Source organism: Oryctolagus cuniculus, chromosome 1, assembly GCF_964237555.1.
Source record: "Oryctolagus cuniculus chromosome 1, mOryCun1.1, whole genome shotgun sequence".
Lineage (NCBI taxonomy): Eukaryota > Metazoa > Chordata > Mammalia > Lagomorpha > Leporidae > Oryctolagus > Oryctolagus cuniculus.
Window position 1 is genome coordinate 85,012,639 of NC_091432.1, and position 72,089 is coordinate 85,084,727.

The following is a 72,089-nucleotide window of genomic DNA, read 5'->3' on the forward strand; positions in this document are numbered from 1 at the left end:
TTTATTTGGGGGTGTGTGTGTGTGTGTGTGTGAGAGAGAGAGAGAGAGCGCGGTCCCATCCTCTGGTTCCCTCCCCAAATGCTTGTGATGGTTGAAGATGGGAACCGGAGACTCAATCCAAATCTCCTAACTAGATTGTAGGAACCCAATTACTTAACTTATCACAACTTCTCCCGGGGTCTACATTGGCAGAAAGCTGGCATCAGGAACCTGGGATGGAACTAGTGTCTTTGTTTATTTATTTATTTGAAAGGCAGAGTTACTGTGAGTGAGATCCCAGTGGAAAGAACAGGTCTTCAAAGAAGGGGGTACCTTTCTCTGAAGGGAGGAGAGAACTTCCACTTTGACTATGACCTTGTCTAAATAAGATAAGAGTCTGAGAACTCAAAAGGCTTCCATAGCCTTGGAAACTCATGACTGGAGCATAGGGAGATTACTGATGCCATAAACAGGAGTGTCAATTTGTAAAGTCAACAACAGGAGTCACTGTGCACTTACTCCTCATGTAAGATCTCTGTCCTTAATGTGCTGTACATTGAGATTTAATGCTATAACTAGTACTCAAACAGTATTTTTCACTTTGTGTTTCTATGTGGGTGCAAACTGTTGAAATCTTTACTTAATATATGCTAAACTGATCTTCTGTATATAAAGAGAATTGAAAATGAATCTTGACGTGAATGGAAGGGGAGAAAGAGCGGGAAAGGGGAGGGTTGTGGGTGGGAGGGAAGTCATTGGGGAGGGGGGGAAGCCAATGTAGTCCATAAGCTGTATTTTGGAAATCTATATTCATTAAATAAAAGTTAAAAAAAATGAAAGGCAGAGTTATAGAAGAGGATAGATCGATCGATTGATCTCCTATCTGTTGGTTTACTGTCCAAATGGCCCACAACAGCTGGAGCTGGGCTGCACTGAAACCAGGAGCCAGGAGCTTCATCAGGTTCTTCCATATGGGTGCAGGGGCCCAAGAACTTGGGCCATCCTCTGATGCTTCCCAGGCACATTAGCAGGGGGCTAGATGGGAAGTGGAGCATCTGGGACTTGAACCAGTGCCTCTCTGTTGGCTCAGGTTTTTACCTGCTGTGCCATAGCATCTGCCCCAGGAACCAGCATCTTCACCACCAGGCCAAATGTCCTCCCCCTTGCTCATTTTTTTTTTTTTTAAGATTTTTGTTTATTTATCTGAAAGGCAGAGTTATACAGAAAGAAGGAGAGAGAGTGATAGAGAGAGAAAGATCTTCCATTCCCCAAATGGCTGCAATGGCTGGAGCTGGGCCAGTCCAAGTCCAAGAGCTTCTCCTGGGTCTCCCACATGGGTGCAGGGGAACAAATGCTAGTGCCATCTTCTGCTGCTTTCCCAGGCACATTAGCCGGGAGTGGAATTGGAAGTGGATCAGTTGGGACTTGAACCAGCACCCAAATGAGATGTTGGTGAAGCAGGCAGTGGCTTTACCTGCTATGCCATGGTGCTGCATACCCCACCCACCCCCACTCTTTTTTTTAAAAGATAAATTTATTTATTTATTTATTTGAAAGAGTTACATGGAGAGAGTAGAAGAGGCAGAGAGAGAGAGAGAGGGAGGGAGGGAGGGAGGGAGAGGGGTAGGGGTAGGGGTAGAGAGGTCTTCCATCCTCATGTTCACTCCCCAGTTGGCCACAATGGCTGGAGCTGCACTGATCCAAAGCCAGGAGTTTCTTTCAGGTCTCCCACGTGGGTGCAGGGGCCCAAGGACTTAAGCCATCTTTTTTTTTTGACAGGCAGAGTGGATAGTGAGAGAGAGAGAGAGAGAGACAGAGAGAAAGGTCTTCCTTTTGCCGTTGGTTCACCCTCCAATGGCCGCCGCGGCTGGCGCGCTGCAGCCAGCGCACTGCACTGATCCGAAGGCAGGAGCCAGGTGCTCATCCTGGTCTCCCATGGGGTACAGGGCCCAAGGACTTGGGCCATCCTCCACTGCACTCCGGGGCCACAGCAGAGAGCTGGCCTGGAAGAGGGGCAACCAGGACAGAATCCGGCGCCCCGACTGGGACTAGAACCTGGTGTGCTAGCGCCACAGGCAGAGGATTAGCCTATTGAGCCGCGGTGCCGGCCAGGCCATCTTCTATTGTTTTCCCAGACCATAGCAGAGAGCCGGATTAGAAGTGGAGCAGCAGGGACTCGAACTGGCACCCATATGGGATGCTGGCACTGCAGCCACAGCACAGGCCCCGCCACGTAGTCCCATCTTTTTCAGTACTCAGTGCCTTTTCAGTGTGCTCCAGTGGCAACCTGGGTGTGGCCTTACACAGCACTTGCTCTGTCTTATTCATATTACCTATCCCCCCCCCCCCCCACTAGGAGGTTGGTTCTGGGATGACAAGGGCCATGTCGTGTTCATCTCTGTGTTTCTAAGCCTGGCATGTAGGAGGGAATTGAAGCAGTCTGAACTGGCCTATCATACACTGAGTTTTTGTAACCACCACCCTGAAAGAGGCAGTTCCTCCCAGAGGCCACAGGCCACAGAGCAGACATCCTACAGAAGTACTGTGCAAGCCAGTCACTGACTTCTAGGTCACTCTGCACTGCAGATCCCAGGGCATAATCTGAGAGCAGACACTTCCTGCCATTCAGATTTGAGCCTCCCCTTCATCATCACTGACACCACCCAGCATGCCGCCTGCACCGCCCAACTCAGGGACTCTTCTAGTAAGGTGAGTCATTGCCTTGGTTGCACATGGTTCCTGATATAAAATTGACCCCTGGCCAATTGTTGCTCTAACAAACTCAACTAAATCTGAATCCTCAAGAAGGTGTGGCTTGACTTTTCACAACAAGGGACTCACTTTTCCAAGAAGTTGGTCTGAGCAAGCTGGTTCCCTTGGAAATCCCTGGTTGATGAGTATTGTGCCCCACTGAGTGGTCCAGGGAGGGTCTTAGACCTGATGGGATGTTCTTAGGGCAGACCTGGGCCAGTGGCTTGTGTGAGAAGAGGAGAGAAGGCTTCTCTCTCCCGAGGTGGGGAATGTCTGGCCCACAGGTCATATAAAGCCCACAAAATCAGTCTGACCCTGCCAAGGCAACCGTAGGTGGGACTTGAAATTCAGTACATCTGTAGCAGGCATTTTTAAAAAAGATTTATTTATTTATATGAAAGAGTTACACAGAGAGAGAAAGAGAGGCAGACAGAGAGGTCTTCCATCTACTGGTTCACTCCCCAATTAGCCACATTGTCTGGAGCTGTGCCGATCTGAAGCCAGGAGCGTCTTCTGGGTCTCCCACATGGGTGCAGGGGCCGAAGGACTGGCCATCTTCTAGTGCTTTCCCAGGCCATAGCAGAAAACTGGATTGGAAGTGGAGCAGCCAGGACTTGAACTGGCGTCCATATGGGATTCTGGCAGTGCAGGCGCGGCTTTACCCACTATGCCACAGCGCCAGTCCCAGGCTAACTTTTAAGTGGATAATTTTTATGGTTTGGGGATGATTTTTTTTTAAAAAAAGATTTATTTGATTTATTTGAAAGAGTTATAGAGAGAAGCAGAAACAAAGAGAGAGGTCTTCCATCACTGGCTTACTCCCCAAATGGTCGCAACAGCTGGAGCTGAGCCGATCCAAAGCCAGGAGCCCGGGAGTTTCTTCTGCGTCTCCCACATGGGTACAGGGGACAAGGACTTGGGACATCCTCCACTAATTCCCCAGGAACATTAGTAGGGAGCTGGATCAGAAGTGGAGCAACGGGAACTTGAACTGGTGCCCATATGGGATCCTGGCCCTGCAGGCTGGGGCTTTAACTGTGTCACAGAGCTGGCCCAGGAGTGATGTTATAAATATCCAAATGGCCCTTGGCAGAAAAGAGGTTCTCCACCCTGTGAGCCTAGACCTTTGAGTTGCTGGGTAATGGTGGTTTTTGTGCTTAGAGATAAATGAGGCCATCACATAGAGTTTACATTATTCAGCAACATATATACCTGTTATAACTCTGTTGCAAGTATAACAACAACAACAACAACAAAAGACCTGAATTTCCTAAGCAGTTCTGTGCTGTCCTAGGAGGGTAAAGAAGGGCAGCACTCCAGGGTCCACGTCTAGCAGCTTGAGCCTGTGCCCAGGGCTGCCTGGAAGAGAGAACACAGCCACAAAGAGTGGCAGGGGAAAGACCAGGGCATTCAGTCAGGAGACCCAGGAGCCAGACCCAGCCTTCACTCCAAGTACTGGGGAGGCCCAGCTCAGGGTGTTGAATGTGGCCCTGCCTCAGTTTCCTCATCAGGCCGTGGGAGCACCAATACGTGGCCTGTGCTTCCCACCTGAGCCATTTCCCTAAGCTTACTTCATCACTGCATGTGAGGCCACAGTCGGTCACCACTGGGTGCTCAGGTGCAATCCTGATGGCTCAGATTATGTGTGACCTTGGCTAGGCAATAATGTTTGGTCTGGTGCTGGTTTAGAGGTTGCTGTGAGGTGTTAGTAGGTGTGATTAACATCTATCTAAAGTCATATCCAATTCCTTAAAAATAAATTTCTCTGGCTCTTTCTACACACACACACACGAACACATGGATACATACACGTGTGTAAATATATGCACATTTATATATACTGTTTCTCTTCCTCTGCAGAACTCTAGCACACTGTTCAGCATAGGTCCCACTCCTATCTTCACTGATTACTAATCTGTGAATATGGACATGTCTCTTAACCTCCTTAATTTTCAATTTATTTTCTTTAAAATTTTTATTTATTTGGGAAGTAGAGAGAGAGAGAGAGAGAGATGAACATTTACTAGTTCACTCCCCAGAAGCCCACAACAGCTAGGGCTGGACCAGGCTAAAACTAAGAAATCAATAACTTTTTATTTATTTATTATTTTTTATTTGTTTATATTTTTGACAGAGTTAGAGAGAGAGACAGAGAGAAAGGTCTTCCTTCCGTTGGTTCACCCCCCAAAAGGCTGCTACAGCCGGCGTGCTGCGTTGATCTGAAGCCAGGAGCCAGGTGCTTCCTCCTGGTCTCCCATGAGGGTGCAGGGCCCAAGCACTTGGGCCATCCTCCACTGCACTCCCGGGCCACAGCAGAGAGCTGGACTGGAAGAGGAGCAACCGGGACAGAATCTGGGGTGCCGGCGCCGCAGGTGGAGGATTAGCCTAGTGAGCTGTGGCGCCGGCCTAGTTTTTATTTTTTAAAAAATTTATTTATTTCAGAGGCAATTACACAGAAAGAGGGAGAGACAGAATCAGAGATCTTCCACCTGCTGGTTCTCTCACCAAATGGCTACAACTGCTGGGGTTAGGCCAGACTGAAGCCAGGAGCCTGGAAATCCATCTGGATCTCCCACATAGGTGCAGGGACTTGGGCCATTTTCCACTGCTGGATCAGAAGTAGAGCAGGGGCTGAAACCAGCACGCATATGGGATGCTGATGTCGCCTTCAACCCACTGTGCCACAACGCTGGCCCCCAGCTGGCTATAAAATAAGGAGATTCTCCTGGGTTCTTTGGGTGGGCCTCATGTAATCACCAGGGCTGATGATCAGGGAATATTTAGGTCCTTGCTTGACCTGTGGCCCATTCCTTAGTCCTCCAAGCTAGCAGCGGTGAGTTGAGTCCTCAAGGGCCCCTCTGGCACTTCTAAAGATCCTGCTAATAAAGAGTCTTAGTCCCCACATGAATGAATTTCCTAGCACAGCTATACCCAGATTCATTATCTTAATAGCTCTGGGGCTGGAAATCTGACAGGGGCCTCCCTGGGTCAGACTTGAGGCACTCAGATCCGGGACCTCACTGTCCAGGGGACTGATTCGAGGACAACTGCCTTTCCCCACCTTGGCAGCTGCAACCACAGACCTGCGCTGCTCCTTCTGTTAGCCCCAGCCCCGGGCAAGCACTTCCTAGGGGCCCCGCCACTCTCACAGCCCAGAAACTGAGAACTTAAGTCTCCCATGTGCATGGCAGGGACTCAAGTGCTTAAGCCATCACCTGTACTTCCCAAGGTGTGCATTAGCAGGAAGCTGGAATGATAAGCAGAGCTGGGACTTGAACTCAGGCAGTTGGCCATGGGATGCAGGCATCCCAAGCAGCATCTTAAGCGGTAGGCCAAATACCCACCCCTGAAAAGCCTCTCTGATAAGGCCTTGCATTCTGGTCACCTTTCCCTCATTTTTCTGGGCCAGTGGTGTCTCGCCTGTGAGAGAGGAATGCCCTTTTCCTCTTATGGAGGGCATCTGTCTATGCACTAACAACAGCAATAACAAAAAACCAGGTGAGCTCGTTAAATAAAATGTGCTGGGGCCAGTGCTGTGGCGTAGCATCTAAAGCTACCGCCTGCAGTGCTGGCATCCCATATGGGCACCGGTTCAAGTCCCAGCTGCTCCACTTCTGATCCAGCTCTCTGCTATGGCCTGGGAAAGCAGTAGAAGATGGCCCAAGTCCTTGGACCCCTGCACCTGCTTGGGGGACCTGGAAGAAGCTCCTGGTTCCTGGCTTTGGATCGGCGCAGCTCTGGCTATTGCAGCCATCTGGGGAGTGAACCAGTGGATGGAAGACCTCTCTCTCTCTCTGCCTCTGCCTCGCTGTAATTCTGCCTTTCAAATAAATAAATGAATCTTTAAAAAATGTGTTTTCCACATTATGGATCTTATTTAATCCTTATATCTATCTTGAAAGGTTGGCAATTTTATTTCCATTTTACTAGTGAGGAAACAATCAGAGACATCAAAAGGCTTGCTCATGCTTTCAGCAGATGAATGGATAAAGAGAATGTGGCATGATTTACAGTGGAATACTGCACAACCTTGAAAGGGAAGGAAATGCTATTATTTGCCAAACATGGATGGACCTCTAGGAAAATATGCTAAGTGAGAGGTAAATCAAGCACAGAGACAAATACTACACGATCTCACTTGTATGTGAAATCTAGAAAAACTGAAGTTGTAGAAGCAGAGGGTCGAATGGGAGTGGTTTGGGGAGATGGTCAAGCTGAGGCAGGGAGCCAAGAACTGCATCTGGGTCTCCCACAAGAACCATCACCTGCTGTCTCCCAGGTAAGTTAGTGGGGGATTGGATCAGAAGCATAGCAGAGGCAGTATGCAATCCCAGGCATTCTTATAAGGGCAGTGGAGTTCCCACGTGGCAGCCTAACCCACTGGACCTCAGTACTGCCCTTTATTTTATTTTTATTTATTTGAGAGGCAGGGGGAGGGAAGAAAGGGGAGAGTGAGTGAGAGAGAGAGAGAGATGGATGGGTGGATGTCTTCCATCTGCTGGTTTACTCTCCCAAAACCCAAATAGTCCAGTCTGGGTCAGGTTAAAGCCGGGGGCCCAGAATTTCGTCTGGGTCTCCCTCGTGGGCAGTAGGAACCTGAGCCACCTGAGCCATCACTTTCTTCCCCCCGGGGTGCATGTCAGCAGGAAGCTAGATCAGCAGTGGAGCAGGCATGGGTCACAGGCCCTCAGATATGGGATGTGGGTGCCCCAGGAAGCCTCTTAGCCTCTGGGCCACAACACCTGCCCTGGTCAGAGGTTCCAAAGTTGTAGTTAAAGAGGAAGAATACGTCTTTGGAGATTATTGTACATCATGGTGATCCTAGTTAATGTCATATTTCAAAATCATGAGAGTAAATTTCAAATATTCTTACCACAAAAATAATAAGGATTTGAGATTGTAGATATCATAATTAGCTTGATTTAGTCATTCTCCATTGTGTGCATATACCATCACTTTGTATTCCATAAATACACAAACTTAATTTTCAATTTACAATGAAAGAGATGTGTTTGATTTCGGATGGCTTTAGGCAGCTCAAGTTCAGAACTGTCGACTTCGAGTTTTGCTTGTTTTTCCTACACCACAGTAGCATGGCTAAAATCCTTGAAGATGTGGGTTTTAGTAGTACTTTCTTGAGTGCTGTGGAGTGCCTGGTCAGATTAACATCTGGGGGAGGGGCATAGAAGATGAAAGTGGGCCCAGAAAGAAAACAGGTTACACGCACTAGTTGTTTCTGTTCTCTATTTAAATGGATACTATGCTGTCTTCTCTTCCATGACAAACCACAACCCGTAGTTCCTGTTCAATTTACTTTCAACATGGGCTTTCGATTTAGAAATTAGAACCTATCTTAATGGATAACTACATTTCTTCTTATTAGAGTGGAAGAAACTTAAGGGCATTTATCTGGTGCCCGTCACAGTGTTTTCAGCAACACATATTTGCTGGATGAATGCATTTTTTTTCTGCCTTTACAATCTACAGCCCTATCCACTAGGCAGGGATTCAAAGTTTAATACCCAGAAGATCCACCAGGTGGTGCTCCAACACTGTCTAGTGTGTGTTATGCTCGGAAAAACAATTCTGTGCATAGGGCCAAAGAGCTGAAATCTGTGGTTTTTGGCTTAAAAGGAGGAGGTGAAGGGGAAGGAAGAAGAGAAGTCTTTGGTCTTGATATTCTGTTGATCACAGGAGGACCACCATGCGAGACCTCCACTCACAGTTCACTTGGGCATATACCACTCCCTCCCACATATACTCCCTCCCACATGATGCCTTTTGCACCTCTCCCAGGCAGGTACTCTTTGTACTAAAATACAAGCCCCTCCCTGCCTCCCTGCCTCCCTGCCTCCCTGCCTCCCTTCTTCCCTTCCTTTATAGAGAGGCAGAGAGAGGGAGGTCTTCCATTTGCTGGTTCACTTCCCAAATGGCCACAATGGCCAGAGTTGGGCCAATCAGAAGCCAGGAGCTTCTCCCAGGTCTCCTATGAGGGTGCAGGGGCCCAGGGGCTTTGGCCATCTTCTGCTTTCCCAGGCCGTAGCAGAGAGCTGGATTGGAAGTGGAGCAGCTGGGACTCGAACCAGCGCCCATATAGGATGCCGGCACTACAGGCAGTGGCTTTACCTGCTACACCACAGTGCCAGCCCAATGTCCCTTTACTTGCTTGAGCACATCTGTCTGCCCTGGTGTCAAGGTGAGACCGCAGGGCCACCTTGCTGCTCAGCAGTCCCTCTGTGAGTTCCCGGATGGCCTCCATTTCTCTTGCCTGTCACAGCCGTGTGCAACCTTCCCTTCTTTCCTCAACCCCCATCCTGCTTCCACAGCAGCCTCCCCGCCCGTTCCCGGGAGATATCTCCACATCTTCCATTCTCAGTTGAAGTGAAGAACATCCCGTGGAGGCTCCCTCGGCCTCTGAACTGTGCACCTGTGAACACTCGTCCCCATCTGTCCCTCACGCTCACCTTCAGGGATGCTAGAGGAGTGGGCTTTCTTCGTAGTCAACATGAACTCTATCCCTGGCTAGTCTTTCATTTATTCACCCATTCTTCAAAAAGTTACTACTGCTGTGTAGTAGGTTCCAGGGATACCAGGTGAGTAGGACTGACGGTGTCCAGTTGGAGGGACAGCTGTGAACTGATAACCAGCCTGCTCGTGGAGAGAGGGGAGCGTTCCTGGGCAGCACTCAGGAGATGGGGCTAATGCAGCTTCTTAGTTCCCGTAACTGGCATAGCTTCCTCACCAGCAAGTTAATGGTACTTCAGGCTCAGGGAGGAATCAGGCTAGGTACACCTGCAGAGGCAATTCCCTCTGACAGAGCCCCTGCACCTGCTGGGAAAGGACCCTGCTTGGCCCCAGAGAAGGACATCGCTGGGCACAGTGGCAGACAAGCCCAGGCACCTACTGGAGTGGAGGTGAGCTGCCCATGTTACGCTGACTTCATGCTTTATCAGATTCCCTGTTGGGCTGTGGTGTGCGTGTGTGTTCTAGGGAGAGACCTGGCTGGCGGTGGAGTGGTGGACATGTGGCTCCTGGAGCTAGGGATGCAGAGAATAATTTGGGGAGCAAGGCAAGGCCCAGGTGCCATGACATGAGAATGACAGTTAAGATGGGAGCTCAGCAGATCAAAAATGGAAGAGACTGAAGGTGTGAGGAGCGTTTGAACAGACAGGGAGTGGGAAGGCCAGGCCTGGTTGAAGGGGAAGAATGTACTCCATAGCTCCCCAGTAACTTGCCTTTGGTGTTTGAAATGGTAGCATCTGCTTCTTACTGTCTTTTTTTTTTTTTTTTGACAGGCAGAGTGGACAGTGAGAGAGAGAGAGAGAAAGGTCTTCCTTTGCCGTTGGTTCACCCTCCAATGGCCACCGCGGCCGGCGCGCTGCAACCAGCGCACCGCGCCGATCTGATGGCAGGAGCCAGGTACTTATCCTGGTCTCCCATAGGGTGCAGGGCCCAAGCACTTGGGCCATCCTCCACTGCACTCCCTGGCCACAGCAGAGAGCTGGCCTGGAAGAGGGGCAATCGGGACAGAATCCGGTGCCCCGACCGGGACTAGAACCCGGTGTGCCGGCGCCGCAAGGCGGAGGATTAGCCTAGTGAGCCGCGGCGCCGGCTTGCTCCTTACTGTCTGACGTGAGGTCTTATCCTGTGCTAAAAGGGACCCAGTGTCTGGGGGAGATTAGGAGCAGCTCTCCCCTCTTCTGTCTGGACTGCTGTGTGCAAAGAACATTTGCTGGGCACCTTTGACATGCCACGGACGACGCCTGCTCTCACAGCACCATGGTGATGGCCACACCTTAACCTCTCTTTTGGAGATGAGGATGCTGAGGTTCAGAGAGACTGTCCGGTCTTGGCTGGTGCCTGCTCTCGTCTCTGGCTCCAAGGCTAGTATTCGTTCTTCTGCATCGCGTGGCCTTCACAGTCAGGATGTGTCAAGTGGTCATGTAAGGAAGAAAGCCCAGGAATATGGGGCCCATGTGAGTTGAAACTACTCCAGTGATAGCTGGATAATAATGCCTGGCACGCAGTCCATGCCTTGGCCCTGCAGCCTCTTTCCACGCACACCTTCCAACATGCAGCACGGTCATGTGCTGTCAGTCACAAGTCTGTGCTGTGTGACTTAACAAGAGAGGAGTTCAGAGCTGGGAGTGATGGCAAGGAACAAAATGGGCAGGTGTGAAGCAGCATCAAAACCTAACCACTGCCTCCACTGTTTCAGCCATGGCTGCCCACTCATATGCCCTCCATGACTCAGAAAGTGCTCTCTATGAGAACTTTTTTTTTTTTTATCATTTATATAAAGTCTCAGATACAGAGAGAGAGGGAGAGACAGAAAGATCTTCCATCCTCTGGTTCACTCTCTAGATGGTTGCAATGGCCAGGGCTGGGCCAGGGCAAAGCCTGGAGCCAAGAGTTTGTCCCAGGTCTCCCACATGGGTAGCAGGTTCCAGGCTACTAGTGGGGAGGTGAATTGGAAGTAGAGCAGCTGGGACATGAACTGATGACTGTATGGGATGCTGGCATTGCAGGTGGCATCTTTTTTTTTTAATAGTATTTAAAAAAATTTCTTTAAGATTTATTTTACTTATTTGAAGGGCAGTTACAGAGAAAAAGAGGGAGGAGGGAAGAGAGAGAGAGGTCTTCCACCTGCTAATTTACTTCCCAAATGGCTTGAAAGGCTAGGGCTGGGACAGGCTGAAGCTAGGAGGCAGGAACTGTATCTGGGTCTTCCACATGAGTGCAGGGGCCCAAGAACTTGGACCAACCTCTGCTGCTTTCCCAGGCGCATTAGCAGGGAGCTGGATTGGAAGTGGAGCAGCTGGAACTTGAACCAGCACTCCTGTGGGATGCCGGATGGCATCTTTACTGCTAGGCCACAACGCCAGCCCCTCCATGGGAATTTTTATGATGTCCATAGCTCCCAGACTCATAAATTTCATGAAACTATAAAATAATAGTTTAAAAAGGTAATCTAAGGTCAATAATCTTTTGCTTTTTTGAGAAAGGACAAACAACAGCAACAGCAAACAAAACAAAACAAAATCCCACTAAAATCCATACAGGATACTTAACATCAACAGGTGGGAAGGACTAACAATAGTGAAAACGTCTTATACATTGAACACATTTAGCTGAATGGACGTGAATGCAATGCCCTCATTTTTCTCATTTTGTTCGGGGTAGTGGGTACTCTTGGGCATCAGTGTTGGGGAGTCTCTTCATTAGATGATTTTCCCACAGAGAAGTCACCAAGACGCACACTTAACTGCTCATCCAATCCATTCATTTGATTGACAGATGGTTGACAGATGATGTAATTAAACATGGATGGGCTGCTGTGGCCAGGGAGTGCAGTGGAGGATGGCCCAAGTGCTTGGGCCCTGCAACCCCATGGGAGACCAGGAGAAGCACCTGGCTCCTGGCTTCGGATCTGCGCGGTGCGTCGGCTGCAGCACGCTGGCCGAGGAGGCCATTGGAGGGTGAACCAACGGCAAAGGAAGACCTTTCTCTCTGCCTCTCTCTCTCTCACTGTCCACTCTGCCTGTCAAAAAAACAAAACAAAAACAAAACAAAACAAAAAACATGAATGGGAGAGATACACTGAAAATATCTTTCCAAAATGTGTTCAGTTTATGGTTGGCCCTTTGAGCAGTGTCATAAGCGCCTAACATGCTCATGGAAGGTGGTTGAGACAAGATGGGTTCATCATTCTCCATAGTGAGCCCCATCCACTGGACTCTGAGATTCATGCCAAGAGCATGAAAGGTTCTGGTTCAGGTTTAAGAAAAAGTATGCACCTAATAAATGTAACTGAAGCTTATTTAGCGTGGACTAAAACCTGGGGCCTGGGCTTCTGGTGCAAGGAGACAGGTTGAGGGGCCGGCGCTGTGGCGTAACAGGTTAAGCTGCTGTCCGCAGCCCCTGCATCCCATATGGGCACTGGTTCAAGTCCCTGTTAATCCACTTCTGAACCAGCTCCCTGCTAATGTGCTTGGGATAGCAGTGGAGGATGGCCCAAGTGCTTGGGCCTGTGCACCCATGTGGCAGACCTGGAAAATGCTCCTGGTCCCTGGCCTCAGCCAGGCCTAGCCCCAGCTTTTGCAGCCATTTGGGGAGTGAACCAGAGGATGGAGGATCTCTCTGTCTCTCTGTCTCTCCCTCTCTGTAATTATTTTATTTTTTAAAAAGATTTATTTTTTAAAATTTATTTGAAAGAGTTACAGAGAAATAGAGACAGAGTTCTTCCATCAACTGGTTCAATCCCAAAATGGCTTCAACAAGCCGGAGCTGGGCTGATCTGCGGTCAGGATCAAGGAGCTTCTTCCGGGTCTCCCACGTGGGTGCAGGGGTCCAAGGACTTGGGCCATCTTCTTTCTGCTTTCCCAGGCCACAGCAGAGAGTTGGATTGGAAGAGGAGCAGCTGGGACTAGAACTGGCGCCCATATGGGATGCCGGCACTGCAGGTGGTAGCTTTACCCACCACGCCACAACGCCAGCCCAAGGGGGTTCTTTAAGGTCCACATTGCAACTGAGCTTGGCATCTCTCACATCCATTCCTGCACCTCCTCTTCAGCTTTCTATTCATTTTTTTTTTCCGACAAATTTCTTTTTAAAAAGTTTCTTTGGCTAGTGCTATGACTCAGTAGGCTAAGTCTCTGCCAGCAGTGCTGACATACCATATGGATAACCTGTTAAGAGACCCAGCTGCTCCACTTCCAATCCAGCTCTCTGCTATGGCCTGGGAAAGCAGTAGAAGATGGCCCAAGTCCTTGGGCCCCTGCACCTGCATGGGAGATCCAGAAGAAGCTCCTGGCTCCTGGCTTCGGATCGGCTCTGCTCTGGCCATTGCAGCCATTTGGGGGAGTGAACCAGTGGATGGAAGACCTTTCTGTCTCCCCCTCTCACTGTCTGTAACTCTGCCTCTCAAATAAATAAAATCTTTTAAAAATTTATTAACATTTTATGAAGTTTGTGTTGATGATTAAATTTCAAAAGTCATGTCAACCAATCAGACATGAATAAAGTTTTACAATGAATATCTCAAATAAATCATTTAATATCAAACATATTCTCATGGGATGACAATAGCATTATTTGTATTGCTCTCTTATTTTTGTAAAAATGAGCTCTTTTCAAGTTTATTAGCAAATTCTGATTTTTAGTACAAGTTGTGTATCTCTTATATGAAATACTTGGGCCAGAAGTACTTTGGGTTCCAGTTTTTTTTTTTTTTTTTTTTTAAATTTTGGAGTAATTGCAAATACATAATGAGACCTCTTGGGGGTTGGACCCAAGTCTAAATATGAGCTTCATTTACGTTTTATGTAAACTTTATGTACATAGCCTGGAGGTAATTTTTATAGGATGTGTAATAATGTTGTCATGAGTTCCATGGTGTGGGAACTCCCTCCCGAGACATGGTGTTGGTGTCAAAATGTTTCGGATTTTGTGCTGTTTCAGAGTTCAGATCAGGGATGCACAAACTGTGCTGTACCAAAGCAAAACAGAAACACAATACATATGTATTTCTAAAACTTCCTATGGACTATTTTTTTTTTTTTTTTGACAGCAGAGTGGACAGTGAGAGAGAGACGGAGAGAAAGGTCTTCCTTTACCGTTGGTTCACCCTCCAATGGCCACTGCAGCCGGCGCACTGTGCTGATCCGAAGCCCGGAGCCAGGTGCTTCTCCTGGTCTCCCATGCGGGTGCAGGGCCCAAGCACCTGGGCCATCCTCCACTGCCTTTCTGGGCCACAGCAGAGAGCTGGCCTGGAAGAGGGGCAATTGGGACAGAATCCGGCGCCCTGACCGGGACTAGAAGCCGGAGTGCTGGCGCTGCAGGCAGAGGATTAGCCTAGTGAGCCCCGGCGCCAGCCTGGACTATTTTCTAGTGAAAAACAATTTGGTATTAAGTGTTCTTATGCTCAAATCCTACAAGTAACCTTACTGTCAGCTGAGCTTTTGTGCGCCAAGACCTTTGTTAATTTTAGGGATATTAAGATAATAAGTGCAGTTTTAATCACTCCTTCCTCATCACTGAAATGTGTGCTTTTCTTTATCCTCTGGGGTCTTGACCCACCTGATGTTGAGGGACCCCCTAAAGTGGATTTTCATTTTCTTTTTTTCACTTTCTTCTACTTCCTCAATTTCTTCTTCTGGTTCAGGAACTTTCTTTCTTTTTCTTTTTTCTTTTTTTTTCCTTTGGAAGTTCACATTCTGCAATCGTATTTTTAGGCCAGGCGTAACCTAAGTGTCCACTTCCCCCACCTTCGTAGCGTCTGGATTTATCAAAGCAGTTTCGGCTTCGGATGAACTCAGCTGCTCTTCCGTTGTGGATCGCAAGGCTCGCTTTTATCACTCTCCCAAATAACCGTTTGTTGTTTATGGCCTTGGTGCAGTTTTGCGCAGTCCTTATGCGAAACCAAAACAAATGCAACCCCTTTACTCTGCCAGCTCTCTTTATCTTTCGTGATAGCCACCTTTACAACTTTGCCGAAGTTGGAAAACATCCGGGGAAAGTCGTTGTCTGCCAGGGTAAAAGACAAGTTGGAGACCTACCCTACGCATTGACTTGCGGCCAGTCCACCCCTCAGTTCTGCGGGTGGCACGGTGGCGCTGGAACCCTGGATCCGGCCAGCTCAACCCTGACTCCTTCTGCCCCTTCGCAGCGGCTTGGGTGCCGCGGGTCCTGGTAGGAGCAGGCGCCGAGCTCAGCGTCCTATTCTGACACTTCAGCCTTGATTGTACTGTTTTTGCCCAGCTTTCTGCTCTCTGCTGTTTCCTTTTTGGACTCTTCCCACTCTCCCTCCGAGCAAGCTGCGCATCTTGCACACAGATGCCTTGCAGGTTTTAGCCCTCAGACCTCCCTCTCCTTTTGACCCTGTGCTTTCTGTCACCTCTGCCTGAATCACGCGCCTTCCCTGTGAGCAGCGTGTCTTACACGTGCCCTCTTCCCCAAGTCCCCCAGGCTATGTGGGATAACCCTGCTGCGCACTCCTGTGCTGTATGGTGGAGATGCAAAGGGGGGGACACTTGGAGAAGGGGAGTCCTGGCCACAGGGAGGAGCTGCAGTGCACAATCGTGGCGGGGGACCGGAGGCAGCTGAAGCATGGTCTAGATCTCCCCAGTATCCCATCAGTTACTGGCCACATCCATCCTAAGGGGCAATGAGGATCGATCGATCTATCTACCTACCTACCTATCTATCTATCTTCTATGCTACCTATAAATAGGCTACTGTCTTTTTTTTTAACTTTTATTTAATGAATATAAATTTCCAAAGTATAGCTTATGGATTACAATGGCTCTCCCCCGCCATAACTTCCCTCCCACCCGCAACCCTCCCCTCTCCCACTCCCTCTCCCCTTCCATTCACATCAAGATTCATTTTCAATTCTCTTTATATACAGAAGATCAGTTTAGCATATATTAAGTAAAGCTTTCAACAGTTTGCACCCACACAGAAACACAAAGTGAAAAATACTGTTTGAGTACTAGTTATAGCATTAAATCACGATGTACAGCACATTAAGGACAGAGATCCTCCATGAGGAGTAAGTGCACAGTGACTCCTGTTGTTGACTTAACAATTCGACACTCTTGTTTATGGCATCAGTAATCCCTCTAGGCTCTTGTCATGAGTTGCCAAGGCTATGGAGGCCTTTTGAATTTGCCGACTCTGATCATATTTAGACAAGGTCATAGTCAAAGTGGAAGTTCTCTCCTCCCTTCAGAGAAAGGTACCTCCTTCTTTGAAGACCTGTTCTTTCCACTGGGATCTCACTTGCAGAGATCTTTCATTTAGGTCATTTCATTTTTTTTTTTTTTTTTTTTTTTTTTTGCCAGAGTGTCTTGGCTTTCCATGCCTAAAATACTCTCATGGTCTTTTCAGCTGGATCCGAATGCCTTAAGGGCTGATTCTGAGGCCAGAGTGCTGTTTAGGACATCTGCCATTCTATGAGTCTGCTGTGTATTCTGCTTCCATTGTTGGATCATTCTCTCCCTTTTTTATTCTATCAGTTAATATTAGCAGACACTAGTCTTGTTTATGTGATCCCTTTGATTCTTAGACCTATCTGTGTGATCAATTGTGAGCAGAAATTGATCACTGGGACTAGTGAGATGGCATTGGTACATGCCACCTTGATGGGATTGAATTGGAATCCCCCGGTACATTTCTAACTCTACCATTTGGGGCAAGTCTGATTGAGCATGTCCCAAATTATACATCTCTTCCCTCTCTTATTCCCACTCTTATATTTAACAGGGATCACTTTTCAGTTAAGTTTCAACACTTAAGAATAATTGTGTATTAATTACAGAGTTCAACCAATGGCTACTGTCTTTTTCTAAGAGCCTGGGCTAGGAGGAACCAATTGCATTGGCTCTTAGAGGTGATATCACAGATTCTTCCATTTTCTCCTGGAACCTGATCGTTCAGAGAGAAGAGCAAAGGAGACTAGGGCAGCCTAAGCCTGACCTGGGGAGGGGTGGCGCGGGTGGGAATTGTTTGCTCTGCCACCTGGCTTATGTGTGGCCCCAAATAATTCATCCCTCCTCCCCTGGTAGCCTTTATTCACCTGTAAAGTGGGTATAATAATTTTTTACCTGCCTCAGAGGTGTGTTGGGAGGTGTAATTAATGATGGTCCCAGGACTTTGAGAGACAGAGATGAAAGGCCCTGCTTAACAAGTACACATCATTATGATGATGAATGGTAGTTTTCTGCTTTGAACCCACCAGGAGACTGCCCTTTGACTTAGGTCATTTAGCTGCATCTAGGCTCCTCCTTCAGACAATAGGAGACATTGCAGCCTCTAGCTGGCCACACAAGGAACTTAAGACTTGGAAATCGACAGCCATCCTAACAGGGATTTTAATCTCTGTTTTACTCACCCTCTTTTGATGGGCCCCCCAAATGATCTGACTTGAAAAGTGGCAGCTTTTATATATTATCAATAATCTGTTTCATCCAAAGGACTTCACAGGTGTGAAAGGTGGGGAGAAAATTGCTCACTGCCCCTAATTAGGCATTGCTTTTCTGGAACACTGAGAAAATCCAGAGGTCTGAATGCCAGCAAGGGACGGATTTTCCAAGATGGGACCAAAGTGACTCATTATGTTGGGTCCTGGGGCTTCTGGAAGCTGGGACCCGCTACTCCCATGAAGGATCCTGCTTTGTGGTTCCCATGTAGACACCCCCAGCCCCATCTCACAGTGTGCCCTGTAAATGCAGACTGGGATCCCAATGAATGATGATGCACTTAGCTTCCCTCGTGGGACCCAGCAGAGGGACCATCAGCCTGGACAGCCTGTCCTGGATGCTTGCTCTCACTTGCTTCTTGTTAGCTCTGTGACCTTAGGCAGGTTCCGATAACCACTATGGGCTTTCTGAGGGCCACACATGTACTTTAGAAGTTGCTAAGGGAGATTAAAAGAGAGAAGGCCTGTGAAACACCATGTGCTTGGCATGTCATAGGTACTTAATGGATTTTTCCTTCCCCTTCCCTTCAGTGGACCTGAAGAAAGCTGGAGCTGTTTATAAAACTGCTGGACAGATGGCCAGGGTGTCTGGCCATAGGCAGGCTCCTTGGAGAGGCTGGGTCCTTTTGTTGCTGCACTCATGCAAGGATATGAGTATATACTGTGAAGTGGGGCAGGTCCTCCCTCCTCAATTCAGTAACCTGGTGGTAACCTAGTACTGGGGACAGCTTCTGGAGTGGCCTTCATACTATTTTAGAATCTTTCAACCAATGGCTAGAGTGTTCTCAGTTCTGCTAGAATTGGACAACATGGAGGAGTCAGGAGGGGTGAGGATCAGTGATATGCTTTGACATTATTTTTTGAGTGTTTAAAATTACTTTTTATTATTTAGCAGACATCTGAGTGTCTCAGTTATTTCTGTGCATATGTTCAGAAGCGGACTCCACATCTCTTTTCAATAAAGAAGCAGCATAGAGCATTAGCTCTATTTTTTATTCCAATCTATTATTGGCAGGTGTCACTTTGTCCTCCCTCTCTGTACCAGAACATGCCCTGTGGTGTGCAGTTCAATCTAGATCCCACACTTTGAGAAGGCTATAGATGACACGGGCATGAACTTGAGTTGATGCTCCAATGGTAAAAGGAATCGCTGAGCTCAGAAGGAAGATGCAGGAGATATGTGATCATTGTGTCCAAGTATTTGAAGGTGAAGTGAAAGATTAGAGATGTCAAACTACGAAGTTGCAGAGAGACAGATCTTGGCTCATTAAAAGGACATTTTTGGGGGCCAGTGTTGATGCACAGTGGATTAGGCCTGTGATGCCAGTATTGCATGTTGGAGCACTGGTTTGAGTCCCGGCTGCTCTTCTTGCAATCCAGCTCCCTGCTAATGCATCTGGGGAAGCAGTGGAAGATGGCTCAAGTACTTGGGCCCCTGCCCACCTACATGGGAGACCTGGATGGATTTCCTGCCTGGCTTCTGGCTTTGGCCTAGCCCAGCCTAGCCATTGCAAGCTTTTGGGGAGTGAAATAGCAGACAGAATGTCTCTTTCTTTCTCTAACTTTGCTTTACAAATAAATCTTTCAAAAAAGATGTTTTTCACCCTCTGGATTGCCTGGAATGGAATTCTAATTAATTAAGTCTGGATAAACAACTGACAGGAATTGTGATCAGAAGCCCAGGCACTGGGATTGTGCACTGACTTGAGCTGTAAGATCTCTTTCAACTCTCTCACATGTATGGCTTGTGATTCTGAAATATGTTCAAATTAACAAGCCATGTATGGAACCCAGGGTAGCTGCTTGTTAACCAGAACATTTGCTTAGTGGAGCAGTCCTTGACACTGCTTGTAATAGGAAGTTTACTCATTTAAGTTTTGGCGACATAAACATCAGCTTTGTGCCAAATACTGCTAAGCATGTAATCATAGCTTAGTATTAAGCCACTCTGCCAGACCCTAGTGAGTAGTGAAATGGTCCCATGGTGTCAACTCTTCCTAGCACTCCCATAAGCCTCTTGGCCATCTTGGTCAGTAGAAGTGGGAGCTGCTGAAATAATCTGGCCAAATTACTTTTTTTTTAAAGATTTATTTATTTATTTGAGAATCATAGTTACACAGAGAGAGGAGAGGCAGGGCTGGGAGAGGTTCTTCATCCAATGGTTCACTGCCCAATTGGCCACAACAGCTGGAGCTGCACCAATCCAAAGCCAGGAGCTTCTTCCGGGTCTCCCACATGGGTGCAGGGGCCCAAGCACTTGGGCCATCTTCTACTGGCTTCCTAGGCCAAAGTAGAGAGCTGGATCGCGAGTGGATCTGCTGGGTCTCAAACCGGCACCCATATGGGATGCCTGCGCTTCAGGCCAGGGCATTAACCCACTGCGCCACAGCACTGGCCCCCAAATTACTAGTCTTAATGATGGTGAAACACATCTCTGAAGGCAATGCTGGGGAATGCTCTGGAAATAAGTACACACAGCCAGTCAGTAAACTGTGGAGGCCCAAAGTTGGCTGTAGACATGGGAGGTTACCTGTCCACTACAGTGTCTAACCAGCCTTTAGGACTAACATACAAGCACTCAGTTGAGAGCCCTAGGTAAGGTTGCCTAATCATTAGGGATGAGACTGTGAGGTTTTGAATTATTTTGGCTTCAGAAGGTTAAATGTTCAGACTTAGAAGAAAAGCATTATTTTCAGTGATTCAAAGAAGTTCAATGTAATGAAAGCACTTTAGAAGAGTGTCTGATCTACTGTCAGTGAGACTCACACTTTGGGAACCTTGGTATGTGAGATGCCAACCCTGGAATTTCACAGAGGAAAGATATTCACTAGATGCCTTCAAGGTAGATGAGGAAGGAGGAGAGACAACCAGGGTCTGGGAGTTTTTCTCTGGCAGCACCCACTGGGCTTGTTCATGCAGCAGAATCTCCTGGAGGACTTATTTAAATCAGATTGCTGGGCCCCCGCTGAGTCAATAGGGCTGGGCTGGGGTTCCTGAATTAGCTTGTCTAGCAAGTTCCTGGATGACGGGGATGTTGCTGGTGTGGGGCCCACACCTTGAGAACCACTGTTTTTGGGGAAAGATTGAAGGAAGTTCATCTGATCTTCCATTCGCCCTGTCTTCCTTGGGGAGGAGATCAGGAGGCCAGGCTGGAGCAGGCTGTTCTCCACACGCAGGCAGGTGATGGGTGATGGGTGGGCGAAGACAGCTGGCAAGCCACTCCTGAAGGCAGGACCTACGTGTTGGTGGCTGAGGTGGGAGCAGTCAACCCAGAGGCCCAGAAGTGGACCTAGCAGGGAACATGGTGGTCATCTAAAAGCACGTTCTGATAATACATCTGAGAAATACACTTGTGATGGTTCATTTTATGAATCAACTTAGCGAGGCTACGGCACCAGATATTTGGTCAAATGTTATTCTAGATGCTTCTGTGAGGATCTTCTTTTTTAGATAATATAACATTTAACTCCATGGACATTGAGTAGAGCAGGTTACCCTCCCGTGTGTGTGTGTGTGTGTGTGTGTGTGTGTGTGTGAAACAATCAGTTGATCTCCCTGGAAGGAGGGAATTCTGCCAATGGGCTAGCTTCAGAATTGCACTACAACTTTCCTCTGGGTCTCCAGCCTTCTGGCCTGTGCCCTTAGAGTGTGCAAACACCAAGTGTCCACAATCACCTGAGCCAATTCTTTGAAATAAATCTTTCTCTCTAGATGCATCCTGTTAATTTTGCTCATTTGAATGTTGATTAGTGCAACATTCAATGGGATGTGGCCACTGGCAGGTTAGCAATGCATATATAATCCCCTATTAGTGTAAAAAATAAATGTGAGATATTACCACCACAGTTTGAAATGTTGATTCCCTTTCTGGGCTGGAGGTGGGGTGGTAGGTGGTGGTGGGTGGAGGTGTGGCATTTATGGAGGACATTTATGTTATTTGGACTGATCTCACTCAACATGAGTCAGAGAAGGGAAGAAGGAGCTATAGGGGCCACAACTCTGGTGACAAATGTGCAGGCACCAGTTTGGTGTTTTTCTTCTAATAAATGATGCACCTTTTAATTTTCTATTTTGGGGTACTTACTCAGCACTCTCACCTTCAAAGGCCCTGGAAAATGTAGTTAACATATCCTTACAACATCACTAGAAGATGGTGGGTGTTAGTCCCACTTTATGTCTGGTAAGACTGAGGTAGGAAGATTGTGACACACTTAAAGATGTGGTTAGAGACCAAACTTGAGCCTTGCTGACACCAAGATCTGTGTCTTCTATAAAGTCTTTCTTCTTTCTGAAGAAATTCATACTTGCATAATCAACATTATTCTTATTAACAGTAATATGGGTAGCTACCATGTACCAGGTGCCATATAGAATACTTCACATAAATCAACTCATTCAGTTCTTCCAACAGCCCTATGTGGCTGATGAGGATATCATCCATATCTCATATATGGAAAACTAAGACTCCGGGAAGTGAATACATTATTTTTTTTTATTTGACAGGCAGAGTTAGACAGTGAGAGAGAGAGACAGAGAGAAAGGTCTTCCTTCCTTTGGTTCACTACCCAGATGGTCGCCACGGCCAGCACGCTGTGCTGATCCGAAGCCAGGAGCCAGGTGTTTCCTCCTGGTCTCCCATGCAGGTACAGGGGCCCAAGCACTTGGGCCATCCTCCACTGCCTTCCTGGACCACACAGAGAGCTGGACTGGAAGAGGAGCAACTGGGACTAGAATCTGGCACCCATATGGGATTCCAGCGCTGCAGGCAGAGGATTAACCAAGCGAGCCATGGCGCCGGCCCCAGTGAATACATTTGTTCAAAGTAGCACAGCTGGGAAGTAAATGGGCTGGGTTTAAACTGGCCTCCAAATCCCACTTGTGCACCACCACTCCCTAATGCTTTCTGCAAATCCTGAGGATTCTGTGGGGAACAAGGACCCTGAGGGCAGTGATTCTGTGCATTAGAGATTTTGAGCACTATTGAATTGTAAACAACGCAAGGATGAGGTGCTGGGCTGGTTTGTGCACTACTGCAGCCCCAGTGCTTAGCCGAGAGTCTGATACCCAGTAGGCACTTAGGAAATGTTTGTTAAATAAATGAATAGATTGCTTTGGAAACTTTCTGCAGAAATGCATTGAAAGTAAAAAAGGCAGCTTCTCCTAGATGTATAAGAAGCTTCACATATCATTTTGGTGCCCCAAGAAAGAGGGAAACCCGAAAGATGTCCTGGAAGGTCTAATGTGGGAAATGGTATAGTCCACAAGGGTGTATGTTGTCCAGTTCTAGTGATTTTCACTATGGTTGCTTTAGTCTGTCCTGGCCTATCTGTACTAAACTGAAGACCAGATTATAAAGAACAAGGCATGACTGAGGTACACAGAGGAGAAATTAGCCACCTTCGTTGTTGGGTAGAGGCTCTTATGGGCGTTTTGAGCTTCCCTTTGGACTGGGTGTGGTTACAGGGGACCCAGTATTAATGGCTTTTCCTGAATGGATGGCGTACCATACTTGATCTCCCAGGAAAGCTAGAGAAATGACATTGGAATGCATGATGTCATGCCAATAGGATGGGATTATGTCCATGACTACAGCACAGTCTGTGACAAGGACTTAGAGCACTTTCCCCCCATTTCTGTCCATCAAGGCAGAATCAGTGCTGCCCTCATTCCCTTCCACAGAGACTTCTCTTCTCATTGCTTTATTCCTTCCTAAGCTCCAGGTGGTAGAGAGGAGGGCTTCCTGTTATTGGTCCAACCACACTATCTCATCAGAAGAGCTGACTTGTTGAGGTTGATTTGTTCTGAGAGGAGGAGCGTGGTGGGGCAAGAGGCGTGGAGTCACCACACAGACCCCAGGAGTCGGGTGAAAGCGGGCAAGAGGTGAGCAGCCCGCAGACTCATTTATTTCAGTTGGTACAGCAGCTTAAATAGCCGAGGCAGCCAATACAGTCAAGGGGCGGTTTATGTCCTAACCAATCATAGCCCGTTGCCAGGCAGTATCTGAAGCCATGTGGTTTCCAAAGCCATCCAATCACAGACTATTACCAGGCAGGCTCCATTGCCAGGTGGGTTTCAAAGCCATTCCTGAGTAAATTTGCCAGTGGCCATCTTGGCATGGCCTTCTCATTCCACCACACTGACTTGAATATAATTATCTTAATTAATGACGTATCTTAATAACATTTTCATGACATTTTAATGTGATACATATACATAACATAAAATTTCCATTTTAACCATTTCAAGTATATAATTCAATGTTATTAATTATTCTTTTTGTTAACAACCTTGTCTATACACACACACACATGAACATACACACACAATCACAGTCATATTCTAGTGTGACAAACACCCCTTCTTCAACTAGGAGAGAGCTCTATCACACCTCAGTTTCCTGGAGAATCCAAAGAAAGCCTAGGCCTGGCAGTCTTCACAGAGTACACCCAGGAGGAGGTGCTTTTATTAGGTAAGTGGGAAAGAGTAAGGTACATACTTGGGTGTGTACTGTCTGGGGCTTCATGCAGGCTCAGAGCTCTGTGGTACCTGCTTCATCAATTCTTCATGTTGTACAGACAAATCTGTCAACTTCTTACCCGTTTGCTCATGGTTGTCCAGGTACTTGGAGACACGCAGGTCCAGGCACACAGACTCACCTTTGGACAGCTCTGCTTCCTTGTGATGGGAAGGCATGCACTTCCAGTGGCAGGCACGGGTCTGTCTGTCGTATTTATCAGCACCCCTCTCCACCTCCAGCTGTGCAGCCAGCTGTTAGGCTGTGAGTGGGCCATCTCAGCCCAGCTTGTGAAGGGGCTCTCCTGGCTGCCTACTCTACAGCCTGGGGAGAGTCACAATGTGCAGAGTGGCTCACTCTTTACCCATTAAACACGAACACCCCATTATTTCCTCCCCCAAGTGCCTGGTGATCATGATAATACTTTCTGTCTCTAGGATTTGTCTTTTAGTTAACTTTCTCCCTTTTACCTTTTAGCTTTGAATGGAGACTAGGAAATGCCAGTCCTGGGTGGATGGTTGTGAAGATTATTCCAGGAAATGGGATGCTTTTTTCTCATTCTCTGGGAGGGAACAGTGGATCTAGATTGCAGAGTAGTGAGTGGAGAAAAAAGATGCAACTTCTTGAATCAGCCCTTGGACGTATAATCCCTCTACAAAGGGGCAAGGGTCATTTCCACCTATGGAGAGAACAGGCACAGATGGTGTTGTGACTTGCCCAATGTCCTAAGTGCAGAGCTGGGATTTGAACTCAGGTCTTGTCCTTGTCTAGTATTTTTATTTATGAATTTTTTTCAAAACCAGCTTTATTACATAGCAAAAACTCATTTAAAAATTTACAATTCACTGATTTTTAGTGTATTTATAATGTTGTAACCATTACCACTGACTAATTTTAGATTATCTTCTTTACCCTCCAAAGAAATCCTATATTGATTTATGGTCAATCCCCATTCCCAACCCACTTCCAATACAGTCTCTGGGAAACATTAACCTATATTCTCACTCTCTCTTTCTCTCTAAATTTACCTCTTTCTCCCCCTCCCCCACAAAGAAACCTTTTATTTAAGGAATACAAGTTTCATAAGTACAACTTTAGGAATATAGTGATTCTCCCCACCATACCCACCCTCACACCCCCACTCCAACCCCACCTGCTCCTCCCTCTCACATTCCCATTCCCAGTTCCATTCTCCACTAGGATCTATTTTCAATTAACTTTATACACAGAAGACCAACTCTATACTAAGTTAAGAGTTCAACAATTTGCATGAAAGAAAAAAAAAAACAAAACCTGTTCCTCAACAATCAAGACAAGCGCTGTTCAAAGTCATTGCATCTTGGGGCCGGTGCTGTGGCACAGTAGGTTAATCCTCCACCTGTGGCACCGGCATCCCATATGGGCGCTGGTTCTAGTCCTGGCTGTCCCTCCAATCCAGCTCTCTGCTGTGGCCTGGGAAAGCAGTAGAAGATGGCCCAAGTCCTTAGGTCCCTACACCCACATGGGAGACCAGAAAGAAGCACCAGTCTCCTGGCTTCAGATCAGCTCAGCTCCGGCCGTTGTGGCCGTCTGGGTAGTAAACCAATGGAAGGAAGACCTTTCTCTCCCTCTCACTGTCTGTAACTCTACCTCTCAAATAAATAAATAAAAAATCTAAAAAAAAGTCATTGCATCTTCAAATTATTTTCACTACTTTTTTGAAAATGCCATCTCACTAGTCCAAGTGACCAATTTCTGCTCACAATTGAACATAATGATAAGACTAAGAGCCAAAGGGATCACATAAACAAGACTAGTGTCTGCAAATAATAACTGATAGAATAAAAAAGGGAGAGAACGATCCAACATAGGAAGCGAGATACACAGCAGACTCATAGAATGGCAGATGTCCTAAACAGCACTCTGGCCTCAGAATCAGCCCTTAAGGCATTCGGATCCAGCTGAAAAGACCATGAGAGTATTTTAGGCATGGAAAGCCAAGACACTCTGGCAAAAAAAAAAAAAAATGACCTAAATGAAAGATCTCTTCAAGTGAGATCCCAGTGGAAAGAACAGGGCCATCAAAGAATAAGGTACCTTTCTCTGAAGGGAGGAGAGAACTTCCACTCTGAGTACGACCTTGCCTAAATATGATCAGAGTTGGTGAACTCAAAAGGCTTCCATAGCCTTGGCAACTCATGACAAGAGCCTAGAGGGATTACTGATGCCATCAACAAGAGTGTCGAATTGTTAAGTCAACAACAGGAGTCACTGTGCACTTACTCCTCATGTAGGATCTCTGTCCTTAATGTGCTGTGTATTGAGATTTAATGCTATAACTAGTACTCAAACAGTATTTTTCACTTTGTGTTTCTGTGTGGGTGCAAACTGTTGAAATCTTTACTTAATATATGCTAAACTGATCTTCTGTATATAAAGAGAGAGGAGAGGGAGCGGGAAAGGGGAGGGTTGCGGGTGGGAGGGAAGTTATGGGGGGGAGCCATTGTAATCCATAAGCTGTACTTTGGAAATTTATATTCATTAAATAAAAGCTAAATATTAAGAAAAAAAGAAGAAAATTAATTTTAAAGGAGCACCCAGGAATGATACATCTTTTGTGAGCACTTAGACATAACTATAACTTATGAGACGTAAGAATATCTTCCACTTAATACATTAAAAGAAAGTAAGTCCTTGAGAGTTTTATCATTAATTAAGAAAGCACCTAAGAAAACAATGGAGTTAGACATTTAGGCATAACTAAAAGTTATGAGACATAAGAATATATTCCACTTAATACACTAAAATGAAATAAATCTTTGAGAAGAGGTTTTACTGTCAACTATTTGAGGACAGATGTCTTGCATGGGAAGTTAGTGCACAGTGACTCCTGGTGTTAATTTAACAATTAACACTCATATATGACATCAGTGATCACCCAAGGCTCTTGACGTGAGCTGCCTAGGCTATGGAAGCTTTTGGGATCCACAAACTGTCAGTATTTAGATAAGGCCATAGCAAAATGGAAATTCTCTCCTCCCTTTAGAGGAAAGTACATCCTTTGATGACCACTTCCTTCCACTGGGCTCTCACCCACTGAGGTACTTCATGTAAGACATTTTTTGCCACAGTGTCTTGGCTTTCTACACCTGAAATGTTTTCCAGAGATTTTTAGTCAGAACAGAATGCCTTAAGGGCTACTTAAAGTGATTGTCATTCTATGAGTCTGTAGGGACTGCTTCCCATGTTGGAGCATTCATTCCTTTTAAATTCTATTATTAATATTTACCACATACTTAATTCTATACATGTGATCACCTTAACACTTAAGATGGTATATTAACCACCCAACTTAAGGGGATTTGGGGTCTCGTGGTAAGTTTTTAAACTGTACCCTTAGAAGTAAGTCCGTAGGAATGTATGTGGAACTATACAGCTTTACAGTTACAAACTTCGTATACTTCATAATTACAACTTTAGGAACATAGTGATTCTTCCCACCATGCCTGCCTTCTCACCCATACTCTCTCAACCCTCTTCCTCCTCCCTCTCTTTTTTGCAGTCTTTTTTTTTTTTTTTTTTTTGGACAGGCAGAGTTACACAGTGAGTGAGAGAGAGACAGAGAGAAAGGTCTTGCTTCCGTTGGTTCACTCCCCAAATGGCCACTACGGCCTGAAGCCAGGAGCCAGGTGCTTCCTCCTGGTCTCCCATGCGGGTGCAGGGACCAAGCACTTGGGCCATCCTCCACTGCCTTCCCAGGCCACAGCAGACAGCTGGACTGGAAGAGGAGCAACTGGGGCAGAACTGGCACCCCAACTTGGAGTAGAACCCAGAGTGCCGGCACTGCAGGTGGAGGATTAGCCTAGTGAGCCGCGGCGCCAGCCCCGCAGTCTTATTTTTTTACTAAGATCTATTTTCAGTGTACTTTATACACATATGATTAACTCTCTGTTAAGTAAAGAGTTCAACAAATAGTGTGAAAAAAAAAAAAAAACCCTGTTCCTCAACAGTCAAGACAAGGACTGTTCAAGTCATTGCTTCTCAAAGTGTCAATCTCACTTTTACAGATTGCCTTTTAGGTGCTCTGTTAATTACCACAGGTCAGGGAGAACATATGGCATTTGTCCTTTTGGGACTAGCTTATTTCACTAAGTATGATGTTTTCTAGTTTCATCCATTTTGTTGCAAATGACTGGATTTCATTTTTTTTAACTGCTGTATAGTATTCTATGGTGTACATATCCCATAATTTCTTTATCCAGTCTTCAGTTTGTGGGCATTTGGGTTGATTCATGTCATAGCTATTGTGAATTGAGCTGCAATATACAAGGGGGTTCAGATAACTCTTTCATATACTGATTTCATTTTCCTTGGGTAAATTCCCAGGAGTATGATGGCTGGGTCATATGGTAGGTCTATATTCAGGTTTCTGAGATATCTCTATACTGTCTTCCATAGTGGCTTTACCAGTTTATATTCTCTCCAGCAGTGGATTAGGGTACCTTTTCCCCCGACATCCTCACCAGCATTTGTTGTTGGTTGATTTCTGTATGTGAGCCATTCTAATGGGGGTGAGGTGAAACCTCATTGTGGCTTTGATTTTCATTTCCCTCCTGGCTACTGATCCTGAGCAATTTTATGTGTCTGTTGGCCATTTGGATTTCCTCTGTTGAAAAATACCTGTTTAAGTCCTTTGCCAATTTCTTAACTGGGTTGTTAGTTTTGTTGTTGTAGAGTTTCTTGGTCTCTTTATAATTCTGGCTATTAATCCTTTATCAGTTGTATAGTTTGCAAATAATTTCTCCCATTCTATCAGTTACTTCTCCACTTTCCCAAGTGTTTATTTCTTTTCTTCTTCTTCTTCTTCTTCTTCTTCTTCTTTTTTTTTTTTTGACAGGCAGAGTGGACAGTGAGAGAGAGAGACAGAGAGAAAGGTCTTCCTTTGCCATTGGTTCACCCTCCAATGGCTGCCGCGGCCGGCGTACCGCGCTGATCCGATGGCAGGAGCCAGGTACTTATCCTGGTCTCCCATGGGGTGCAGGGCCCAAGGACTTGGGCCATCCTCCACTGCACTCCCTGGCCACAGCAGAGAGCTGGCCTGGAAGAGGGGCAACTGGGACAGAATCCGGTGCCCCAACCGGGACTAGAACCCGGTGTGCTGGTGCCACAAGGTGGAGGATTAGTCTAGTGAGCTGCGGCGCTGGCCCCAAGTGTTTCTTTTGCAGTACAGAAACTTCTCAATTTGATGTAATCCCATTTGTTAGTTTTGGCTTTGATTGCCTGTGCCTCTGAGGTCTTTTCCAAGAAGTCTGCCTGTGCCAATGTCTTGCAGGGTTTCCCCAATGTTCTCTTATAATTTGATGGTGTTGGCTCATAGATTTAGGTATTTAATTAATTTTGAGTGGATTTTTGTGTAAGGTAGGGGTCTTGCTTCCTACTTTTGCATGTGGAAATCCAGTTTTCCCAGCACCATTTGTCGAATAGACTATCCTTGGTCCAGGGATTTATTTTAGCTTCTTTGTCAAAGATAAGTTGGTTTAGATGCTTGGATCGATTTCTGGCATTTCTATTCTGTTCCTTTTGTCTATCCATCTGTTTTTGTATGAGTACCAGGCTGTTTTGATTATAATTGCCCTGTAGTGTCTTGAAATCTGGTATTGTGGTGCCCCCGGCCTTTTTTTTTTTTTTTTTTTTTTTTTTTTTTTTTTTTTGTATAAGATTGTTTTAGCTATTCAGGATCTCCTGTGTTTCTGTATGAATTTTAGCACCATTTTTAATGTACCTGACAATGTCCTTGGTATTTTGATTGGTATCATACTGAATCTGTAGATTGCTTTTGGAAGTATGGACATTTTGATGATATTGATTCTTCCAATTCATGAACATGGAAGATTTTTTTCCATTTTTTTTATATCTTCTATTTCTTTCTTTCTTTCTTTTTTTCATTTGACAGGTAGAGTTACAGACAGTGAGAGAGAGAGACAGAGAGAAAGGTCTTCCTTTTTCCGTTGGTTCACTCCCCAAGTGGCCGCTATGGCTGGTGCTGAGCCAATCCGAAGCCAGGAGCCAGGTGCTTCTTCCTGGTTTCCAATGTGGGTGCAGGGCCCAAGAACTTGGACCATCCTCCACTGCCCTCCTGGGCCACAGCAGAGAGCTGGACTGGGAGAGGAACAACTGGGACTAGAACCCAGTGCCCATATGGGATGCTGGCACCGCAGGCAGAGGATTAACCAAGTGAGCCACGGTACCGGCCCCTATTTCTTTCTTTAATGTTTTGTAATTCTCATCATAGAGATCTTCAACATCCTTGGTTAAATTTATTCCAAGGTATTTGATTTTTTCAGTAGCTATTGAATGGGCTTGATCTTAGAAGTTCTTTCTCAGCCATGGCTTTGTCTGTGTATACAAAGGCTATTGATTTTTGTGTACTGATTTTATATCCTGCTACTTTAACAAACTCTTCTGTGAGTTTCTTTTTTTTTTTTTTAAAGATTTATTTATTTATTTGAAAGTCAGAGTTACGCAGAGAGAGGAGATACAGATACAGAGAGAGATACAGAGAGAGAGAGAGAGAGAGAGAGAGAGAGGTGTGTCTTCCATTGCTGGTTCACTCCCCAGTTGGCTGAAATGGCCAGAGCTGTGCCAATCTGAAGCCAGGAGCCAAGAGCTTCCTCCAGGTCTCCCATGTGGGTGTAGGGGCCCAGTGACATGGGCCATCCTCTACTGCTTTCTCAGGCCACAGCAGAGAGCTGGATCTGAAGTGGAGTGGCTGGGACTCGAACCGGCGCCCATATGGTATGCCAGCACTGCAGGTGGCAGCTTTATCCACTACGCTACAGTGCCAGCCCCTTCTATGAGTTTTAATAGTCTCTTAGTGGAGTCTTTTGGATCCCCTATATATAGAATCATGTCATCTGCAAATAGGGATTGTTTGACTTCCTCCTTCCCAGTTTGTATCTCTTTGATTTCTTTTTCTTGTCTAATGGCTCTGGCTAAAACTTCCAGGGCTATATTGAATAGCAATGGTGAGAGTGGGCATCCTTGTCTGGTTGTGGATATCTGGATTTATCTCTTGTGAACATCTCATATTTCATACAAATGGGATCATACAAAATGCAGTCTTTTGTGGGTGGTTCCTTTTACTTTGCTTGTTTTTTGGTTCATCCCTGGCGCAGCATATGTCAGTATTTTACTCCTTTCCATTGCTGAGTAAGATTTCATTGAATGGATGTATCACATTTAAACATGTATTCAACAGTAGGTAAGCATTCCGGTTGTTTCCACCTTTTGGCTGTTAATGGTAATGCGGCTCTGAATACTCGTTTGTAAGTTTCTGTGTGGTTGTATGTTTTGCCTTTTCCTGGTTATAGTTGCTATACTTAGCACTTTGAGGACCTGCTAAACTGCTTTCCAGCTGCCCTCCTGCAGTGTTTGAGCGTTCCAGTTTCCTCACACTCTTGTTAATAATTGCCATGGTCTATCATTTGCATTTTAGCTATTCTAGAGAGTGAATGTGAAGTGGTATTTCACTGGGTTTTGACTTGCATTTTCCTAATGGCTAATGAGTATCTTTTAATATCCTTATTGGCTATTTGAATATCTTTTTTTGCATATTTTAAAATTCAAATTTTTAAAAACAAATTTATTTTAATCTTTGTATTCCATATCCATGAACTTTAAAAAATTTTTTTAAATTAAGATTGATTTATTGGGGCCAGTGTTCTGGTGTAATGGGTAAAACTGCTGTCTGCAATGCCAACATTCTATATGGATACCAGATTGTGTCCTGGCTGCTCCATTTCCAATCCAGCTCCCTGCTGATGGCCTGGGAAAAGCAGTGGAGGATGACCCAAGTATTTGGGCCCCTGCTACTCACATGGGAGACCCAGAGGAAATTCTTGGCTCCTGGCTTCAGCTGGGCCCAGCCCTGCCTGTTGTGGCCATGTGGGAATTGAACTGGTAGATGGAAAATCTTTGTGTCTCTCCTTCTCTCTCTCTCTGTGTAACTCTGCCTTTCAAATATAAAATAGGGGCTGGTGCTGTGGCACAGCAGGTTAACACCCTGGCCTGAAGCGCCAGCATCCCATATGGGCATTGGTTCGAGACATGGCTGTTCCACTTCGATCCAGCTCTCTGCTATGACCTGGGAAAGCAGTAGAAGATGGTCCAACTCCTTGGGCCCCTGCACCCATGTGGGAGACCCAGAAGAAGCTCCTGGCTCCTGGCTCCTGGCTTTGGATCGGCACAGCTCTGGCCATTGTGGTCATTTGGGGAGAGAACCATTGGATGGAAGACCTCTCTCTCTCTGTCTTTTCCTCTCTCTGTGTAACTCTGGCTTTCAAATAAATAAATAAAATCTTAAAAAAGAAATACAGGGCTCAGCCAGGGTTCATCTTTAAAATAAATATAAAATAAATCTCTAAGATTTGAAAGGCAGAGTTACAGGAGAGAAGAGACACAGACAGATTGTTCACCCACTGGTTCACTCTCCAAATGGTTGCAATGACTGGGTCTGGACCAGGCTAAAACCAGGAGCCAGGAGTTTTGTCTGGGTCTCCTGTGTGGGTGCAGGGGCCCAAGGACTTGGGCCATCATCTGCTGCTTTCCTAGGAGCATTAGCAGGGAGCTGGATTGGAAGTGGAGCAGCTGGGACTTCAACTGGTGTCCATATGGGATGCTGGTGCTGCAGTTTGTGGCTTAAATCATTTGGCCGCAGTGCCAGCCCCAAAATTCAAATATTTATCTTTTAACTATTCTGCTGTAAGAGTTAAGAGTTAAACACTCTGCATCTCATTTCTGAATACAAATTTCTTATCAGATATGTGGTTTGCAGTTATTTCCTCCCGTTCTGTGAATTATATTTTCATTTTCTTGACAATGTCTCTTGAAGCACAAAGATTTTTTTTTATTTTTTTAATTTTTTGACAGGCAGAGTGGATAGTGAGAGAGAGAGACAGAGAGAAAGGTCTTCCTTTTGGCAGGTCCTCAAAGTGCTTTTACCCTCCAATGGCCGCCGCGGCCGGCGTGCTGTGGCCGGTGCACCGCGCTGATCCGATGACAGGAGCCAGGTACTTCTCCTGGTCTCCCATGGGGTGCAGGGCACAAGCACTTGGGCCATCCTCCACTGCACTCCCTGGCCACAGCAGAGAAGCACAAAGATTTTAATTGTGATCAAATCTTATTTATTCTTTTCTTGCTTGAACTTTTGGTGTCATATCTAGGAAACATTGCCTAACTGGAGATTACAAAAGTTTTTTTCCCATATTTTCTTCTAAAATACTTTCTAATGGGGCTGGTGCTATGGTGCAGTAGGTTAATGCTCTGCCTGTTCGAGCTCTGGCTGCTCCTCTTCCAATCCAATTCTCTGCTGTGGCCTGGGAAAGCAGTAGAAGATGGTCCAAGTGCTTGGGCCCCTGCACCCGCATTGGAGACCAGGAAGAAGCTCCTGGCTCCTGGCTTTGGATTGGCACAGCTCTGGCTGTTGCAGCCAACTGGGGAGTGAACCAACAGAAGGGAGATCTTTCTCTCTGTCTCTCCCTCTCACTGTCTGTAACTCTACCTCTCAAATAAATAAATAAAATCTTTTAAAAAAATAGGCCAGCGCTGCTGCTCAATAGGTTAATCATCCACCTGTGGTGCCGGTACACCGGGTTCTAGTCCTGGTCGGGGTGCCGGATTCTGTCCCGGTTGCTCCTCTTCCAGTCCAGCTCTCTGCTCTGGCCCAGGAGTGCAGTGGAGGACGGCCCAAGTCCTTGGGCCCTGCACTCGCATGGGAGACCAGGAGAAGCACCTGGCTCCTGGCTTCAGATCAGCGCGGTGCGCCGGCTGCAGTGGCCATTGCGGGGTGAACCAATGGAAAAAGGAAGACCTTTCTCTCTGTCTCTCTCACTGTCCACTCTGCCTGTCAAAAAAAAAAAAATCTTTAAAAAAATAAATAACATGCTTTCTAGTTTTAGCTCTTATAGTTAAGTCTAAAATTAATTTGGGATTAATTTTTATGTATTGTATGAGGTAGGATTCTAGCTTGTTTTTTTGAATGTGGCTATTTAGTCTCCCACTGTTGAAAGGAATAGTCTTTCCTCATTAAATTATCTTGGCACCCTTGTAAAAATCAATTGATAGTAAATATGAGTTTATTTCTAGATTCTCAATTCTATTTTTTATTTTTTTTTAAGATTTATTTATTTATTTGTAAGGCAGAGTTATAGAGAGGTAGAGACACAGAGAGAGGTCTTCCATCTGCTGGTTCACTCCCCAGATGGCTGCAACGACTGGAGCTGAGCCAATCTGAAGCCAGGAGCCAGGAACTTCTTCCAGGTCTCCCACGCGGGTGCAGGGACTTGGGCCATCTTCTACTGCTTTCCCAGGCCACAGCAGAGAGCTGGATTGAAAGAGGAGCAGCCAGGACTTGAAGTGGTGCCCATATGAAATGCCGGCACCGCAGGCGGCGGCTTTACCCGCTACGCCACAGTGCTAGCCCCTCTCAATTCTATTTATAGATCTATATCAGTCATAATGCCATTACTACATTGTTTTGATTATTATAAATTTGTATTAAGTTTTGAAATTGAGAAATGGAGATTTACAATGTTGTTTTTCTTTTTTTTTGAATTTGTTTTGGTACTTCTTGGTTCCCTGCATATACATATGAATTTTAGGGCCAGTTTTCCAAATTCTGCGTAAAAGAAAGCTAGGATTTTTTCCTCTATTTTTCTTTTTTTTAAAAATTATTTAAGTTACACAAATTTCATGTATTTCATATACACAGATTTAGGAACATAGTGATACTTCCCACCCTACCCTCCCTCCCACCCATGCTCCAATCCTTTTTCCTCCTCCCTCTCCCATTTCCACTCTTAATTTTTTACAAAGATCTACTTTCAGTTTACTTAATAATCATAAAGTTAACCCTACACTTATTATAAGAGTTCAACAAATAGCATGAAGAAAAAAAATCACTGTTCCTCAACAGAAGAGACAAGGACTGTAAACAATCATTGAATCTCTATGACATTTCAGGTATGCTATTAATTACCTTGGATCAGGGAAAACCATATGGTATCTGTCTTTTTGGGAGTGGCTTACTTCACTAAGTATAATGGTTTCCAGTTTTATTAATTTTGTTGCAAAAGGCAGGATTTCCTTTTTCTTAACAGCTGAGTAGTATTCCATAGTGTATATATACACCATAATTTCTTTTTTTTTTTTCTTGACAGGCAGAGTGGACAGTGTGAGAGAGAGACAGAGAGAAAGGTCTTTCTTTTACCGTTGGTTCACCCTCCAATGGCTGCCACGGCTGGTGCGCTGTGGCCGGTGCACCATGCTGATCTGAAGGCAGGAGTCAGGTACTTCTCCTGGTCTCCCATGGGGTGCAGGGCCTAAGCACTTGGGCCATCCTCCACTGCTTTCCTGGGCCACAGCAGAGAGCTGGCCTGGAAGAGGGGCAACCGGGAAAGAATCCGGTGCCCCAACTGGGACTAGAACCCGGTGTGCCAGCGCCACTAGGTGGAGGATTAACCTAGTGAGCCGCGGCGCCGGCCACCATAATTTCTTTATCCAGTCAACAGTTGATGGACATCTGGGTTGATTCTATATCTTAGCTATTATGAATTTTGCTGCAACAAACATGAAGGTCAAATAATTCTTCCATACGCTGATTTCTTTTGGTTTGGGTAAATTCCTAGGAGTGGAATGGCTGGGTTATATGGCAGATATTTATTCAGATTTCTGAGGTTTCTCCATACTGTCTTCCACAGGGACTGTACCTGTACCAGTTTACATTCCCAGGAAGCTGGGATTTTGACAAGGGTTGCATCGGATCTGTAAATTGATTTGGGTAACATTGCTAAATTAATAATATTAAGTCTTGCGATACATGAACATGGGCTGTCTTTCCATTTATTTAGGGTTTTGATTTCTTTTAATAATATTCTTTTTTTTGACAGGCAGAGTGGACAGTGAGAGAGAGAGACAGAGAGAAAGGTCTTCCTTTTGCTGTTGGTTCACCCTCCAATGGCCGCCGCGGTCGGCGCGCTGTGGCTGGCGCACGGCGCTGATCCGAAGGCAGGAGCCAGGTACTTATCCTGGTCTCCCATGGGGTGCAGGGCCCAAGGACTTGGGCCATCCTCCACTGCACTCTGGGGCCACAGCAGAGAGCTGGCCTGGAAGAGGGGCAACTGGGACAGAATCCGGTGCCCCGAGCGGGACTAGAACCCGGTGTGCTGGCGCCGCAAGGCGGAGGATTAGCCTAGTGAGCCGTGGTGCCGGCCATCTTTTAATAATATTCTATGCTTACAGTGTTTGCATTTTTATTTCTTTTATTAAATTTATTTCTAAATGTTTTATTTTTAAGTGATATTACAAAAAATTGCTTCTTTATATCCTGAAACCTCTCTGCATTCATTTTTTCAAAAAGATTTATTTTATTTATTTGAAAGGTAGAGAGAGAGAGAGAAAGAGAGAAAGAGAGAGAGGGAAATACAAAGAAAGAGGTCTTCCATTCACTGGTTCACTCCCCAAATGGCTGCAATGGCCAGGGCTGTTCTGAGAGATTTGTCTGGGTCTCCCACTTGGGTGCAGGGGCCCAATGACTTGGGCCATCTTCTGCTGCTTTCCCAGGTATATTAGCAGGGAGATGGATTGGAAGCAGAGCAACTGAGACTTTTTATTTTTTTAACTTTTATTTAGTAAATATGAATTTCCAAAGTACAGTTTATGGATTACAATGGCTTTTTGCCCCCCCCCCCCCATAACTTCCCTCCCACCTGCAGCTCTCCCATCCAGCTGGGACTTGAACTTGTACCCATATGGGATACAGGCATTGTAGGCAGCTGCTTAACTCACTAAGCCACAACACTGGTCCCTGTATTCATTTGTTAATTCTAATGGCTTATTAGTAGATTCCTTAGGATTTTCTACCTACAAGAGCATGTCATCTGCTAATAGAGTTAATTTGACTTCTTTCTCTAATGTGGAAGCCCCTTGTTTCCTTTTCTTGACTAATTGCCTTGGCTGGAACCTCTAGTAGAAAGTTGAGTAGACATACCAAGACTGGCTATCCTTGCCCTGTTCATGACCGTAGGGGAGCACATTCCATATTTCACCATTAAGTATGATGTTAACTCTAGGTATTTCATAATGCACTTTAACAGGCTAAGTTCCCTTCTTTCTGTTTTGTTAAATATTTTTCTAATGGGAAAGTGTTGGAATTTGTCAAATGCTTTTACTCTTATCTATTGAGATGACCATATTCTTTTTTCCCTTTATTCTATTACTATGGTATATCACAGTGGTTTATTTTTAGGTATTAAAACCAACCTTGCATACCTGGGATGAATTCCACTTAATTATGGGAGAGAGGGAGAGACACACAGAAAGATCTTCCATCCACTCCTTCACTTCCCAAATGGTTGCAACAGTCAGGGATGGGCCAGGCTGAAGACAGGAGCCAGGAGCTTCATCCAGGTCTCCCATGTGGGTGGCGGGGTCAGGTACTTGGGTCATCATCTGCTTTCTTAGGTGCATTAGCAGGGAGTTGGATTGGAAACAGAGCAATTGGAACTTGAACCAGTGCCCATATGGGATGCTGGCATTGCAGGTAGTGGCTTAACCCACCATGCCACAATGCCAGCCCTGCTTAAAATTTTTTTTTTTAAATTGCTTTATTTCATAGAAAGAGAGAGAGGATTCTTCCATCTGTTGGTTCATTCCCAAAATGACAATGGCTGGGGCTGGAGGCAGGAGCTATGAACTCAACCCTGTGGCAGGGACACAAATAACCAAGCCATCATGTGCACTACTTGGGGTATATACTGTCAGGAAGTTGGAATTGGGGTTGGAAGCTGGGAATTGAACTCAAACACTCTGATATAGAATGTGGGCATCTTAACTGGTATATTAACCACCAGGCTAAGTGCTTCTCCATGTTTTCTTGTAATTATTTATTAAAGATTGATGTATTTATTTGAAAATCAGAGTGATAGAGACAGAGGAAGAGACAGAGAGATCTTCCACCTGCCCACAATAGCCAGGTCTGGGCCCGGCTATAGCCAAGGGACAGGAATTCTGTCTGGGTGTCCAAGGTGGGTAGCAGGAACCTAAGTACTTGGGGTCATATGTGTTGCCTCCTAGGCACATTAGGAAGGAGCTGGATTGGAAGCAGGATAGCCAGGACTCAAACCAGGCATCTAATATGTGATATGGGCACCCCTAACAGTGGCTTAGCAGTGCTGTGCCACAATGCCTTCAAAGTTTGCTTTTTAAGCACTATAAATAATTCAAGAGAAAAGACTTTGAAACACAAGATGAAAATTGGTTATTACCAGTCCCTGGTGGCATATTAATGATTCCAATTATTTCACTCAGTCCAAAATATACCAGCAGTGAAAGGGAACCTTAGTCAGCAAGCCATCTTGGAGCAAATTAATTGATGTGATCACAGGAAAAAAATAGTTTTAGGTTTGGAATGAAATCAAACCAAGTCCTCTGAGTTTATGAATTTCTGTACTAAGCACCATCATTATATATTCATGTTATTTGCAAAATGAAAGGTAGGAAGATAAAAATCTGAGTCCTCCATGGAATTTATGGGTCTCAATGCTGTCATTCCAGTGATAGCACATCTTTACTACTCTTGGAGTGTCCACAGATTGTTTTTTTTAATTTTTAAAGCTTTTACTTAAATGCAAATTTCATAGGTACAACTTTAAGAATATAGTGGTTCTTCCCCCTTACATCCACTCTCCCACCCCCATTCCCATCCCACCTCCAACACCCTTTCCCATCCCATTCTTCATTAAGATTAATTTTTAATTAGGTTTATATACAGAAGACCAACTCTATACTAAGTAAAGATTTCAACAATTTACACCCACTCACACACACAATGAATAAAGCACTGTTTGAGAACAAGTTTTGCAGTTAATTCTCATAGTACAACTCATTAAGGACAGAGGTCCTACATGGGGAGTAAGTGCACAGCTATTTCTGTTATTAATTTAACAATTAATGCTCTTATTTGTGAAGTCAGTTATCACCCAAGACTTTTTCCATGAAGAGTCTACAGAAGCCTTTTGTGACCAAAAACTCTATAGTATTTAGACAAGGCCATAAGCAAAGTGGAAGTTCTCTCTTCCCTTCAGAGAAAAGTACATCCTTCTTTGATGGCCACTTCTTTCCACGTGGGTCTCACTCATAGAGATCCTTCATGTAGGATATTTTTTGCCACAGTGTCTTGGCTTTCCATGCCTGAAATGCTCTCCTGGGCTTTTCAGCCACATCCAAATGCCTTAAGGGCTGATTCTGAGGTGAGAGTGTTACTTAAAGCAATTGTCATTCTATGAGTCAGCTGTGTGAACTGCTTCCCATGTTGGACATTCCCTCCTTTTTAATTTACAAGTTGGTTTTAGACCAGAGGTTTTATCTGTCTTCATTGATAAACTTTGAATGTAGGCATGAAATGGAGTTTTGCATATACTTCCTCCCTCAACAGTCTGATGTGCTCCAGTGCTGCCCTTGGGGGATGTGCTTTAACTGGAGACTGAACTTCTGCTTCCTTCTCTGTAAAATTTTACTTACCTCCTTGGCTATGTTGATGATTAAATGAATGTCTGCAAGACAATTGGCAATAAGCTGGGCATGAAGGAGGCACTCAGTAAATGTTGGTTTGCTTCTTTTCTCTCCCCCAATTGAGGCAAGAACATGCTCTGTAGCTGGAGACCCAGAAAGGAGTCACCAGTGTGTGCTGGCCATGAGACTGTAGCCAGGGACTGGGCAAACCATGTTGTGAAGAGTCAGGACGCAGACCCTGGCGCCAGAAATCCTGGGGTTAGTCTTGGCTCTGCTAGTTCCTAGCTATGTGGCTTAATGTACACCACTTAACCTCCAGAGCCTGTGTTTTTTCATTTTAGTGGAAGGAATGACAATAACGTTTCAGAGTGAGATACTTCTTTGCTTGCTGTCCCTTTGATACCTACATATGAGGGTCCCAGCTTCCTGCCTGTGCTGACCTCATTTTTCAATATTTTGCCTTTTCCACATCTGTGCTTCCCAGAGCTCTCCTTACCCATACGTGTAGAGTGACTGTGACATGGCCAGGTTAAGATGGTGATCGTGAGCTCCCGAGGCTCTGGATTTATGTTCACTGTGGTGGTGACCAGAATGGGATCTGGGGCATTGACACCTCCATTGAGTTTGGGCTCTGTATAGCTGGTGACTTGGTAAAAGATTTTATCTTTGAATATTTATTTCCTCATCTTTTTTTTACCTCAAAGATTTATCTTACTTATTTTATTTATTTGAAAGACAGTTACAGATAGTCTTTCATCTACTGGTTCACTCCCCACATGAATGTGATGGCTGGAGACTAGCTGATCTGAAGCCAGGAGCCAGGAGCTTCTTCTGGGTCTCCCTTGTGGGTGCAGGGGCCCAAGGACTTGGGCCATCCTCTGCTGCTTTCCCAGGCCATAGCAGAGAGCTGGATTGGAAGTGGAGCAGCTGAGACTTGAACCAGTGCCCATATGGGATGCCTGTGCTCCAGGCCAGGGCTTTAACCAACTGCAGCACAGTGCTGGTCCCCATTTATTCATCTTTAAAAAATGACTAACTCTTGCTTTGGGGGTTGTGTGGTGAACTCTAACATCAACTAGTGTTTATTGATCACTAATCTCTGCTGGTTATTATGTTATGTGCTTTCAAAGGAGTTTCTTTATTGGCTTCTTCTAACCCCATGTTATTATCATTATAATTTACATTGTATTGATGAGGAGATTCCAAGAACAAATAATTCCATCCAAGATTAATTAGGTACTGATGGAACAAAGACATAAGCCTCAGCCATTCTTGCTCATTGCCCAAAAGATAGGTAAACATTGGAATGTATTCCTTGCCCTTGACACTCAATTGGGTCTCACACTCTAGTGCCTTCATACCCCATGCCAACGGCCACCTGAAAGACCAGTTCCAGGAATTGTAATTTTCCTCTGCCTACTGCCCACTACCCCACCCCATCCCTAGCCCTCCTAAAATATAAAAAGGTCCAGCCCCAGAGGTCAGGGCCTTCTGCCACGTGTTCCATCATGTGTATGCCAGCAGTTGGTCATGCACCTCTACAAATTTATTTTCTCTGAATAAATTTGGTCTGTCTATAAATTCATATACTGCCTCTTTATTCTGCGCCTCTTTTCCTAACATTTATGGTGACCCATGTGAGGAGGCATAAATCTGCAACTCTTTTCCTAACAGTTACTATATGAAAAAGATAAAGCCACATCTTTCTTACTCGAGAGGTCACCTTTTAGCCTTGTGTTGAGCTAACATGTATAAGCACCGGGAACATACTAAGCACCTACGAGAAGCAATTAGCATGACAAGTATAATTCATGGCATGTGCTGGGATTGATTCTTCCTTAGCTTTAGGGGACCACCAGGTGTCTTGTGCTATCCCACCCACTGTCTTGCAGAACTCACCCTCCTAGTAATCAGCCTACACTCCCAGCAAAGTCACCAAGGAGGAAGGCCATACTGCAGCCACATAGCTTCCTTCTCACAAAGAGCACACCTGACCAACTCTCTAGGGCTGAATGAAAGAACTGAATGAGTGGAGCACAAATGATTCTTCATTTCTACTGGAGGATAGGATACTGTGAGTTGGTCTGGAAGAGATAGAGGCAGAAACGGTTCATGAACAAGGTTGAGTTCCTCCCCGTGTCTATGAAATGAGGTTGGGCCTAATGAATGTTTGCATTCAAAGGATCTTTGAAATTTCTGAGATGAAAGCCCTGCACTGTTTCTCAAGGAGCTTTGCTAGTTCTCATTGATCTGTTTGTCTGCCATTGGGGACGGAGGGCAATTAAATAATGTGTGAATTTGTATGCATCAAAGAGCACCACAACCCTTTGTGTCCTAAATGCCTCAGCACCTGTGTGTGCAATGAACTCTATAAATATCTGTTTTCATTAATGAAGGTGGGAGTCTGATCTGGCTTTCCCCATTGGCTCTGGTTTTCTTCATTCAGATGATTCCTTTTTATGCTTATTGGGTATGCAGTTATAAGGTGCTATGCATGTTTATGTGGGGAGGGGTGGAGGTGGAAACAGCGGGAGGAACAGCACGCTCCTCTTTTTCCTCTTTTTCCTGCCCATCAGGACATATAATTGCCAACACACAGGAATTTCCAGCACTGGTGGTTTGAGTGTTTATAACAAAAACCAAATACAGAGCAAAAGCGAAGTTCCCAACCACAGAGAAATCAGAATTTCCTGCTGTAGTGAGAGTTCTCCTGAAGGGCCTTGGGAGCAGAGCCAGGCATCTGGGCCAGAGCCAAGTCCTTAAGGAAACAGGTCTGGGAGTAAGGGCTGTGCCTTGGATGCAATACCTGGAGGCTTTTCTGCACCTCTCAGATGTCACGGCACTTGATCATACAAGTTGTATCTGTGTGTGTGTGTGTGTACTTCAGAAAGTTTGTGGTAAAATGGAATGAAAAGATAAGTTGGGGCAGGCATTTGGTGTTTGGTTAGGATGCTGGTTATGATAGCTTTCTCTTGCCCCTTCCACCTTGCGTAGGTGCCTGGGCTTAGCCTATTATTGTATTGGAGTACCTGAGCTTGAGTCTTGGCTCTGTTCTCCATTCCAGTTGCCTGTTAATGCAAACCCTGGGAGGCAGCAGGTGATAGCTCGAGTAGTTGGGTCCCTGCCGCTCGCATGAGAGACCTGGACTGAATTTTCAGCTTCCAGCTTTCTGGCATTTGAATGATCCAACAGATGGGAATCTTTTCTGTATCTCAGAGACAAACAAATACTTAATTAATTAAAAGATAAATTTATTTTGGTGCAAAAATTTTTTGAAACCGTGCAGTCTTTTTATATACATATTTTCCATGAACTTTTTTGAAGACCTTTTGATGCATGGATTCCAAAGTTTTTTGCACAAAAATGAGCTTTGAAATGATCTTTTAACTCTATTTTCCACAAAGTTTTTGACTGTGGCATGACATTGTGATAGAAAGAACTCTGAGCCGGCGCCACGGCTCACGAGGCTAATCCTCCGCCTTGCGGCGCCGGCACACCAGGTTCTAGTCCCGGTCGGGGCTCCGGAGTCTGTCCCGGTTGCTCCTCTTCCAGGCCAGCTCTCTGCTGTGGCCAGGGAGTGCAATGGAGGATGGCCCAAGTGCTTGGGCCCTGCACCCCATGGGAGACCAGGATAAGTACCTGGCTCCTGCCATCGGATCAGCGCAGTGTGCCGGCCGCAGCGCGCCAGCCGCTGGCGGCCATTGGAGGGTGAACCAACGGCAAAGGAAGACCTTTCTCTCTGTGTCTCTCTCTCACTGTCCACTCTGCCTGTCAAAATAAATAAATAAAATAAAATAAAATAAATAAATAAATAAAAAATAAAAAAGAAAGAAAGAAAGAACTCTGTGTTCCAGGCCATCATTTCTGGCAGTTCTCATATGTTCTTGGTAAAAGAGCAAAGGATATTGGTGGGTGCCCCACTGTCCGTAGTTTGCCTTTTCAGTTGTCAAGCTGCCCCAGCATTCCCTCCTTGCAGGATTCCAGATAAGATGTCACCTATGTTCAGCCAAACCAGGTGGCTGAGCTGGTTGTGTGTAGTGATGTTGGGATATAGGTAAACTGTCTGCTTGCTGGGAAAGAGTCTGGAGTTGTTTTAAATTTTCCCAAGAAAGACTATGCCACCAAATCTGTTAAGCTAGTTCATATAGAGGAGTTCCCGGTATGGTGGGCAGAGTCCTGGATCTTGAATTGGAAGGTTTGGGTGTAATTACATAGAATGCTGTATGTAAACTGACAATCTCTGAGTCTTGCTGTTTTTTATTTAGCTATATGCATTTATTAATATCTTCCAAATATATATATATTAATTTCAAATATAAATATTAATATCTATTCAGAAACTGTTTGGTGGATCAGGGGGATGGTAGATGTGACTAACAAGGGGCCATATAGAGAAAGGAGTTTATGAGTAGTGTTTTGAGAGCATTACAGGTTAGGTAAGGTCAGTATTTTCCTTATGTCTTTTGGGAAACACTCTTCCCTTTCTTGTCTTATTTAGAGGGAACTTTATTTCAGGTGACTCTCAAGTCATATAGCTAAGAATATAGGGTCTAGAACAACAGGTGCCATATAATAGGCATGCATACCTTGGTTGACTAGATGACAGAATGATTGGGTGTGTAATGCAATGTGGTAAGTACATGCCTCTGGGGATGAGGAGGCATTTATTTATTAGGTTTAAAAGCTACCTCCAGGTATAGGTACTTGGAAACCATAAAGAATAAATAAAAGGGGCTCTAGATGGCTCAATACAGAATTTTAAAAATTACTGAACTATGTATTACAGATTAAAATAGCTCAGTGTGTCAATGTTTACACTACTGTCTCTTCTCTTTCAATAAGCTTTTCTATACTTGGTTCTGGAACTAGGATTTTTCAAATCACCTTTCTCTCTCTCTCTTTTAAGGATTTCATTTATTTATTTGAAAGGTAGAGTTACAGACAGAGAGAGGGAGAGACAGAGAGAAAGGTCTTCCATCTGCTGGTTCACTCCCCAAATGGCTGCAACAGCCGGAGCTGCACTGATCTGAAGCCAGGAGCCAGGTGCTTCTTCCTGGTTTCCCATGTGGATACAGGCCCCCAAGCACTTGGATCATCTTCCACTGCTTTCCCAGGCCATAGCAGAGAGCTGGATTGGAAGTGGAGCAGCCGGGACTCCAACCGGCATCCATATGAGATGCCTGTGCTGCAGGCAGAGGCTTAGCCTACTATGCCACAGTGCCGGCCCCTCACCCTCTCTTTTGCCAGTGGCTCCCTGGAAGGCTCTGCCAGTAAGAGGTGCTATAGGAACACTGGAAGAGGAGAAAAGGAAGTAGCCTTTTCTGTTGTCTTCCAGCATCTCCCAGCATCAGCCCTGCAAGGCTCCTGCGCCCTGGCAGGGCCAGCTTGTTCCAGTAGCAGCAGGTGAATCTAAGTAGCAGTTTTTCCAACATTTAGAGGATCAACCTCAGGCAACACCGCTCTCTGCCTAACCTGGGATATCAGCTCTGCAGCCAGGGCCTCTTTCTCAGAGGGGTTCTAACCACACCCTGTTCTCCAAGTGTCTAGGTTTCAATAATTTCAACCATTTCCCTCTGTTTCCCCAGACTTAGGGTTTTCAGGAACCGTATCTTACGCATTTTATTTCTTCTGAACCTAGCAGGCCACTCTTTATATTAAATTCTCTTGGTGAAAATAACTAGAGAGGGACTTTGAGTTTCTAGTCTGGCATGTGAGAAGCTTAAAAGTTGCCACTCCCTCCCAACAAGTGAAAAGCAAAACAAACTGAAAAATATCAACTCTTCTGAGATCCTTAAGAGAAGTAGGGTCACAAGGAAAACCGGTGCCCAGATTGGAGAGAGGCAAACACAGAGAACCGTAAAGCCTGAGGGCAGAAACGTGCATGGGAGCACTGCCAAGCAGGGACTGAGCTGTGATGGACAGTGTGCCAGAGGCCAAGGGTGGACGCCCCGAGAGTAAACACTCCAGAGGACTCAGGTGTCAGGGAGCCCCATACTTTTGTGAGTTTTGCCTCCGGGAGTTCTCCTGGGTTCTCACAGTGGATGTGGGAGAAACATCTCCTTGGGTTTCCAGCAGGGCCAGGAGAAAGGGATCCATTGTGAAATCCACCTGACCGTTCTGTTCCTCTTAGCAAGGCCTGCCTTTAGGAGAAACTGTTTAATCAGAGCCTGACCTGGTGGGTTGTTTCTGAGCTTCGCTGACCTGGAGGAAGAAAAACACCCACTCCAGTCCTACCTAAGGGGAGGGGGAACTGGAGAAGCTCATGTGACATTCACAGTCCCTAGGCAAAGGCTCACTGAATGACTGAGACCTAATCATAGTGCTATGGAGTCTCCCTTTTCCCGACACTGTGCTACCACATTACTCAAGGCCTATTTACAGCAGCTGCTTTTACCCAGAATAACATGACTGGTTATCAAGAAAAAACTGTAAGACATACCAAAAGGCAAGACAGTTTGAAAGACAGAGCAAGTATCAAAAATTGAACTCATATGGCAGGTATATTGGAATTATCAGAGTAGGAATTTAAAGAGCTATGAATAGAATGCTAACAACTCTAGTGGGTTAAGTAGTAAGCGTGTAAGAACAAATGGTGAATGCAAGCAGAGAGGTGGAAATTCTAGGACAGACCAAAGAGAAATGCTAGGGATGAAGAAATACAGTAACAGAAAAGAAGAATGCCTTTGAAGGCCTTATTGATATACAAGACACTGCTGAAGAAGAACCTCTGAGCTTGAGACTATCTTAATGGAAACCTCCAAAAGTGATAAAAAAAAAAAGGCTGGAAAAAACCCCCAGGGTAGAATATCCAAGAATTGTGGAACAGCTATGAAAGACATGACATGCATGTAATAGGAATAACAGAAGAAAAAAGAGAGAGAAATTTCTCCCCTTCCCAAATTAATATCAAACACTAAGCAGGATAAATGCAAAAAACCAACAGATCACACACACACACACACACACACACGTACACACATTCACACACAAACTACACCTAGACATGTTATCTTCAAATTACAGAAAGTCAGGTGGGCGTTTGATGCAGAAATTGAGATGCCACTTGTGATGCAGGCATTCCATACGGGAGTGTGGCATTCAAGCCTTCTTTCCAGGCAGTTCAGCAACCACACTCCTTGCTAATTACCCAAAGGAGCTGAAAAATTACATCTACACAACAACCTGAACGCAGGTGCTTATAGCAGCTCTAGCATAATCGCCAAACTTGTGAGAAACTAAGTGTCCTTCAGTTGGTGATTGAATGAGGCAATTGTGGTACACCTAGAGAGTAGGACACTCAGTGCCAATAAGAAATGAGCTATTAAGTGATAAAAAGACATGGAGAAAACTTCAATGTGTATTATCATGTGAAATAAACTGATCTGGATAGGCTATATACTGTATAATTCCAACTGTATGACATTCTGAAAAAAGCAAAACTGTAGACAGCAAAAAGATTAGTGAGGGGAGAGAGGGATGAGTAAGGAGAACACAAGAAATTTCTTAGGACATTGAAACTGTACTGCCTAATGCCATAATGGATACCTGTCATTATGCATTTGTCTAAACCCATAGAGTGCACAACACTAAGAATCAACCCTAATGCACACTATGTACTTTAGATAATAATGTCATGGCAATACAGGATCTACAATTTTATAGCAAAAAATAGCACTCTTGTGGGGGAAACTGATAATGGAGAAGTCCGAATATGCACATGTGGAGGGAGGAATTCATGGGAAATCTGTACTTTGGACTCACTTTTGCTCTGAAAGATCAGTTCTATTAAAAAAAAAAAAAACCTGATGTGGTAGCTGATGTGGAATGGACTGCACTCTGACTGATACTCAGAAAATTCTGAGAGCTCCAATAAGTTACTGCTTCTTTAGGGTTTGGTAGATCCCTTCTCAGTAGCCACGCTTTTGGAAGAATGGCACTGGCTGTGTGGAGAAGCAAGGAGACACAATGCTTCTCCCAGAATATTTGGAGAGGTTTCCTCAGAGTCAATTAAGAAGCAGATCTTTCAGTGGAGCATGGAATTTACTAAGGAAAATTTCTCTTTCCTAACTAAAAAACTGTTTATTTATTTTAATGGAAGAGAGAGAGAGAATCTCTCATTCACTGGTTTTACTCTTCAAATGCTTGCAGAAACTGAAGCTTAATCTGGTCCAGGCAGAAGACAAGAGCCAGGAACTCAATGCAAATTTCCCCATATGGGTGGCAGGGACAAAACTATGTGAGTCATCACCAGCTTCCCTTCAGGGTGCACATTAGCAGGAAGCTGAAATGGATAATGGAGTCAATATTTGAACCCAGACACTCTAATGTGGGATGCAGGCGCCCCAAGTGGCATCTTAGCCACTGTGTCAAAGGCTGGTCTCTCTTCCCTCATCTTTAGTTTCTCCAGAACTTTTAAAATGGAAAGCTGGAAGAGACTTTAGAGATCACTTAATTAAAGCTCATCATTTTGCAAGTTAAACTAGTGTCCAAAGAGGTTGATACTTGCTTGAGTTAGTACAGTTGTCAGAGCCATTGTCTGGAATGGATTTCATGTCTACACAACTAAAGATTCACCCTGGTTCTGTATGGGCTGATTTCATATTAGAAGGGTGTCAGATACCATTTTGTCTTCAGGTGGCTTGAGCCAAGAGGGGGTGATCGTACTTTCTGGGGAGGAAGCCTCACATCTTCGACGCCACTGAGAAATGACATCATGACCATGTGGAGGATATGTAAGTCTGCAGTACTGGTGTCTCACCTTCTGAGGATTGAAGTGGCTTAACTCTTGGGTTTGAAACTTTTTCTTTGTTTAGCCAAATTCACTTTCTGGGTGATTTCATCTAGTCTTACAGCTCAGACTTAAATCTCCAATTCAGACCTTTATTCTACTTTTCAGACACAAATAACCTCCTGCCTATATCTCATCTCTCTGTGGGTACAACAGGAAAGTCAGCCTTGGCATACGTAATACTGAAATTTTCATCTTTGCCCCAGCTCCTAAGCCTGCTTCTCCTCCAGTGTTCTCTGTCTCTGTGAATGGTGCCATAATTTATCTAGCTGCTCATATCAAAATCCCTTGTAATCATCCTTGACTCTTCCCTCTCCTTCATTTCTCATAGCTAATTCATTTGCCAATCCTATGGGTTATACATTCAAAGTATATCCTGAATCTAGCTTCATATCACTCCTTTCATTGCTCCACCCTTGCTTGGACTCATTTGATAGTGTCTTAATTGGTCTTGTATTCTTATTCTTGCCATCTTTTATTCTATTCTCCATAGCACAGTTGCACTGGACTGTAAAAACTGTAATTTGGAGCACATGGAGAGTCCTCTGATTACCCCAGTTTGCTACCTGCAAGTACTTTCTGGGTATTTCTACAGGGAATTAGAGGCCAAGTATTCTTGCTGAGCTGAGGAGATTGGAGTTTGGGGAGGCTGAGGCTGTTAAAATGCAAGGCAGAGTAGGAATAGAAATGAGTCATACAGAGCAAGAAATTGTATAGTGGCCCCTTTGAGTCTGTTGCTGAATACCTAACTATGCACACACAGGGTAAACTAAGGGGCCAGGCAAAGAATGCCTGGGGTTATAAAAACTTAAAACTTTCTCAGAGCTTACACAAAGCTGGAAGACATTTGTTTTCTATTAAGCCAAAAGACAAGTACTGCTGAATTCTTGGTCATTTGCTACATACTTCCAAAGCATGATGCCTTAGTTTTAGGGCTATCCTAACATTGAAGTAGCACCTTGACAGTAGGGACTCCATTTTGGAGTACTTGAGACTCCATTCTGGGAAAGCACCCCTCCACCGTGAGACTCTGGTCTGAAACTATCTCAAATAGTCAGACAATAGCAGTACACTACACCACCCTTGGCAGAGCACAGAAACCCCCTAGCATGATTGCTCAAGCTTGAAAGTAGAAAGGTTGCACCTGGGTTAATGATAAAGATGTGATTTGTCTATGTCTTACCTATAATTTGGATTAATGTCAAGATCATAATGGATAATTGTAAGATTGTAACTGGTATTGTCAAGATTATAATGGATATTAATTTCACTTAGGACTTGGGTTATGTTGACCCCAGTAACTATATACTCTCTTTTGATTTTAGCAAGCGTGTATCCCCGCTCCCGATTTTGTGGTTTTTGCCTTTATAAACCCTATGCTGTAGTTCCTCGGGGCTGCTCTGTTCTGGCATGATCAGAGAGCCCCAGCATGCTGGAAAAATAATAAACCCCTTGCAATTTGCATGGGAGAGTCTCTTGGAGTCGTTTCTCGGGCGGTGGGCGTATCTCGGCCTTAACAGCATTAGGGTAAGGGCTACTTTAGAACTTCACTAACAAAATTTTAAAACCAAGCTCAAAGGGATCAAGCTGAACTTTAAGTAACTTGCCTATATGCCAGAAAAGAATTCTTTTTATAAAAAAAAATCAGAAACTTTCTATGGAACAAAAGTCAACACCTAGCCATGTAAAACTCAAAATATCCTGTTTGTAAACAAAAATAACTAGACATGCAAATGAATAGGAAAATGTGACCCATAGATGTTTTAGGGCCTTGGTGTTACTATTCTCTCAGCCTAGAACTCTCTTTTCCCTGTTGTCTACATAACACCTCAACTCATTCAAGAATTTGTTCAAAGATTAACTCCTGATATATAAAATTGTCATTATCTGCTGATATTAATTTCCTCACCCTGAATTTTTCACTATTCATAGCATTTGGTCAATCGATTATATGTCTATTTAAAATGTCTTTGCCTTTAATTTTTTTTTCTTTAACAGGCAGAGTGGACAGAGAGAGACAGAGAGAAAGGTCTTCCTTTGCCGTTGGTTCACCCTCCAATGGCCGCCATGGCCAGCACGCTGTGGCCAGCGCACCACGCTGATCCAAAGTCAGGAGCCAGGTACTTCTCCTGGTCTCCCATGGGGTGCAGGGTTCAAGCACTTGAGCCATCCTCCACTGCACTCCTGGGCCATAGCAGAGAGCTGGCCTGGAAGAGGGGCAACCGGGACAGAATCCGGCACCCAGACCGGGACTAGAACCCGGTGTGCCGGCCTTTAATTTTTATCATTTATTTTCATTTTATTTGAAAGTTAGATAGATAAAGAGAGACAGAGAAAGATCTTTCATCCATCAATCTATTCCTCAAATGTCCAAAATAGCCAAGGCTGAACCAGATGAATACAGGAGCCAGGAATTCAATGCAGGTCTCCCATGTTGGTGGCAGGGACTCAAGTACCTAAGGTATCACCTGCTCCCTTCCAGGGTGCACATCAGCAGGAAGCTGGATCAGAAGTGAGGCTGGGACTTAAACCTAGCAATAAATAAATCAATCTCAATCTCTCTCTCTCTCTCTCTCTCTCTCATTTATTTTATTAAATTGAAAGGCAGAGTTACAGAGGGAGGGGGAGAGAGAGAGAGAGATTGATCTTCCATCTCCTGGCTCACTCTCCAGATGGCTGCAATGGTGGGGGTTTGGCCAGGCCAGAACTAGGAGCCAGGAACCAGTAGCTTCTTCCAAATCTCCCACATGGGTTCAGGGGCCCATGTACTTTTGCCATCCTCTGCTGCTTTCCCAGGTGCATTAGCAGGGAGCTGAAGCAGCTGGACCCTGAACTGGTACCCATATGGATACCAGAACTGGAGGCGGCAGCTTAACCTGCTAAACCACAAAGCTGGCCCCAAACCAGGCAATCTGATATGGGAATGTGGGTATCCAAAGTGGCATCTCAACTGCTGTGCCAAACACCCACTCCTATGTCCTTATCTTGTATATAATATGTACTTAAAACACTTATTAAATTATTGAGTGAATGAATATGATACGATATTTTAGCTTTCTTTGGATAAAGCTCAATATGATCACCTAATTTTCCAGTAAATGCTACCAGGATCATATATATCATAATGGACCACATAGCAACATTTTGGCTAATGTTGGACCACATATTCAGCAGTGATCCCTGAAGATTATAATGGAACTGGAAAATTACTGTCTCCTGGAGTTGCTATCGTCTCATAACATCATAGTGCATCCCATTCCACATATTTGTGGTGATGCTGATGTAAACAAGCCCACTGTGCTACCAGGCATATAAAAGTGCAGCACATACAATTATGTATAGTAAATAATACTTAATAATAAGCAACTATGTTACTAGTTATGTATTTACTATATTTTTAATCATTGCTTGTAGTGTACTCCTCCTACTTATATTTTAAAAAGCTAAGTATCAAGCAGTCTCAGAGTCTTCAGGAGGTGTCCAAAAGATGGCATTATTGTCAGAGGAGAGGGCAGCTCCTAAAGACCTTCCAATGGCACAAGATGTGGAGGGGGAAGACAGTGATGTTGATAGTCCTGTGTATGCCTAGGCTATTGTGGGTAGTGTTTGTGTCTTGTATTTTAACAAAAATGTTTAAATAACTACAACAAAAAATTAAAGCTAGAAATCTTACAGAGTAAAGATATAAAGAAACAAATTATTTTTTGTACAGCTGTCAATGTGTTTTAAGCTCTATGTTATTATAAAAGAGAAAAAAATTGAAAAACCTCATAAAATAAAATTACAGTAAGCTGAGATTGACATCATTGATGGGAGAAAAATTTTTCATACATTTCATGCAGCTGAAGTACACAGCATTGATAAAATCTACACTAGTACACAGTGATGTCCTAGGCCTCCACATTCATTTGTCACTCACTGATTCACCCAGAGCATCTTCCTGTCCTACAAGCTCCATTCATGATAAGTACAGGTGTACATGAAATAGTACTGCTATACAACATTGATTTTGAGCTTACTATGTCCCAGGCACATAGTAGGTTCTTATTTTACTTCATGTTATCCTAATAATATTCACATGAGGTGGGAAAATGAGATAGAAAACCAGGTAGAAGCCTCAGAGCTCATGCTCCAGTAGCAGAGAGAATACATTTTATTTTTAAATTTAAAAATTTTTACATTGTACATCAACCGTCAGGACAAGAGCTGATCAAGTCACTGTTTCTCATAGTGTCCATTTCAACAAGTTTCCCCTTTGGTGCTCAGTTAGTTGTCGCTGATCAGGGAGAACATATGATATTTGTCCCTTTGGGACTGGCTTAATTCACTCAGCATGATGTTTTCCAAATTCCTCCATCTTGTTGCAAATGACCGGGTTTCATTGTTTTTGTCTGCTGTATAGTATTCTATAGAGTACATGTCCCATAATTTCTTTATCCAGTCTACTGTTGATGGGCATTTGGGTTGGTTCCAGGTCTTAGCTATTGTGAATTGAGCTGCAGTAAACATTAATGTGCAGACAGCTGTTTGTTTGCCAATTTAATTTCCTTTGGGTAAATTCCAAGGAGTGGTATGGCTGGGTCGAACGGTAGGGTTATATTCAGGTTTCTGAGGAATCTCCAAACTGACTTCCATAGTGGCTTAACCAATTTGCATTCCCACCAACAGTGGGTTAGTGTCCCTTTTCCCCCACATCCTCTCCAGCATCTATTGTTGGTAGATTTCTGAATGTGAGCCATTCTAACTGGGGTGAGGTAAAACCTCGTTGTGGTTTTGATTTGCATTTCCCTGATTGCTAGTGATCTTGAACATTTTTTCATGTGTCTGTTGGCCATTTGGATTTCCTCTTTTGTAAAATGTCTATTGAGGTCCTTGGCCCATCTCTTAAGTGGGTTGTTTGTTTTGATGTTGTGGAGTTTCTTGATTTCTTTGTAGATTCTGGTGATCAACCCTTTATCAGTTGCATAGTATGCAAATATATTTTCCCATTCTGTTGGTTGTCTCTTCACTTTCCTGTTTCTTTTGCAGTACAGAAACTTCTCAATTTGATGCAATCCCAAATGTTAATTTTGGCTTTGACTGCCTGTGCTTCTGGGGTGTTTTCCAAGAAGTCATTGCCAGTACCTATATCTTGCAGGGTTTTTCCAATGCTCTCTAATAATTTGATGGTGTCAGGTCGTATATTTAAGTCTTTAATCCATGTTGAGTGGATTTTTGTGTAAGGTGAAAGGTAGGGGTCTTGCTTCATGATTCTGCACGTGGAAATCCAATTTTCCCAGCACCATTTATTGAATAGACTGTCCTTACTCCAGGGATTGGTTTTGGATCCTTGATCAAATATGAGTTGGCTGTAGATGTTTGGATTGATTTCTGGTGTTTCAATTCTGTTCCATTGGTTTATACATCTGTTTCTGTACCAGTACCATGCTGTTTTGATTACAACTGCCCTGTAGTATGTCCTGAAATCTGGTATTGTGATGCCTCCAGCTTTGTTTTTGTTGTACAAGATTGCTTTAGCTATCCGAAGTCTCTTGTGCCTCCATATAAATTTCAGCACCATTTTTTTCCAGATCTGAGAAGAAGGTCTTCGGTATCTTGATTGGTACTGCATTGAATTTATAAATTGCTTTTGGGAGAATGGACATTTTGATGATATTGATTCTTCCAATCCATGAGCATGGAAGATTTTTCCATTTCTTGGTATCCTCTTCTATTTCTTTCTTTAAGGTTTTGTAATTTTCATCGTAGAGATCTTTAACGTCCTTGGTTAAGTTTATTCCAAGGTATTTGATTGTTTTTGTAGGTGTTTAAATTTTAACTGAAAAGTGATCCCTGTTAGGAATTTGGAAAACATTATGCTGAGTGAAATAAGCCAATCCCAAAGGGACAAATACCACTTGTTCTCCTTGATAGGTGACAACTAACTGAGCACCAAAAGGAAACCTGTTAAAGTGAAATGAACACTATGAGAAATGGTGACTTGATCAGCCCTCACCCTGACTGTTGATGAGCAACTTGATATGTTATCCCTCTTAATATTTTTTTTGTTTGTTCTACTTAATACTTTTGGTTGAATACTGTAATCAATACACAATTCTTCTTAAGTGCTGAAACTTAACTGAAAAGTGATCACTGTTAAATATAAGAGTGGGAATAATAGAGGGAAGAGATGTGCAATTTGGGACATGCTCAAGCTGACTTACCTCAAACGGTAGAGTTAGAAACATACCAGGGGATTCCAATTCAATCCCATCGAGGTGGCATGTACCAATGCCATCTCACTAGTCCCAGTGATCAATTTCTGTTCACAATTGATCATAATGATAGGACTAAGAACCAAAGGGGTCACATAAACAAGAATAGTGTCTGAAAATACTAGCTGATAGAATAAAAAAGGGAGAGAACGATCCAACATGGGAAGTGAGATACACAGCAGACCCATAGAATGGCAGATGTCCTAAACAGCACTCTGGCCTCAGAATTAGCCCTTAAGGCATGCGGATCCGGCTTAAATGCCCATGAGAGTATTTCAGGCATGGAAAGCCAAGACACTCTGGGAAAAAAAAAAAAAACCTAAATGAAAGATCTCCATGAGTGAGATCCCAGTGGAAAGAACGGGTCCTCAAAGAAGGAGGTACCTTTTTCTGAAGGGAGGAAAGAACTTCCACTTTGACCATGGCCTTGTCTAAATATGATCAGAGTCAGTGAACTCAGGGGGCTTCCATAGCCTTGGAAGCTCATGACAAGAGCCTAGGTTGATTACTGATGCCATCAACAAGAGTGTCAATTTGTTAAGTCAACAACAGGAGTCACTGTGCACTTACTCCTCATGTAGGATCTCTGTCCTTAGTGTGCTGTACATTGAGATTTAATGCTATAACTAGTACTCAAACAGTATTTTTTACTTTGTGTTTCAATGTGGGAGTAAACTGTTGAAATCTTTACTTAATGTATGCTAAACTGATCTTCTGTATATAAAGAGAAATGAAAATGAATCTTGATGTGAATGGAAGGGGAGAGGGAGTGGGAAAGGGGAGGGTTGTGGGTGGGAGGGACGTTATGGGGGGGAAGCCATTGTAATCCATAAGCTGTACTTTGGAAATTTTTATTCATTAAATAAAAGTTTAAAAAAAAAGAAAAAAAATTTAAAAATTTTTAGTTTTTATTTTTATTTTTTGGCTTCAAATTAGTTTGTTGTTTTAAAATTTTTCCCCCAAAAGAAACCTTTTATTTAAGGAATACAAATTTCGTAAGTACAACTTTAGGAATACAGTGATTCTTCCCACCATATCTGCCCTCCCATCCACATTCCCATCCGTCCTCCTCCTCCCTCTCCCATTCCCAGTCCCATTCTCCATTGAGATTCATTTTCAATTAACTTTGTACACAAAAGACCAACTGTATAGTAAGTAAAGATTCCAACAATTTGCACACAAATGCACACACACACAAACTGTTTGAGAACTAGTTTTACAGTTAACTCTCATAATACAACTCATGGAAGACAGAGGTCCTGCATGAGTGACTCCTGTTGCTAATCTAACAATTAACACTCTTATTTATGACGTCAGTTATCACCCAAAGCTTTTGACACGAGCTGCCTAGGCTATGGAAGCCTTTTGAATCTACCAACTCCATCAGTATTGAGACAAGGCCATAAGCAAAGTAGAAATTCTCTCCTCCCTTCAGAGAAAAGTACATCCTCCTTTGTTGGCCACTTCTTTCCACTGGGGTCTCACTCACAGAGATTCTTCATGTAGAACATTTTTTACCACAGTGTCTTGGCTTTCCATGCCTGAAATGTTTTCATGGGCTTTTCAGCCACATCTGAATGCCTTAAGGACTGATTGTAAGGTCAGAGTGCTGCTTAAAGTGATTGTCAGTCTATGAGTCAGCTGTGTGGATTGCTTCCCATGTTGGAACATTCTCTCCTTTTTAATTCTATCTTTTATTATTACCATACCCTTAATCCTATCTATATGATCACTTTAACACTTAAGATGGCATTTTTATCATCAAGCTTAATGGGATCTGAGGTTCCATGGCAAGTTTTCAAACTGTACCTTTAGAAGTAAGTCTGTAGGAATGTATGCAGAAGTATAAACTTTATAGTTAGCAACTTCCTTCTCCTTCTGTTATTCCCACTCTTATTTTTTACTGATATCTATCTTCAATTGATTTTATACACATATGATTAACTTTGTTAAGTAAAGAGTTCAACAAATATATGAAAAAAAAAAACCCTGTTCCTCAATAGTCAAGACAAGGGCTGTTCAAGTCATTGCTTCTCAAAGTGTCAATTTCACTTATGCAGATTTTCTTTTAGGTGCTCTGTTAAATATCACAGATCAGGGAGAGCATATGGTAGTTGTTCCTTTGGGACTAGCTTATTTCACTAAGTATGATGTTTTCTAAATTTATCCATTAAAAGATTTATTTTATTTATTTGAAAGACAGTTACAGAGAGAGGGAGGGAGGCAGGTGGAGGCCCAACCCACTACACCACAGTGCCAGACCATTTTTAATTAGTTTTTAACAGATTTAGTGTGATTTATAGATACAGTTCTAAGAACACAATGATATTCCCTGCCTTCCTCCCTTCTCCCCTCTCAAGGTGCATTTTAGAGCCTGCTGGGATATTAAGTAATTTAGGGATAAGATCGTATTTCCCTCTCAGGACGGCCCAGCTCAGAATCCTTAGTTTGGCTTGTGAGAGCGTTTCTAGAAGCCAACCCAACTTTTCCAGGCATGGTGGAAATGAGTCAGGCCATCAGGACTGCAGCCGCACTGGTTTGTACTTCCTTTTTGCTACTCTGCCTTGTCATGCTGTGTGGCCGGATTTATTTTTATTTTTATTTTTATTTTATTTTATTTTTTTTTGACAGGCAGAGTGGACAGTGAGAGAGAGAAACAGAGAGAAAGGTCTTCCTTTGCCGTTGGTGTGGCCGGATTTAAATGAGAGTTGCCATGGCAGGCTGGTGCCAGCGTGACGTATGACAAACCCACTTTCCAAGTTGGAAGCAGTGTTCCCTGTGGACTGAGTTCAGGGTGCATAGCACTCATCAGAATGTTCTGAACACCTCAGCATTCACAGATGTGCCAGCAGCCTCAGCAGAGCAAAGCAGATGTTCTTGTTTTCTCTGAAGAGTTCAATAGAAGGAAATAAATTTCCATTACAGAGCTGCTCACCATCAAGGTAGCTTTTGAAGGTGACAAAAAGTGTTTGTATTTTCTAGGCCAGTTTTTAAAAAAGATTTATTTCACTTGTTGAAAGGTAGAGTAACAGAGAGAGAGAGAGAGAGAGAGAGAGAGAGAGAAAGAGAAAGAGAAAGACTGAAGCCTGCAATTCATCCTGGTCTCCTATGTGGATGGCAGGGTCCCAAGCACTTGGGTCATCTTCTGCTGTTTCCTAAGGCTCATCAGCAGGGAACTGAATCAGAATGGAGCAGCAGGTACTTCAACCGGCCCTTGGATATAGAATGCTTGTGTGGCAGGTGGCGGGTTAACCTGCTGTGCCACAGTGCTGGTCCATCAGGTCATTTCTAACTAATGGCAACATAAAATCAGAAGTACTTGTCATCTATTGGGTGACTGCTTTATCATACATATGTAGCCAAAAACAGATTTGTTTCTCTATCTTTGGCAATTGGATGAAGCAGAAACAAAGCAAGAAAGTAACCCTGCTCTTTGAGAATTCCAGTAACTGAGAAAACTCCAGCTACTCTGGTGTCTATGCGACAGGCTGGAAGGTCTCTCTGATGTGACAGCACTCACTGGATCTATCTAGTAGACCCTGTTGGATTCTCTGAGATTTGCAGAATAAGTTCATGACACCCAAATTAAATAAACCAAAAGTTGTAAAATTCTAAACAAAAGTTAATAGTTAAAGCTCCTAAAAAGTTCCATTGATAGCATTTTTATATTGTTTAATCTTGAAGATCTCAGAGAATTTTCTCTGATCAAAATCACTTTATTGGGAGGTCTTGCTGATCACCAGATGCAAACACCAACATTCCTTGCCTTGTCCAAACCAAGACTCTAAGCCAATTGCCCTGGGTAGTTTTTCTCCATAACACCTATCTGTACCTGACAAGTGTGTTGTCTGGTCTCCTTTTCTCCTTACAAAAATAAAAACTCTATGAAAGAAGGAACAATTCTTGGCACACAGTAGATACTCAACAAATACTTATGGGAAAATTGAATCAATAAGCTCCTAGTCTACTTTTAATTTACCAACTCTAATGTGTATTTGGCGGTCATGGAGATCCTCAAACTACATAGTTAAAACCATTTCATTCCATCCTTTCCCCCATATATTGATGATTACTAGGCATTTGCAAAGTTAGAGCTCTCTTTGCAAGCAACACAATTCTCTTTGATTATGACAGTTGTTCCCTTTATGAAATTCCACATCTGTAGGATGCAAACTATTTGTCCTTATCACTTTCAACCTCCCTCTCTCTCTCTCCTCTTATTCACAGGGTCTGCCTGGCCTTATGGCACTGTCTCAAGAACCCAGCCTCCTAGTGCACTTCTCAGAGGCTCTGCCCAGGCCCAAGTCTTGCCTTTGCTCCTGGCTCCTGCTGGTGTCTCTACGTGGGATGGCCTCTCTTTCCCCTTGTCCAACTCAAGCTCTTTCTCTGGAGGCCTTCCCTTACTCCCCTAGCCCCAACGCGGTGCCTGCCTTCTGGTCCTCTTCTGTGCACTATGCACTAGTGTTAACACTTCAGCTAGGTTGAGTGGTGAGATCACATGGAAGTAACCCTTTGACTTGGAAACAGTTCAGTTTTGAGTCTCATATCTGCTTCTCCTTGGGCAGCTGTCTCCGAGCCTCAGTGGTGACCATTTGTACCTGGACAATGTGACAAGTCCATTTCAGGGTCACATATGGTTATGTAGGAAAAGAGTTTTGGAAGTGTTTCAGCCTACACAAAGGTCCCAGACATCATCATTACAGGCTTTTTGTGCATTACTCTGCATCTAGAACAGCGTGTTCCTTACTAAGAACTTCACATAAATCCCAGCTGATGGGCGGTGGCCAGTTATAAAGTACATTTTAACTATAGTCACAAAGTGAAACCCTACTCAATTGGCTTTGTTCCCTTTGGAGAGCTTCCGCATTTGGGCCATAGTGATCAAAGGGAGGAGGAGAAAAAGAAAGAAGCTGATGTTTTACAGAGCTGTGTGTTCAGTCTGTATAAACTACTTTGGACAATCACATTTCCTGATCCCTTCTGCAGGTCTGGAACCTTCACCCATTCATTCATTCATTTTGTCATTCACTAAACTTTATTGAGAACCTATTAGGACCTAGGCACTATGGATACAGAGATTAATAAGGCATCACAGCCAGGTTGAGGGAGCTGGCATGTGAACACAGGATGAGTGCCGTGATTAAGGTATGTCCAGGGAATGGAAGGGGCACCACGTGCAAAGCAAGGGGTTACCAATTATTCTCAGGATTGTTTGCATGGAGGGTAAGAGAATAGAGCAGGCATGTGACTGCACATGGAAGGGCAAGAAAAAAGTATCCAAATACAAATTGTAGTCCAAAATCGTGGTCTCAGTCACTTTAGGGCTGACACTGGCTGTGCATCACTGTGACATAAAGTAATTTATTTCATTTTTTAAATTTAATGGATACATTCCTTTTATACGTAGTTGTGAGGCACAGTATGAATATTTGGTGGATGTTTATAATGTGTAATGCTCAAATTAGAGTAGTTAGTGTTTCTATTTCCTCAAGCATGTGTTATTTCTCCTTTACCTTCTCTTAGTTCACTGCCTTGGGAAAAGAGGCCAAATCAGGGATCCTCACGTAAAAAGCCCTATATTTCCCTATTGCATTTTGCTCATGCTAGCCATCTGTGGGTAAGATTACTGCACAGGCAGAAATATTCAAACACAGAAAGAGCTGCTTGAGTCTCCTTCCACTTTTGGATGATTTCAACTTTGGATAGTTTGGGAAGCAGAGATTCTTAACAAAACTCATTTTCCTCTTTTTTTTTTCCCATTTTTTCATGTTTCCATAAATGTTGTATTTCAGAATTACAGAAAAGTTGCAAAGGTCATTCAGAGAAGAGTGAGGTTCAGCATAACCAATTGATGAACAAATATGTGATGAAATTTGAAAGAACTCACAGTGTGAAAATAAAGGATGCATTCAATACATTTTCTTGATGTGGCTGATTTTCAAATCTGGATTTTGTTGTCTCTAGGAGATATAAAGGACTACCAAATGATTTTAATTAATTTCAAACATGACAGATGTTCTATGCAGCAATGACTTTTTCTCTTAACCATAAATTTCTTTTAATATAAAGATTTATTTCTTTGAGAGGCAGAGTTATAGACAGAGAGAGGGAAAAAGAGTGAGAAGTCTTCTATCCACTGGTTCACTCCACCAAATGACCACAATGGCCAGATCTGGGCTGATCCAAGATCAGGAGTCCAGAGTTTCTTCTCAATCTCCCATGTGGGTGCGGGGGCCTAAGCACTTGGGCCATCTTCCACTGCTTTCCCAGGCCGTTAGCAGAGAGCTGGGTTGGAAGTGGAGCAGCTGGGACTTGAACTGGTGCCCATATGGGATGCCAGCACTGCAGATGGAGGCCTAACCCACTACACCACAGCACTGGCCCCAGTCGTAAGTTTCTTAACTAGAGCACATAGCTGTATCAACTAGATAGGGTTTTCTTTTAACATGCATATCCAAATCCTGTATCAGAGAATTTCATTTAGTATCAGTAAAAGAGTCCTGATATCTAAAGCATGTTCTTATATTTATGGTTTGGAAATAGATGCCTAGATTCCAGTAGTAGAACATCACTGACGCGGGTGCCGCGGCTCACCAGGCTAATCCTCCGCCTTGCAGGACCGGCACACCGGGTTCTAGTCCAGGTTGGGGCGCCGGATTCTGTCCCGGTTGCCCCTCTTCCAGGCCAGCTCTCTGCTGTGGTCAAGGAGTGCAGTGGAGGATGGCCCAAGTGCTTGAGCCCTGCACCCCATGGGAGACCAGGATAAGCACCTGGCTTCTGCCATCGGATCAGTGTGGTGTGCCGGCCGCAACAGCCATTGGAGGGTGAACCAACAGCAAAGGAAGACCTTTCTCTCTCTGTCTCTCTCTCTCACTGTCCACTCTGCCTGTAAAAAAAAAAAAAGAAAAAAAAAAAAAAAGAAAAAAAAAAAGAAAAAAAAAAGAAAAAAAAAAGAAAAAAAAAAAAGAACATCACTGCTGCAGTCCACAAGGACTACAATGTCCGTTAGAAGTAGAGAAATTAGAGTGCTTCTGTGTTAACATTTTGTTCCCAGTCTCAACCTGCTTTCACCTCAAATTTACTATGTCCAAAATGAAACTCAAGCATAGCACAATAAAGCAAGTAAGTTAAGTACAGGAAGGGCTTGGTTTAATGATTTTGTTTTACAAAGTTGTGTGGGATAACCTTTATAAGCCCATTTCCTCTTCTGTAGACCAGAGCCCATGCTTTTCATAGTACCTACACTTCACAGCCTCTCATTGTCTCGTGTATAACTCACCAGAGTTGTCTTCTCTCCTGCATCATGCTGTCACTTACTTCCAGCTTTTTACATTCTCAGAACAGGAGGCTACTTCCGGATCTTATGGCCTACAGTCTTGGAGGAAAAAAAAATCTCCAACTGGCTTGTAGACTTCCAGTCTCTGTTATAACTGAGCTCCTGCAGGGCCACCAGATTGAGCTGCCTAAAATAAAACTCTGTTCCGAACAAGGAGTCCCTGCCTGCTAGGTGTGTTTCCTTGGTTGTTTTATAAGTGCTTGGAGAGGAAGTTCAAGCTACCCATGCTCCTCTAGTGACTCTGGTACACTCATCCAGGGAGACAAACCACTTATGTGGCCTTTCAGCATGAACCATGTATTGGGGGAAATAATTGTTGAGATCACCTCTCTCCCTTGGGTGGGCCTATGCTGGAAGCAGCTGAAGCTACTGTCCTTCATGGGACAGAGTTGCACTGTCAACAGTCACTAAAGGCCTCTTCTCTCCTTTCTCAGAAGACAAAGATTGCAGGTCCCTTAGCCTGGCAGTTACAGATTTTCAGACACGTACGCAAACATGCCTTTCTCGTTTTGGCCTCAGTCCTGCAGTCATATTCTGTTTACCATTTTGCTACTGGAAATAATCTTCCTTCTCCTGAGTATGTCAAATCCTACCTCAAAATGGAAATTATCTACATGGGGGTTTCCTTTGTCACTGTGGTCCAAGGCCATTTTTTCCATCTGCTGTAGTATATTGGAGAAAATAATTATTTGTCATTAGGAAGCTCCTCTATTACTGTTCTCTCTGTTTTTAAAAAATCATTTATTTATTTTATTTTATTTGAAAGGCAGAATTATAGAGATGCAGAGGCAAAGTGAGAGAGAGAGAGAGAGAGAGGTCTCCCATCCACTGCTTCACTCTCCAAATGGCTGCAATAGCCAGAGCTGAGCTGATCCTAAGTCAGGAGCCAGGAGCTTCTTCTGGGTCTCCCATGTGGGTGCAGAGGCCCGAGGACTTGGGCCCTCCTCCACTGCTTTCCCAGGCCACAGCAGAGAGCTGGATTGGAGTGGAGCAGCTGGGTCTTGAACTGGTTCCCATATGGGATGCCAGCACTGCAGGCAGCAGCTTTATCCACTACGCCACAGCGCTGGCCCCTCCACATGATTTTCTTCCCAGTTAGACTACAAGATGGTGGAAGGGCTATGGAGGGATAGGGGGTTACTATGTCTTCCACTTCACTGTCTCTCTTTTTAAATTTTTTCTACATAGTCCTTTACTTTGTCCCTATATTTTCTAGTATATAATGATCATACAGGATTTTCTGAACATGAGAACCTAATTTAGATATGCCCTGTATTATATTACCAGCATTCACATCAGTTTCCATGACACTAGTGGTTTGTATTTTTTCAAGTTTATTCATTTACTCTTGATTGACAAATAAACATTGTATGTATTTGTCATTTACAACATGCTTTAAAATATGTGTAGATTATGGAGTGGCTACATTGAGCTAATTAGAATATGGGTTGCCTCACAGATTTGTCGCTTGTATTGTGGTGAGAACACTTAATTTCTTTTTTTTCAAAGATTTATTTATTTATTTGACTGATAGAGTTACAGACAGTGGGAGAGAGAGAGAGAGAGAAAGGTCTTCCTTCTGTTGGTTCACTCCCCTAATGGCCAATGGCTGGAGCTGCACCCATCTGAAGCCAGGAGCTCCCAGTCTCCCATGCAGGTGCAGGGGCCCAAGCACTTGGGCCATCCTCTACTGCTATCCCAGGCCATAGCAGAGAGCTGGACTGTAAGAGGAGCAACCGGGACTAGAACCGGCACCCATATGGGATGCTGGTGCTGCAGGCAGTGGATTAACCTAGTGTGCCACGGCGCCAGCCCCGAGAACACTTAATTTCTACTGTCAGTATTTGCAAGGATACAATATATTACTGTTAACTATAGGAGTCTCTACTCTTTTAAAGCACCCATTTAGACTGTTTTCATGCACACAATAAATGTTCTATTTCTTATTTATTTATTTTTTTTGACAGGCAGAGTGGACAGTCAGAGAGAGACAGGGAGAAAGGTCTTCCTTTACCGTTGGTTCACCCTCCAATGGCTGCTTCAGCTGGCGTGCTGTGGCCAGCACACCGCGCTGATCTGAAGCCAGGAGCCAGGTACTTCTCCTGGTCTCCCATGCAGGTGCAGGTCCCAAGGACTTGGACCATCCTCCACTGCACTCCCGGGCCACAGCAGAGAGCTGGACTGGAAGAGGGGCAATCGGGACAGACTCCGGCGCCCCGACTGTGACTAGAACCCGGTGTTCTGGCGCTGCAGGCAGAGGATTAGCCTATTGAGCCACGGCGCTGGCCTCTATCTCTTATTAAATGAAAAAAAAAAAAAGATCATTCAGAGAGTTCCCATGTCGCCCTGCCCAGTGTTCCCTGTCTGTGAACATCTCACAGTATGTGGAACATCTAGCACACCTGAGAAATTAGTGTTGGGGACTGGCAATGTGGTGCAATGAGTTGAATCTCAGCTTGTGACAGCAGCATCCCCATACTGGAGCACTGGTTCCAGTCCACCTGCTGTGATTCTGATCCAGCTCCCTGCTAGTGCTTCTGGGAAAGCTGTAGAAGATGGCCCTCATGCTTGGGCCCCTAACATACATGTGGGAGACTTGGATGGATTCCAGGCTCCTGGCCCTGGCCTGGCACAGCTCTGGCAGTTGTGACCATTTGGGGAGTGAATCAGTGTGTAAGATTTTTCTCTTTCCTTTTCTCTGTCACTCTATCTTCCAGATGAAATAAATCTTTAAAGAAATCAGTGTTGATAAATTTTTATTAAAGATTTATTTATTTGAAAGACAAAGTGACAGAGAAAGGGGAAGATTGAGAGAGATTCCATCTGCTGGTTTACTCCTCAAATGGCCACAACTGCCGGGAATGGACCAGGCTGAAGTAAGGAGCCAGGAGCCAGGAGCTTTATCCGGGTCTCCCACATGAATGCAGGGGCCCAAGCACTTGGGCCATCCTCTGCGGCTTTCCCAGGCCCATTAGTAGGGAGCTTGATTGGAACTGGCACCCATATGGGATGCTGATGGCGTTGCACTGCTATGCCACCAAAACTATGCCACCGGTATGTTTAACTAAACTCCACACTTTATTTGAATTTCACTATGTTTCCACTAATATCCTTTTCTGTTTCAGATCCTCCCCGGGATCCCACATCACATTTAATTGTCCTGTCTCCTTAAGGTCCTTTGGCTGTGACAGTTTCTTAGATTTTCTTTGTTCTTGATGGCCTTGAGAACTTTGCAGAGTGCTGGTCACAGATTCTGTGGGATGCCCCTCAGGTCAGGTTAGTTTGATGTTTTTCTCATAGGTAGACTGGGACTGTGGGCTTTGGCAAGGCAGAGTGCCTCCTCCCCACAACCTATCAGGGGTACATACTGTCACTGTGACCCATCGCTGATGATGTCAATGTTGGTGACCTGCCCCAGGAGGGCCCTGCTCTTCACCCTGTCGAATTGCTCTCCACTGTGCACGCTCTTCTCCTGTAAAAGTCAGTCATTAAGTACAGCCCCTTCTCCAAGTGGGGAGGCAGACTAAGCTCCACATCCTGGAGAGGGAGAAGCTACAGAAGTTAGGTGGACTTCTGTAAGGAAGCTCCCCGCCTGCCCACTACTCCCTACACCACACTTATTGATCATTTACTTACATCAGTGTGGACCACGGCTATTTGTTTTATACTTCTGTTATAATATAACAATATAATATAATCATATTGTTTAGTTTGTTTCTCTAGTCATTCCTGCTTTGGCCCCTGAGAGTATTCCGGGTTGGCTCCTCTGTGTTTTTGGCTTCCCCTGCCCTTTTGCTTTTCAACACTTCTTCCTTCCTTTTTTTTTTTTTTTAAGGTTTATTTATTTACTTGAGAGGCAGAGTTACAGAGAGAGGGGTCTTCCATCCACTGGTTCACTCCCAAAATGGATCTAACAGCCAGAGCTGGGCTGATGTGAAGCCAGGAGCTTCTTCTGGGTCTCCCATGTGTGTGCAGGGGTCAAAGCACTTGGGCCATCTTCCACTGCTTTTCCATGCCATCAGCAGGGAGCTAGATCAGAAGTGGAGCAGCCGAGACTTGAACCAGTGCCCATTTGGGATGCCAGCACTGCAGGCAGCAACTTTACCCACTATGTCACAACGCTGGCCCAGTGTGGCACTGTTCTTACCTAAGGCATTCCAAGGGTTTTGGAAGCAGGAATATTTCTAATTATATCACAGTATCACACCATTCCTAGAATCAGCCATTTCCTCAAGAAACCCTGGTTGCTTTTATTGAAGAATGGCCTTAGAAACCAAGATCTAGGTACTAGGTGTACTCAGCACTCCTGTGGTGTCATTGCTCTTAGCTCTTTCCACAGATAGAGCTAACAACTCTAAGTACATGTGTGTGTGTAAAAACCCATGCATTCTCAGGTATGTACACTTCTGTGTCTATTTGTATCTACAGTGAGCTAAATGTGTTTTAGTTGAAGTCTATAACTCTAACCCATCACCATAGAAACACATTCCAGTTTTCCCTCTTTGCTTCTTGGTAACTTTCTCCCTTAACAGTGAGTAGCCTGGATCCAACCATTCACCACTCAATCCTATCTTGCAGGGAACTTTTTCCTCTCCCCTCCCCTCCCTCCCCTCCCCTCCCCTCCCCTCCCCGCCCCTCCCCTCCCCTCCCCTCCTTGCCCATGCCCTGGCATGGGCTGCGAGGTTTTCAGTGGCTGCTGTAGCACAGTAATGCCAGCTGGGGGCACTGAGGACAGACGTCTCTTCACAGTCCTGGAGGCTGGAAGTCTGGAGTCAAGGTGTCAGCAGGTTCTGGTGGCTCACTGGTAGAAGCTGTGCCTTGCTTCTGGTGGGTTCTGGGAATCCTGGGTGTTCCCTGGGCCATGGCAGTGTAAGGTCCATCTCTGCCTCCCTTTTCACATGGCCTTCCTCTTTGTATTTCTTCTTCTCTTCTCATAAGGGTGCTAGTAACATATTTTGGGCTCACTCTAATTTAGTAGGACTTCCTGTTAACGAATTACATCTACAAAGATCCCATCTCCAACTGGAGATCTAGTTGAACAGAAGTTTTAGGGGATGCTGTCCAACCCCAAACAGGCTGCCTCAATTAGAAGGAGAGAGCACTTTAAAAAAAATCTGCCAGTGGCCTTGTCTGCTACCCAAGCTGTGTCTTCTGCTTTTTTCTGATTTGAACAAAGGCACTATGTGGGCTATCAGGGGCCTGGGTATTTGCTGTGGAAGTTGTCAGCTGTGCAAGATCCATTAGCTTACAGGTCTCCTGAAGCAGGGCCCTGCCCCTGTGCCTAAAGAGGAACTGCCAGAGCTCCTACTCACAGACTCAAGTTATCAGACATGTTTGTTGCAATGACAGTAAAGAATTATGACAAGAAAACCAGAGAGGCTCCCTTTGTTTTTTTTACATACTTGTTTTTTTAAATTTATTTTTTAAGGAATACAAATTTCATAAGTACAACTTTAGGATTATAGTCATTCTTCCCACCATACCCACCACTCCCACCCCTCCTCCTCCTCCATCTCTTATTCCCAGTCCCATTCTCCATTAAGATTAGTTTTCAGTTAACTTTGTACTCAGAAGACAACTCCATACTAAGTAAAGATTTCAATAATTTGCATGCGCACACACACATACACACACACAAAACTGAGAACTAGTTTTACAGTTAGCTCTCATACTACAACTCATTGAGGACAGAGATCCTGCATGGAGAGTTAGTGCACAGGAACTCCTCTTGTTAATTTAACAATTAACACTCTTATGATGTCAGTGACCACTTACTCTTTGGAAGCCCTTTGAGTCCACAAATTCTGTCAGTATTTGGACAAGGTCATAAGCAAAGTGGAATTTCTCTCCTTCTCTTAGAGAAAAGTACATCCTTCTTTCTGTTTCTTTCCACTTCTTTCTACTGGGGTGTCACCCACCGAGATCCTTCATGTAGAACATTTTATGCCACAGTATCTTGGCTTTCCATGTCTGAAATGCTCTCATGGGCTTTTCAGCCAGGCAGGGAGCCTTAAGGGCTGATTCTGAGGTCAGAGTGTTACTTAAAGCGATTGTCATTCTATGAGTCTGCTGTGTGGACTGCTTCCCATCAGAGAGGCTCTCTTGATTTCAGCTATCACAGCAAAACTTTTTGTCTACAACTTAGGTGAGTAGTCCCCAATCCATTTCATCTCATGATTCTCTGGTTCTCTGATAGTTTGGAAAAGTCTTTTGGATTCTCACAGGTTAAGTGTGGCAGGTTCTGCCTCTTCACTGTGAGTTATGCATTATTTCCCAGTGTGCCCTGCAAAATGCGTATCGGGAGAAAAGTGTTTTGTCGTCCTTTAAGACTGCAGAATTGTGTGTTTGGTATTTCTTTCCTGGAGATTAGCAATGCGTACTGGCTTTGTGAATGTTCTGGCAAGTCCTAAAGTAGAGAAACCCATTAAACTGTGCTTCAATTCAGTATATATCCTTTTCCTTTTTTAATCCCACCAATTTTTAAAAAGATTTATTTATTTGAAAGGTAGAGTTACAAAGAGAGGGAAAGGAGAGAAAAATAGAGAGAATGAACATGTGCTTCCATCCTCTGGTTCACTCTCCAAATGGCTGCAACAGCCAGGGTAGGGCCAGGCTGAAGCCAGGAACTTCTTCTGATCTCCCATATGGGTACAGGGACCCAAGGATTTGGGCCATCTTCCACTGCTTTCCTGTACCCATTAGCAGGGAGCTGGATTGGAAGTGGAGCAGCTGGGACACGAACCTACACCAATATGGGATGTGTCTTAACCTGCTAAGCCATAATGCTGGCTCAAAGCCCCTTTTAAAAAAATTACTTATGTTGAGAGGGAGAAAGGGAGTGAGTGCTCCCATCTCCTTGTATTAGCTGGCTCATTCCTCAAATTCCTGGATGCCAAAAGCTCAATTCAGGTTTCCTATGTGGGTTGCAGGGATCCAATCACTCGATAGCTGCCTCCCAAGGTATGCATCAGCAGGAAATTTGAATCAGAAATGAGCTGGTATTCAAACTCAGGCTTTCCAATATGGGATGCAGGTGTCCCAGTCAGCTTCTTAACTGCTGCATCAAATGCTTGCTTCCATGCCCCTCACCCTTTGGGTAATTAACATCTATTACATTCCATGGAACTCACGTCTAAGCTGCAAACTTAGAACTGCTGGAGAGTGGTCACAATATAAATGTTGAGATCAGGCTCAGGTTCAAAATTTAGATTCATTAACTTTGGGCAAGTGCCTGAGTCTCTCTGAGCTGAGGTTCCTCATTTGGTAGATGACATTACATTGCTACTTGCTTCAAAGGATTAATTGGAATAGTGATTCAGGGTGGGCATTTGGCCTCATGGTTAAGACACACTGGTTAGGATGCCCAGAGTAGTTGACTTGAGTCTCAGCTCCTGCTCCTGGTTCCAGCTTCCTGCCTATGCAGACTTGGGTGGCAGGAGGTGATGGCTCAAGTTATGTTGCTCATTTGGGGGACTTGGATTGAGTTCCATAGTCCTGGCTTTGGCTGGCCTCACGCTGACCATTGAGGGCATTTGAGGAGTGAACGAGCAGATTGGAGTCTCCGTCTCTCAAGTTAAATTAAAAGAAATACAACTTAGTATCTGTTATCTGAAAACATGAATTCTGAAAACTCAAAATCTTTGAGCATCAACGTGATGTTATACGTGGAAAATTACATACCTGACTTCATGTGATAAGTCACAGTGATAACGCAGGTTCATTAAAAGTAGTGGAGAAGGTTACCTTTGGGATGGGGCTTAGTTTAGGGGTTAAGATTCTGTTTAGAACACCCATATTCCATATAGGAGTACCTGGGCTCAAGCTTGGCTCCCAGTTCCAGCTTTCTGCTAATGCACATCCTGGGAGACAACAGGTGATGGTTTAAGTTCTTGTGTCTGTTACCGATGTGGGAGAGCAATACTGAGTTCCAGACTTCTGGCTTTAGTTTGGCTTGGCCGTTGTGGACATTTTGAGAGTAAACCAGTAGATGGGAGTTCTGTCTATATGTCTCTGTCTCTGCTGTTAAGACTGATAAAATTTTTTTAGAAGATTACCTTCAGTCTATGTGTATAAGCAACAAATGAATTCTGTGTTTAGATTTGGATCCTATTCCCAAGATAGCTCATTTGTTTATGCAAGTATTCCAAAATCTGAAAAAAATCCTGAAGTTGGAAATACTTCTGGTCTCAAGTATTCAGATAAGGAACACTCAACCTGGAATATAAAGTGCTTAGCCCAGAGCCTTGGACAGTAACAACTTGATAAATGTGACTTATTATTTTATAATTATATAGCTTTATGGCTTCTTATGTCATTCTTAGGAATCATTTGGGAAATGATTGATTTGATTCTAATGAAGAAAATGAAGTTTTAAACATTGCTGACCTTTATAAAAATTTACTGTGAAGAGAAAGTTGGGTTTTTTTGGGGCTGATGTTGTGGTGCAGCTGATTAAGCTGCCAGCTGCGCTGCTGGCATCTAACATGAGTACTAGTTCAAGTCCTGCTGCTCTGTTTTGGATCTGGCTTCCTGTTAATGAGCCTGGGAAAGCGGTGGAGTATGGCCTGAGTGCTTGGACCCCTTCACCTATGTGGGAGACCCAGATGGAGTTCCAGATTCTTGGCTTCCTCCTAGTCCAGCCCTGGCTGTTTTGGCCATGTGGGAAATAAACTGGTGGATGGAAGATCTGTCTCTCTCTGTAACTCTTCAAGTAAATAATTAAATTTTTTTTTCTTTAAAGAAAGTTGGGTTTTCCTCTGTTTCTAAAAATTCTGGGGATTGATTTCATCCCCAGATGAAATAGAAGTGGAGCAAGTCAAGGAGAAGTGGTGAGAACACCTCTGGGTTCCAGAAGCACTGGCCTGTCCTTTTCATCTGCATGGACCACAGAAGCCATCAGAGTCTGCTCACTGCTTGGTTAAGGCAAAGCACAGCCTTCAGACTGGCAGTCCCCAAGAGGATGGAGAACAAGACCATGCTACAGAGGGTGATCCTGGCAGGTGGCCCCAGTGGGCTGATTGAGTAAGTAGTTGTCTCTGCTAGGTTGTCATACTTTATTGTAACAGAGACTGTGAAGGGAGGGAGCTGCTATTATTCGAAAGCATCTGATAGGCACTAGGTTAAAAATGTTAATTATTTAGTTTATTTTTTTTGGTTAACATGTAATACTTGCACTTTTTTTATGGGACACATGCTATATATATATATATATACACACACACACACACACACACACACACACACAATGTTAACCGATCAAACCAAGGAACTGGCCATTCCATTTGTTTATCTTTGTGTTTAGAACCTGCAAGTGCATCTCTTCTGGTACATGATACATTGTTGTGAGCTATAGTTGGCCCACTGTGCTGTGGAACACTAGAAGTGCTTACTTCCCACTGTGTTAACATGGTTGCTGTTATCCAACCTCTCTCTACCTTCCTCTTGCCCTTCTCAACCCCTTGAATCACTATTCTAAATTGAGCTCAACTCTCTTTTCAACTTCCACATATGAGAGGAAACAAATGGTGTTTGTTTTTCTTTCTTTTTAATAAAGGAGCTTTTTGGGTAAGTTTATTTATTTATTTTTAAAAAGATTTATTTATTTGAGTTAGAGAGAGAAAAACAGACAGACACACACACACACACACACACACACACACACACAGAAGAGAGAGAGAGAGAGAGAGAGAGAGAGAGAGATCTTCCATCTGCTGGTTCATTCCCCAAATGGCCACAACAGCCGGAGCTGTGCTGATCTGAAGCCAGAATCCAGGAGCATCTTCCTGGTCTTCCATGTGAGCGGCAGGGCCCAAGGACTTGAAGTAATTGGGCCATTTGCTGCTGCTTTCCCAGGCACATTCCCAGGGAACTGGATTGGAAGTAGAACAGCTGGAACCAGCCCACATATTGGATTCTGGCACTGCAGGGGGTGGCTTTACCTG

General features: G+C 44.3%; 2 pseudogenes; both read right to left on the reverse strand.

Annotated features, from left to right (window-relative positions):
• Positions 1–14,556: 14,556 nt before the first annotated feature.
• On the reverse strand, positions 14,557–23,294 carry LOC127483861 (zinc finger CCHC-type and RNA-binding motif-containing protein 1 pseudogene; annotated as a pseudogene).
• Positions 23,295–24,003: 709 nt separating this feature from the next.
• Positions 24,004–24,610, reverse strand: LOC108178221 (mitochondrial import inner membrane translocase subunit Tim10 pseudogene; annotated as a pseudogene).
• Positions 24,611–72,089: the final 47,479 nt, after the last annotated feature.